The 72,089-nt window shown below is 36.0% G+C and overlaps 1 protein-coding gene across 2 annotated transcripts; it reads left to right on the top strand.

Moving 5' to 3' along the window:
- Positions 1-39,676: 39,676 nt before the first annotated feature.
- Positions 39,677-40,860, top strand: LOC101672057 (cytoplasmic dynein 2 light intermediate chain 1-like). 2 transcript variants are annotated; one of them, XM_013052605.2, is made up of 2 exons: positions 39,677-40,191; positions 40,261-40,860. In XM_013052605.2, exons 1-2 carry the CDS (start codon positions 39,682-39,684, stop codon positions 40,738-40,740), a joined length of 990 nt encoding a protein of 329 aa, XP_012908059.2. In that variant the 5' UTR covers positions 39,677-39,681; the 3' UTR covers positions 40,741-40,860. The 2 variants fall into 2 exon arrangements, with proteins under 2 accessions (XP_012908059.2, XP_012908057.2); XM_013052603.2 differs by having other exon boundaries at positions 39,677-40,860.
- The last annotated feature ends 31,229 nt before the right edge of the window (positions 40,861-72,089 follow it).

The following is a 72,089-nucleotide window of genomic DNA, read 5'->3' as shown; positions in this document are numbered from 1 at the left end:
ATAATATCCTTTCCAGAATGAAGTCCATTAAAAGTGGGCAAGTGTATTTTAAGCATAACTTACATAGAAAGCAGTAAGAAATAATAAAACAGATGGGGTGAGACACTGAGAGTTAAACATATTTTTCTTCTTTTGTGGGACACAACTTGCCCAGTTGTGCATGAAACTCTTCTCTAGATCTTAGAATACAAAGAAAGTTCAGATCAAAATTTTCAGAAGTTCAACTCCTTACAACCTCAGGCTTTTATTTATTTGTTTCATGTCTGGTTTGATTTTGTCTTTTTAAAAGTCTCTTATATAACAGAAATAGTTCCAGAGAAAAGAGGTTATGCACTTCAGTAATAAAACTCTTTAGTTGTGCCAAAGGGACTAAAACTCAGGGTATTATTTCAATTTAGTCAACTCTTATGTATTGAGTATCAGTTAACTGTCAGGTATTATAGGATACACTGAGAATAAAATGATGAGTAGAACACATTTCCAACATTCCCAAAGTTCAGTGGTTTGTGGCTTAACTTTGGAGAATACTATTCTTTAACCAAAGTAGCACAATGTACATCAATATCCAAGGCTGTGATAAGTCCTGCAATAAAGAAACCTATTTGACTTCCTAATCACTGAGTATCTCTCAAACTCACTTAGCAATGAGACTCTTCCTTTGTTTAACATCTATAACTGATATGCTATCTAACACATTCATGTTCATCTGTTCATTTTATCCTACATCCACATGCTTCTTCTTTCATTGGGATGGTTTTTAAATTTAAAATTTTTAATTAGACATCTATTTAAGAGAGAATTTTGAAATCCCTTCCATATGTAGGAATTGAAATTAGCCAGTTTTGTGTGAAGAAAAGATGAAAAATAAGCACAGCCAAACTCAAAGTTTCTTCTTTGGTATGTACCAAGAAAACCATATTTTAAATATTGTTGTAAAGCTGCTTATTATATATTAAAATATAAAACTGTACTGATTAGAGCTCCTTCAAGTATCCCTAAGGTTATATGTTTTACATATCTGGCTTCTGAGGAAGCAATGATTTAAAGAATGAGTGTCTTTGCCAAAATGGCTTTGAAAACCAAAAGCATGTATTATATATCCTTTGATCTGCGTGAGAAGCCTGTGAGAAAGGCAAGTGACTGGCATGAGATCACATTCCTCGAAAGTGGTAGATCTGGAACTCAACCCTATGAAAGGAACAGATTAATTTAAGCAAGACACACTAAACTCAGAGTTTTTATTCCAACTTTGAGATAATTTCCCAAAGTGTTAGGCTAAAGATATATATATATATATATATATATATATATATTTTATCCAAGAGAAAATAAAGAAAGCAAATTTGAAGTGAAATTTCAAAAACTAAAACATTCAAATTATTTTCAAGTATTTTAAAAGTTATATTTCTAGTATTCTCATCTTCACACAAACAATTTAATTGATTTTACAAATTATCCCCTTCAATAAGGCTATTCAGAAGAGAAACTTTATTCAGAGACACTGTTAGTATTTGCTGTGTTATCGTAAGAACTGCCTTCATGAGACAAGTTCATTCAATACAAATTTCTATCAGTAAGAAGAAAATAGGGATTTCTGTTTGAAGACAGTGTCGTCCCTTCTGATGTTAGCATCCAGAGGTCAAGGATGAAACTTAAATATTTCTAGCTTCCTATATAACACTCTAGGAAACTATCATCAATAAATTTGCTTTTTGAAGAGATACCCCATTTTATAATCTAGTCATTTCCTTTCCCTGAGAAATTGAACTATTTAAGTGTCATACTACTTTAAGATAATTAGTTTGGGATGAAAATTTTTATAAGTATATCATTCATAATTTATTCTTCTTTTCTCAGGTAGAAGCAGTGCTGTATATCACTTAAATCTGCCACTGGAATTGTGCTCATTATTTGGGAGTTGCTTTTATTATTAATAGTAATACACATAAAATAGAATAATAATGAGTAGTAATAATATGCAAAGAGTATGCTAGGTGCCTCTGGACAGAATTAGTATTTCTTGCTTAGTGTTCCAACTTGCACATTCTTCTGTTGTGTCAACTATACTATCTTATTACTTTGGTGTGCTCACTTTCTTCTAGGGAAGTATACTGCCTTTGATCTCTATACCCTTAACTGCACTCAATAAATGCTTGCTATAAAAATTAATGAGGGGCACCTGGGTGGCTCAGTGGGTTAAAGCCTCTGCCTTTGGCTCAGGTCATGATCTCAGGTCTTGGGATCGAGCCCTGCATCGGGCTCTCTGCTCAGTGGGGAGCCTGCTTCCCCTTCTCTCTCTGTCTGCCTGCCTCTCTGACTACTTGTGATCTCTGTCAAATAAACAAATAAAATCTTTTAAAAAAAATTAATGAAAAGAAATGTTAATTTGTTCTTTTTTTAAGGTAGCATCTGAATGAATAACCTCTTCAACTTAAAATGCGTCATGTTTAAGAGTTGTAAAGATGTGGGTACACCGGGCTTCCTCACAGCCTCGTGACTTTAGGGGACTCACTTCTTACATGGCAGCTGACTCACCCTAGAGCAAGCATTCCAAGCAAGATGAAATGGGATCTGATAGTCTTTACAGAACCATCGTAGTGTCACTTCTACTATATCATACTGGTTACAAGCCACAAGGCCAACTCAAATTCAAGGAGAGAGGAAATAAATCACATCTTTCCACAGAAAAACTGAGAAAGAAGTCGCTGCCATCATTAGTTTCCCACGATTTTTTTTTAAAAAGATTTTATTTATTTATTTGACAGAGAGAAATCACAAGTAGATGGAGAGGCAGGCAGAGAGAGAGAGAGGGAAGCAGGCTCCCCACTGAGCACAGAGCCCAATGCAGGACTCGATCCCAGGACCCTGAGATTATGACCTGAGCCGAAGGCAGAGGCTTTAACCCACTGAGCCACCCAGGCGCCCAGTTTCCTGCAATTTAATCTGTACCCCCATTAATGACATTTGCCCCATTTGACATAATGTTTGATCTGACAATTAATAAAATCATAAGAAGAGAAAAATTGCATAATACACAATATAGTAGTAACAATTACATTTTCATTTGAGTCCTTTGTTCTTGATTACAGAAGAAACAATTTATCAAGGAAACAAACCAACTCTGTAATTGTTTTCTGAGATGAGAATCAATGAGTTTACCTTCAGCTACAAAATATATCACCTTTTTAAAATAAGACAATTAAACACCAATTTTTGGAGACAAAATTGCAGACAAAGGATTCTGAGCTACATCCATGACTCAGTATTAATAAATGAAGTTGGAATAAAACCTGTGATTCATCTATGATGACAGAAAGAAGAGAGCTACTCCTTTTAGTGCATTGAAAAATACCTGGTTAAGCATTTCAAGGGCTGGGGAAGAAATTTTATTGTAACATAGGTTTGTATGCATAATGAAATAAATGTCTTGAATACTCTTGAAACAAGGAAGGATAAATGGAGAAAAAGGTATGTAGACGGAATATATTTTTAACACTACAAACATGGTACAATCATTTTAACTTTTTATTAAAATAGAAATTAGAATAAAGCATTACATTCCGTAAATAAAAAGTGTTGGGGAATAAATCATTTATCAGAAAGACCCTAAGAGACCACAAGACAATCCAAGTTGTCTTGACTGTTTGAGGGATAAAGTTGAAAAGAGAGACATGTGAGATGAAAGGAGTGCCTTTATAGATCCTTAGGAAAAACACTGGTAGTACATGAGTGAACTAGGAGATCTCTATCTGAAAGAGGGGTTTTATTCTTAAGCAAAGGAATTTTAAACTAATATTACACTGTATGTTAACTGGAATTTAAATAAAAACTTTAAAAAAAAGAAATTTTATAGAACTTATGGTACCACTGCACTTAAGAAAAGTAAAAACTCTAGGGGCGCCTGGTGGCGCAGTTATTGAGCATCTGCCTTTGGCTCAGATCATGATCCCGGGGTTCTAGGATCGAGCCCCGTATCAGGCTCTCTGCCAGCGGGAAGCCTGCTTCTCCATCTCCCAATGCCTCTGCTTGTGTTCCCTCTCTTGCTGTGAATCTCTGTGTCAAATAAATAAATGACATCTTAAAGAAAGAAAGAAAGAAAGAAAGAAAGAAAGAAAGAAAGAAAGAAAGAAAGAAAGAAAAGTAAAATATACATCAGGGGCATGTGGGTGGCTCAGCTGATAAGTGTTCAACTCTTTATTTAAGCTCAGGTCATGATCTCAGGGTCGTGAGACTGAGCCCCACGTCAGGCTCCCAACTCAGCATGGAATCTGCTTGAGATTCTCTCTTTCCCTCTCCCTCTGCCGCATCTCCCAACTTGCACACCCACAAACTTTCTCACGCTCTGTCAAATAAATAAATAAATAAAATCTTTAAAATATGTACCAGATAATATTATTGTACATATATCTATAACATGAGGCACAAAACACAATCAGTGAATGAACCAAGCAATGAAAGCAGAGGAGACACCAGACAAAACCCAATATTTACTTATTCTTCTATTCCTTAGCCTGTGAAGGTGGGACTGGTAATAATAGAAAATAAACACTATTTATATGCAAAGTTATTTAACAGTTTCAAGTATGTATGTATGCATATTTATGTATTCACACACACAAGTATTCACACACTTGCATGTATTGACATTCAGTAAAATTTATATACTTTATTCTACATTTTGACAGTCTATGGCCTATCAAATCCAATCCACCTGCTGTTTTATTAGAACACAACCACACTCATTCATTTACTTATTGTCTATGGCTGCTTGTGTGCTACAAATGCAGAGTTAAGTGGTTGTGACAGAGAAAATAACATAATCAAAATTAAAATACAGACCACTTGCCCCCTTATAGAAACAGTTTGTTGACCCCTGGTTTATTATTCCAAAAACTAAATATGGTACTCTCTATATATACTAGTAAGTAACTGTAACCTCAATAATAATAAAAATTTCTATCATTTACTGAATGCATAGTTTGTACTAAAAATCATACTAAGCTTCCTACATCTTTCCTATAGATGTAGGAAAGATGTCAGGGTTTGAAGCCAACAGCCAAGAAAGAATTCTTGAGACATCTTTGGTGCAAAAAGGCAGTTTTATTAAAGCAAGGGGACAGGACCTGTGGGCAGAAAGAGCTACACTGGGGTCATAAATAATGGCCCATTATACACTTTCATGTTGGAAGGGGGTTAGGGATACCTTAAGTCTCTAAGGAATTTGGAAGCAAGGTTTCCAGGACTGTGAAGGGGCTAACTATTGTTGGTAAAGGTCATTTACTACCGTCTAATAAAACTTTAGTCATGTGATGCTTCAGATGTATATATTAGTGGGTCATATGCTTCAGAGATGATTGCCAACATGTATCTTGGGGAACAGAGATAAAGAAAGTTTCCAAAGGAATTTTTATGTGTTAAAGTAGACTTACAGGATCCTAGGGGTCAGGCATCTTAGTCTTTTACCCTTAGCAAAGTATTAACATCCAGGCAATTGAGTTCCTAGAGGAATGTCACTCTGCGTGTTTCAAGGATTTGTCAGTGGGCGGTAAGCAGTAAGGAAATTTAATAAGTATTTTTCTGCCTTTGTTTCCCACAGCACTATGACTGACAGGCTCATCAGAATCACACAGAATGGGAAGGGGTCAGTTAGCCAGAGGACAGAATGATAGTTATTCAAAGAAATAATTTGCAAACATCTACTACATTGTCAATATATAAAAAATGTTAGCCTGAAATGACTTATTAAATGGATACCTAACCAGGGTGCCTGAGTGGCTCAGTAGGTAAGCATTTGCCTTCCGGCTCAGGTTGCCATCCCAGGGTCCTAGGATCGAGTCCCACGTAGAACTCTCTGCTCCCAGGGAAGCCTGCTTCTCCCTCTCCCATTCCCCCTGCTTGTGTTCCCGCTCTCACTGTCTCTCTCCCCCCTGTCAAATAAATAAATAAATAAATAAAATCTTAAAAATAAGAAAAAAAATGGATACTTAACCTCACTCACACAAAATGAAACTGGGTAGTATCTCATTAATACAAGAAATAATCGGTGGTTTTGCAGAGGTAAATATTTCCTTGAGAGTGTGCTGAAGGGAACCTTTGTATTATATTTCCTGGCCTTTCACAACAATCAAATGAATAAATAGAGCCTATTTAAATAATGCCAGATAAAACTCAGTTTCTCCAAATAATCCACAGGGGTGGAAATTCCATATTAAAAATTCTGTTTATTTCCATTTATCTTGTCAGATTTTTAGTATACATTTTTTAAAATTGCATATTTTATTAGACAAGAGTACCCATATATATCATTATAAACAAGTACAGTATTAGAGTCCACAAGCTCAAATTTTATTACTAACACGAGTATGTAATCAAAATTTTAGGAACCACTGACGAACTACTCATCCCAAAATAGTAAATAAACTAAGAGTTGTAATAATCCATATTAAGTTATAACTAGGTAGTTCAGCAAAAGCCACAATTTTATAGAAAAATCCATATATCTAATTACAAATGAATATACATGACTCCAAAATCTGAAAACCAATGACATGGAAAAAAATATGACACTGGAGTGTACCTTCACAAACTTAAATTCAATATATCTGTGAAGAACTTTCCATCATCCACCTAAGTTTCTCACTTTGTATTTTAGTGCCATTTTAATATCAGTCCTAATCTCCTAGAAATGAATTCTTAAAACTATGCTGGCCTCTTGTTCTGCTCTGGGTACCCCATCATATTAGTCACTGAACTGAAGATTCTTGCTTCATTCCTCAATAACGTCTCCCACACCCGTCACTCCCTTGTCACATCCCAAACATCCTTTAACGGGCTTCCAGTCAGCAGGTTCTCTCCTTTCTGGTCCTCTGCACCCAGAGGCTAGTGGTTTATCAAGGAATATATTCCATGAATACATTCCATGAAAGGTACTCACTCCTTTACTCCTAATTTTACACAAATTACAATCCAGGCTCAGCTTTTCTTCGAAACACAGTTGTAATCTCTATTCAAAAAATGCTTCTGTCACATTTTTCTCTCTTCCATTTTAGGAAGCTCTGCTTGCAGGGTATTCATATAATAGTCCTCTAAATAGTCCTTACTGTTTTACACTTTCTACCTTATCACTCATCTTCCCCTTCCTCCCTTATTATCCCTGTAAATTGTAACCTCTAAACAAGAGAGTCTCCCCCTCCCCACCCATGATGAAAGACCCTCCTACTTTTATATGAATTCTCCACAACTTCTATTAGAGTGCATTAGTAAAAACTCAGTAAATATTTGCAGCTTTGTGCTGTGGTTGCTTTGCCATAAGGAACAATGGTTTCCTAGTAACATTCATTGTTCCTAGTGCCTGAGGTAAGAAATACATTTTACCATTTGTGGACCTAAAAGGAAAGGTAAACAATTTCATCAGAAATCTAACAACAGGGCGCCTGGGTGGCTCAGTGGGTTAAGCTGCTGCCTTCGGCTCAGGTCATGATCTCAGGGTCCTGGAATCCAGGCCCGCATCGGGCTCTCTGCTCAGCGGGGAGCCTGCTTCCCTCTCTCTCTCTCTCTACCTGCCTCTCCATCCACTTGTGATTTCTCTCTGTCAAATAAATAAATAAAATCTTAAAAAAAAAAAAAAAAAGAAATCTAACAACAAATCTGAATGCCATTCAGTCGTGGTCTTACTTTTTCAGCTAACCCAGATCTTAGAAGACACAGGCACAGTGTCTGTGTCTAGAAGACACAGCTTTTAACACCACATCGCAGCTTCAGTTTAGTACATTAAATAACAGTGTTCACTTGAACGAAACCATACTTCAGAGGTAGTTAACATAAAAAGAAAATTAGCTGCTTAGGTAGAAGCCCAGCCTAGGCTAGATTTTCCATATTTTCTTTTCTCTATACACCTAAAATGATCAAATGATTTTATTATTCAATTTTCTTAGATAAAAATGATACATTAACTCTGCCTATAATAAGAGCAGAAGACATGGGGAGGTCTTAGCAATATGCTTAGGGAAAATGTTGGCTTTTGCTACATTATTTACTATAGTTACATATCTTTGCAGTAAAATTTAAGAGAGCTATAATGAAGGATAATATTTTACATGTTTATTACCTTAAACATAAATTTTCAGAACTCAATTATACCTATAACATTCCAAATCTTCTGTGCAAGTCATTAATTTTAACACCCAAGGCAATGATCATTTTGACCAAAAAAAAAGTTAATAAATTTAAAAAAAAATCTAGTCAAAGAACAGACCTGCAATTTGATTTTAGTTGATAAAGGCCTATCTAATAACTATGCTATGCAGCTATGCAGGGAAAAAAGGGCAATGATTCATAGTATGTATATAGATCATCTAATGATAATCTACATGTTTTTTGTAAAATGAAGATAATATTCCCTTACTTTAAAGAGTTAAATGAATTCTCTATCTAATATGTTTAAAAGTCTCTCTCTAGTGCTCAGATTTTAATGAAATGCAGATCACTGCAATTCTTCATGTTAAATAACATCTGGGATTGTTCTTTAATCGAGTAAATTGGGTTAAAATATTGTATTTTTATTACTAGCTCAATAGCTTAAAGAGGTATTAAACATTTAATTATTAACCTTGACATGAAAGAATCGGAGAGATTTCTTAGATGATTTAAGGATTCAAAAGTTCTCTCTTCTGAGTTAAGTTCAGATGCAAGGATAAAGCAGATCTAACCAGCCTTCCTGAAATGGGTGTTTGACTTTAATCGAAAGAAACAAATAATACGGCATGTTCAACTAATTTCTACCATTAGTTGGGCAAATCATTCATGGAAGAATATATGTTTTATATGAAAAAATATCAAGTGACCGATCTCAAATATTAGTAAAATCACCATTACTAAACCACAGAAAAATCTAGTCTAGTGATTCCTTCATTCGATAAATATTTGCTATACACCTGTTAGGAGGAAACTGTCAGTCTAGGCAGTAGGAAGAGAATAGTGAATCAGTTCTCATAACTCATATTCTACCAGAAACAGACACATATAAATACAGATTTTTTTAAAAAATAAATAATTACAATAAATAGTATCAAGGGAATTAAGAGGTTATATACAGTTAAGTGGCATAGGCAATGGAGGATAAATGTTCAAAAATCGATTCTTAAAAATAACACACACACAAAAGCACGTGGCTGTAGTGTTTGTCATTTTCTGTTGTGTAAATAATCCCAGCAGGGCTGATTTCAAGCTACAATATGACATGGCTGAAAAGAGAGTTGGAAGAGATGCTGCCCTCAGTTCTAGTGGGCTGTTCTAAGACAGCTCTAGCCATACCCCAATAAGGCTATGTTAAATTGAATAGGTCTCTCTGGGAAAATGACACTTAAACCAAGGTCTGCATAACCAGAAAAAATCATGTGTGGAGAACTATGTAAGCCATATTCTGAGCAGAGAAAACTGCCAGTGTAAGGTCCCAAAGCCAATACAATCTTAGACTGTTGGAGGAACAAAAAGACCAGTGAATCTGAAGGGTAACAAGCAAGAAGAATGCAGAATGGGTTTGGAAAGGCAGCCAAAGCCTTCGCACAGAACTCTATAATATAGGGTATAGAATTTGGTGAGGATGTTACTGGAAGATCTCTGAATCATTTTGTCATGATTAAAACTCTTGTATTTCCTCTGTTCTGTCCATAGTGAAGGAAAAATGTTATTGCAGAAGGAAGCACAGATCTTGGCTCACTGATGATAGGAGGAATATGAGAAAATATTTGGGAGCTAATTTAAATAAAACTTTTGAATAAGTTGTAAGCATCAACATAATATCTCTAATTATTGCCTCCAACTTAATACATAATTTGCTTCATCCAAAGATTTTTTTTCTGCTTTTGTTTTCTACAGCCAAGTACTCGTGTCATTCATGTGGTCACTACTGTCATTTCTAGAAAATGATTCTATCATATAAAAACAACATAATCTAAAATGACTTCCTGAGATCTTGACCTAAGAGCTTATATATAAAACAAATGTTTTTTAAATTGTGGCTATAATGGCACATAACAGCAGGCATTAGATGCCATGGACGTAATATCTGGCAAATAAAATGTTATGGACTCCAAGGGAACTGTAGATATTTCTAACCCTATTCAAAAATGTACTGTAACTGTAGACAGAATGTCCCTGGGCTACAGAAAAGCACAGATGGTATTAGTGTTTATTAGATCCATGATGGTTGTTTTAAAAAATATATCTGAAAAACACTAAAGTTCTGCAAATATGGCCAGAGTTGGGAGGTCAGAAACAACAATGCAAAGTAGAAACGCATCGTGGGTGGGAGTGAATAAAAATATTTCTATTAACAAAATCTGAGGGTAACAGTTTGATTAAAAAAAAAAGGAAAAACAAAAACCAGGAAACATTCATTTATACTGGGCAAATAATGAAATCAGTTACACACCGTGTTTATAAATTTACTGGATGAACATTGAGTCTCCACTGGACTAATAATGGAGTAGCAAGTACCACCTGAGTTCACAGTCTAAGGGGAGGACCAATATATAAACAGAGGAAAAGAAAAAGCAGAACTGGGACGCCTGGGTGGCTCAGTGGGTTGATGCCTCTGCCTTCGGCTTGGGTCATGGTCCCAGGGTCCTGGGATAGAGCCCCGCGTCGGGCTCTCTGTTCAGCAGGGAACCTGCTTCCCTTCCTCTCTCTCTGCCTGCCTCTCTGCCTGCTTGTGATCTCTGTCAAGTGAATAAATAAAATCTTTTTTAAAAAAAAGAAAGAAAGAAAGAAAGAAAGAGCAGAACTGGTAAGTTCTCAAGTAGAAGTAGGGTGGAATGTGATAGAAGCCAAGAGGAGGAACAGCACTTCAGGTGTGAGAAAGACTACAGGGAAGAAGGGGCTCAGGTATGGGTGGAAAAAGGAATTCCACACATTTCTCTGAGGATTTCAGAATAGCTAAAATATAAACTAGTTGCAAGAATGAAGATGAATGACGTTTAAAGATGTTAAAAATAGTTCGCATTGATATTGTATGCTTGGTAAGAGTTTGGATTTTACTATCTTTGCCTTGAGGAATCAGAAGCCTACCTAATCTTTTTTTATTTTAATAGTTTATTTTGAAATAGCTAAAGATGAACAAGTTTTGAAACAATACAGAAATCCCCATGTACCTGTGTAACCAAAACACATTGTCCAAAACAGAAAATTAATATTCATATAATACTATTAACTAGACTGCAGACCTTATTCAGATCTCATCAGCTTTTACAGAACTTTTCCTTCCCTAGGTGTATAATTCTATGAAATTCTATCACACATATGGATTCGTAAAAAACAAGCAGCCACCACAGTCTGTATACAGAACTGCTTCATCATCATAAAGAAACTTCTAGTGTTACTCCTTGATAGTCACACTCACACCTCTCCTTCACAAACCATTAATACCTCGTGATCACTGATCAGTTCTCCACCTCAGTTTTCACTTTGAGACATATAAATGGAATCATACAATAAGTAAACTTTTCAGATTGGCTTTTTTTTTTTTTTTCACTTAGGATGATGCCTTGAGATATACCCAAGTTGCACTGTGTCAATAGTTTCTTTTTGCTGTTGAGCAGTATTCTGCTGTCATGATGTACCACAGTTTGCTTAACCATTCACCCACTGAAAGCAAACTGTGTTGTTCCAGTTTGGAGCTGCTATGAATTTTTGTATACAGGTTTTTGTGTGAAGGTAACTCTTTAAGACAAATACCCAGGAATGTAATTGTTGTGTCACTGGTGAATATATTATTAACTTTATATAAGATTACCAAACTATTTTCAGAATGGATGTGTCGATTCACATTTCCACCAGCAATGCAAAGGAGATGCCACTGTTTCTCATCCTTGCCAGCACTTGGCATTGTCACAATGTCTTCCCATTCTAACAAATGTGTCATGGTATGTCATTGTGACTTTATTTTGCATTTCCCTTATAGCTAGTGAGCTTGCACTGGATGCCTTTAATGTACAAATGTGAAGTCATAATGTAAACGAACAGTAACTTGGGGGACCATGTACAGAATAGAATAAAACGTCCAAGGATGGAAGACTAAAGAACAACTAAGGATGGGGAGATAAGTCAGGATGATCAGATATAGTTCACACATCTTTTATTGAAAATCAAATAACTTTATCTTATTTTCAGTAGAAAATAAAGCATTTACAGAAGGCAAAGGGAGAATAGATCAGATTTAAAAAGTACTTGAAAGTAGACGCAACATTTGTGGGGATGAATAACAAAATGACTCGATGGTAACTCATTTATGCTTAAAACCGTGAGTAGACAGAGATATAGTAACCAAAATTAAAAATAATGAAGAGAAAACAGTTTAGGGAGAGAGAGAGATTTGTAGACACTTTTTGGCTATATTAAAACTGAGGTGTCTATAGAGCATACCAAAATATTTGGCTGAGCGGGGAGAAACATTATTCCAAATGGACGTTTGGTATCACAAAGAGCCAAGACCTATTGATTAAATGGGATATTTTGCTTAAAATCATTGTCATAACTTTTTTAGCAATATTGTTGGCAATTAATCTCTGACCCCTAGACCAGTTCACGCCGAAAACAATACAAACTCAAAAACCATTTTGGTTGAGGAGCTGATGTGAACCAATCTTAGGGAGAAAATTGTAATATGCTAATAACCTAATACACTGTTACTCTGAAGGAGAATTAGAAAGCCAATAATTATTGGAGAGTTTTCCTGAAGTTCTAGAAGCCTACCTACTCTATTAAAAGAAAGATGGCATTTGCATTTCCATCCATGTGTTCTTTTCATGATTAGAGGAATCATATATATAAGACCACACACTTAGCAAATCACACCTCAAAAACTGTTGCTACCACAGCATTTTTGGTTTTTTTGATATAAGAAAATGTCCATATATATCACATGTACATATATATATATATACTTTCACGTCATGGCGTATCTACTATTAGTCTAATGTTGATCTTATTATTCATGTTATATACTTCAATAAAATTCAATTACATAATAATATATATTTAAGAAAATCAGAATACAAATAGTAGACTAGTCATAAAGTAAAATGTTTTACATATATTTCAACTGATTCTCCCAGTCACCTCATGTTGTAGCCTCGAGAAAAACTAATAATATCTCCATTTTAAAGATTAAAAAACATCCTTGAACCAGAAAGAATGGAAAGCACATGACATTGTATATGGAAGACACTCTTCCTAACTATCATTTGCCCTCCTTTGTTTTCTCTTAGACTGAGAAATGGAATCTTTCCTCAGAACCAGCTAAGTCCTGATAAATCTACCTGAACCACAAACACAAGATTAAAGGCAAATCCACATATAAGCTGTTACCAAGAAAAGAAAGAAACAAACAAAGAAAGAAAGAAAATGGAAAATTTATGAAGCACTGTGATCACATTTAGAAATTTTTCAATTAGGGACACCTGGGTGATATAGTAAGTTAAGCACCTGCCTTCAGCTCAGGTTATGATCCCAGGGTCTTGGGATCTAGTCCCACATCAGGCTCCTTGCTTAGTGGGGAGCCTGCTTCTCCTTCTGCTTGCTTCTCCTTCTCCTTGTGTGTTAGCTCTCTCTCTTTATGACAAATAAATAAAATCTTAATTTTTTTCCCCCAGTCAAACCGTTCTGCCAATTCCTAAGTGTGCTGATAGTGCAAAGAAACAGATAGCCACCAAGAAACAGCCAATGTTTCTTCCACCAAAGAAACATTTCACCACCAGTGATATAGGAAAGAAAAACTAGTAGGCTAAAGTAGGCTAAAGTGATTAAGTGTCTGCCTTTCGCTCAGGTCATGATCCCAGAGTCCTGGGATCCAGCCCCACATCAGGCTCCCTGCTCAATGCGAAGTTTGCTTCTCACTCTCCCTTTGCCCTCGCCCCGTTCTCTCTCTCACTCTCTCAAGTAAATAGATGAACAAATAAATATTTTTTTAAAAGGAAAACTATTAATAAGTATAAATTCTACTAAAGTTGAAAGGCATGTAATATTCATATAAATGGAGTTCACTTTGCCACTTCCTAAAGGAACTCAAGAAAATAATATGGAAAATAATTATATAGTCAGGAAAAATAATATCAGCGATAAACTTCAAAAATGATTGACAATATAGGGAGGGAAATGTTGGATTCAAAGAACAACAACAAAAAAGACTGAAGAAATGATCAAAGCCTGCCAAAGATATTCACACTGAAGGAACTATTTTTTAAAAAAGAACCATGAAACAAAACAAAAACCCATGAGTAAATAAATAAAAGAAAAATGACCACTAAAAATAGAATATGAAATAATAAATAAACCCTGTCGTAAATAAGAAATTGCAGAGAAAAATATCACTGCTACTTGCAAAAGTCAAAATTAATGTGGCAAGGAAAAAATACTCTGCAATGCAAAGTATATATTAGGAGAGCAAATTGGAAAATAGCTTAATTAACTAGGTAGTTTATTCACGCAAAAGAAACTTGATAGGCCTAAAAACAGATTGACTCGACTGGTGCTTAATTAAGGTATTAGAAGAAACAAGAAATTCTGTCAATGTAGAAACCACAGTTAAGGAAAAAAACTGAGGCCAAACATGCTAGCTGAATGGGAAGGCCCAGCTCTTTGAAAAAGGCCACAGCGCCATTTACCAGTGATATTAGAAAAAAAATCAACAAGTGCCTTTAGACCTATTTACCAAGTTTTTACCTTTTGAAACATATTTAAAGTTACAAATAAAAGGGAGGGGGTTAAGTATTAAGGATACAAACCATCTTCTATTCAAAAGCTTCAATGACAGTACCACTGTTGAAAATTTATTTAAAAAAACATACTTTGGTAACAGACAAGTCTGTTGTTATATGAATAACAAATGTACATCTATGGAACTACAAATATGTAAAGACGGAAAGTATGTATCACTCTTTAACTCTAATGTAAATGAAAAACTTAGGGCAGTCTATGTCCTAAAAAACCAACTGCGAAGTTCAACAACTGCAAAATTTTTAAGCAAGAGACAGTTTTCTAATAGAATGTAAAAGTATGTAGCTGTTAGAGTATATAAGGGAATGGACTATATCAATGTAGACAAAGAAGTATTGGAAGAAATAAAATGGTTGCTATTTAAGCACATTCGCTTTTCTCTCCCAACATACAAAGTTTTAAATTAAAATATTTATTCAAAAATAGCTGCTATAATCAAATGAATATTTCAGTAAGTGGTATCAAAATAATGGAGCTTGAGGTGCTGAAAATGGATATAAAGGCCAATTCAGGGCCATGTACACCTTGACTTAAATACCAGAGAAGTCTTATATTCATTCATTTAATAAAGATTTATAAAATATATGGTAAACAATGTAAACACTGAAAACAAGTCCTCCTCATGGAAATACAGGATTATGTTGAACAGAAATGGCATGCATGCCTTCTTTCCTCACTCACTGCAAAAAACAACAACAAAAAAACAAAAATGCAAAGAAGTTGGAAAGCTCAGTACAACATATTCATTTCAAACTGAGGGTTGCTGCGGGGGCGGGGGGAGGGGGTTGGGAGAAGGGGGTGGGATTATGGACATTGGGGAGGGTATGTGCTTTGGTGAGTGCTGTGAAGTGTGTAAACCTGGTGATTCACAGACCTGTACCCCTGGGGATAAAAATATATGTTTATAAAAAAATAAAAAATTAAAATAATAATAATAATATCAACTTATGCACACCAATAACTAAGGAAGAGTTGCTGTCTCTTTTGATGATGGAGACTCCTGAAGTAAGACAATTAAAATTAAGAAATAGTTTGGTACACTGCTGGAAGCCAGAGAGAAAGAGAAACACTAAAGACCTAGCCCAGCTAACTGTGGAGTAATGGTAAGGACATCAGCATCTGCAACAAACACAATTTTCTCTTCTTTAAAATGAAAATACTAGTATCTACCATATTATGGTAGATACTTGAGCTAATACATCTAAGTGGTTTGAAATTGGACAACAGGCACACATAAAATACTGGCATTCTTTTTTACAGATTTAGACTTAAAAGTTATTTCTTCTTCCTCTGATACAAAACATGGCTCTAGTTTCAAACTTTCATTTCCATATACTTAATAAGTTTTGCTAACAGAACAATGCATAGTAAAAGTTCCCAGTACTATGCTTGACTCAAAGCAGACACTCCTTAAAATGTCTGCTGAACCCAAATCTGTTTAAAAATATAATTGGAATCTTCTGAAATAAAAGTTTTAAAAATTAGAATCAGGTATATTTCCTCCAAAGAATTATGAATCTCATTTTCAAATCAACTAAATCTATTTTTTTTTCAAAGGTTGTGTTACTTAGGGACAAAGCACATCTAAATGAAACAAGATAAATCAATGCTCTTTAGAACCTAGAGAAATTAATTACAGTGGATTGTCATGATAAAGACCATGAAGACTCTGGAGCCGAACAGAAAAAAAATACGGGAAGGAAATAGCAGTATCTTGGATGAAGCCAAAAAGGCTGGTATGAAGAGAGTTATGTCTCCAAAGGTTAACTAAAGTAGAACTGAAATAAAACCTGGTGATCTTAATCAACGTGTGTAACTAAAACAGCAAGTTTCCAGGGGGATCTATTGTAGGGGTATAGAGAGCACAGCCCTGACTATCAATCTTCTTGCCTAAATGGTATAAGTAACATGCATGAATATGTAGCTCAGTTCTCAAGAAAAAGAAGTGTGATTCCCTAAAATTTGTTCCATATTATTCAAATTCCTGTTATGAGTAAGTAGAAGACTAGAAAACACAGGTAATATAGCAGCTGCTCTTTATGTAGGACTCTGTAAACTACTAGTTTTTTTCCATGTGACTAGACTATGTCTCTGAATATTACTCTTGTATATGTTATATCAAAAAGCCTGAATGCATAAAAGGAGAAAGAGTGAAGTGATAAAAAAACCATTCTAAATAGAAATGATTAAAGGAACTAGGTACAAATACTTAGTCTAAGGAGGCCAACATTTCAGAGAGACATCATGGCTGTCTCTTAAGAAGTGAGGATGTGGGGCGCTTGGGTGGCTCAGGAGGTTAAGCCTCTGCCTTCGGCTCGGGTCATGATCTCAGGGTCCTGGGATGGAGCCCCGCATCGGGTTCTCTGCTCAGTGGGGAGCCTGCTTCCCCGCTTTCTCTGCCTGCCTCTCTGCCTACTTGTGATCTCTCTGTCAAATAAATAAATAAAATCTTAAAAAAAAAAAAGAAGTGAGGATGCTATTATATAAATTATTATATAAATATAAATGTGATGTTAAATAAATTATATTCTATTATATAAATAATAGAAACATTTTCTCTGTGAATCTTAACAGTAGAAACAGGACAAACGGGTCAGTATTTAAAAGGAAAATTTCAGCTCAGATGTGAGGGAAAAATTTTTCTAACAGTTCAAATTATAATTATTTGTTGTTAAACAATTCTAACATACTTCACAAACTAATACTTACAAAATCAAGTTAAAATCACTATCCACTTTTGATAGGGAATTGAGTTGTGGTGCTCTCAATACCATCTTGAGGGAAATGTAATTTGTGAAATGTAAAGTGGCACCATCTATCAAAAAAATTTTAATGGTTATGGCTTTGGTATTCACCTAGCAATTCTCCTTTCATTTTTCCATGCATGATTATAAATACATCTGTTTATATTTGTTCAATGAAGCATGTTTGGTAATAGATTGCTTAAAATGGAAATGTGCCAAATACTCCACAAATAGATGATGGCACCTTCAATCTATGCAATCTTTCATCAAAATGAGTTAGATTTCTATGAAAACTCTAAGACATTATTAATAGGGAAAAAAGAGCTTGTGAAGAGAAACTGTTGAATAAAGGTTTAAATAAAATCCATATATGTGCATTTGGACATATATATATATATATATATATACACATTCAAATTCATACAAAATGACAAAAGAAAATATGTACTAAAATGGTAACCGTGGTTGCCATTAAAGATCAGAATACAGATAAAATAGGAAGAAGAGAACAGTGGGAGATACTTTTAAATCTAAGTAATTCTACATTATTTCAGCTATATCATTCAAGCATTGCCTATGTGATTATTAAAAAATGAAACAAAACAAAAACCCAAGTTTGTCAGCCTCTTTGTTATGAGAATTGTCTCATGTGGAAAATGTTGCCTGAGAGAGAAAAGAGCTCATGGACTACTTATTCTCCTAAAAACTCTATATATTCCCCACAACTAGAAATCGGTATATGTGTGAAAATGAGCTGGTGTTTTGAATGTTCTTAAGATTTTATTTGTAAAGTAAATAAACAAGACTAAGCCAATATTGAAAAGGAATTAAACTTGTCAGCATCAATTTAGTTACGTACATGTTGAAATATTTACATTTTATCTGCCCTATCATCCTCACATTTAAAATGTTCCTCCTCAACAGTTAAGTCTTAGTTATGTATTTACTGATGCAACAATGAAATGTAAATGGAGCTTTCCAGAAAGATGAAATGGAGTATGCCACATTTTTAATAGCTGGCCTGTGTTTTTATGTAGTCTGTAATGCTTTCCTCTGACAATCCAAACTTCAGTTTTTTAGGAAATCTTGGAGCTCTGTCCATTCCGCCCCACCAGCTTCAGGTTCCCTCATCAACCTACCCCATACGTATAAACCATCTGTTTGTGATTTTTCGGCTTTATCTGAACATCTTCACAAAGAGGCCATCTGTTCCCTTCTTTTAAATATCTATTTACAGTACTTTCTCTCTTATCGACTTTACAACTATTTTTGCATATGTCAAAAATTCAATTACATAGTCACATATTAGTATGTCATCTTCTCAGGAGGTGTCTTAGACAAACTCCTAGGTGATCCAAAGAGCATGGATAATACTGAGAGGCTAAAAAAAATTCACCTAAAATCAAGGGGGGGTGGGTGGGACACCAAAATAAAAGTCTCAGCAATGCATGAAATCGATAACAGATCTTAGATGTCCTAGAGAGCCTTGTGCACATGATTTCCAAAAATCTCTCACTTCACTATGTACAAGAACAATATGAATTTGCACTGCAATTTATTTTTCTGCCATTAGTAATATATGCCTATTACAAATGTGCACTTTAGAGTAAGTATAACTTTCAGTTGAAATAGAAAAAAAAAAAAGAAAAGAAAAGCACAAATAGATGTTTTAACAGCATTTGTATAATTCTGGCGCAAATTTTTAGGACCAGCCTACCAAAGGAAATTCCTAAGGTTAAATATAAAGCAAACTTTTAATGTGTAGGGGTGTTTGCTAAAAGCAGAACACTGTGATGGACATAAAAAGCTGAAACATTAAAGGCAGTCAGCTCTTTATTTTCTCTGCTTCCCTGGGAGCAAAACACCAGCAGAAGAATTCTGCAGATAAATCGTATTTCCAACTGTGTTGAGGAGCTCAGAGTTGTGAGATTATAATTGGGACAACAGATTCAGATACCATCACCACCAGTTCTTTTCACTCACATTTAAAAGTAAAAGTAAAAAAAAATTACTGAAATTCCCATGTGTATATAATCATATATATGATTAAAGTTTCATATATGTATATACACTACACAGATATATTTCTAAATTGTATTTATAATAAAAAGAACAAATCAAGAACAAATGAAGTATATCTAAAAATCACTGTTAAATTTATTTAGACATCAACACTTTTTTTTTTAATTTTTAAGATTTTATTTATTTATTTGACAGAGAGATGACAAGTAGGCAGAGAGGCAGGCAGAGAGAGAGGAGGAAGAAGTCTCCCTGCTGAGCAGAGAGCCCGATGTGGGGCTCGACCCCAGGACACTGAGATCATGACCTGAGCCAAAGGCAGAGGCTTAACCCACTGAGCCACCGGTGTCCCAGAAATCAACACTTTTAAAAAAGATTTTGACCTGATAAAAGCGATACAGAGATAGAGAGAGAAAGAATGTGAAACAGAGATTTAAAAAAAAAAAAAAAAACACAAAATAGGGGCACCTGGGTGGCTCAGTCCATTAAGTGTCTGCCTTCTGCTCAGGTCATGATCTCAGGGTCCTGGGGTCAAGCCTAGCAGGGAGTCTGCTTCCCCTTCCCGCTCTCACTCTCAAATAAATAAATAAATAAATAATTACTAAACATAAAAGAAATACATCTGTTTCTTAAAGGGTGGACAGACATTTTAGCATTCTTGTCTGAGTGAAGTTTCTTATGTTGAGTTTTTTACACCGAAAAGCAATATTCTTTCTTCCTCCCAGAAGACCATAGAGCAACAGCTTTTAAGTGGTCAACAGTACATTACACTAACTCATTTTACAAATGGGCTCCCAAATTTTGACCTTTGTTAATAAGGTAGGCAATTTCAAGAACTATCAATGCAGATATGTCCAAATATGTATCTTACTATACAGTAAATCTGAATTTAACATTCTGGGCCTAGAATAGCCCTCTATCTCTGTCTGCCTAGAGCAGACATAATATTATTCTCATTTGTTTTTGGTGGAAAATGCAGCCCGGTGTGATTATTTTTGTGATGCAATCCAATTATTAAAATTCCACACTCATGTCTCCAAGTCCCTAATATTACTCCTCCCCAAACTCGTGGCCCCCAAAGTGATCTACACACTGTTGGTGCTGGGCTCCCCTTTCTCTGTGGGCAGTCCTTGCAGAGTACTAAGATGAATAAACCTCCGCCAACTTCTGCAGAATAAACTGGACTCTTGAGAAACTCTGATGTTCTTGCCGTGGCAACCTGAGGGAACACAGGCTGCTCGGGAATTCCCTCTGGCACCTTAGCCTCTTTCTTGCCCCTTTCTTCACACTCCAGGTCATCTGCGAAAGGTTGGGGTGGGAAACAGTTCAATGCCTTTTCTGCCCCCTAGCACAGGAGGAGGTAAGATTACAGAATTCTCTGCCTTTCCCCTGCTAGTCTTCTACATGGCCAGAGGCTTGGGTTTCCACAAGAGATTCTTTTGCCATGCCCTTTCCTAGCAGGCCCTGCAGGAGCTGACTGGCAATCCAATGGGCATTTTTCTGAACCTGGAAATGTGGGACACTTAGTTTACTCTGCTTGTCAGTATTGTCTTTATTCACTGATCTGGGACATTTGGTTTTTCTCACTTCTTGGCTATTATGAATACCACTGCAATGAACATGGGAATGCTAACATCTCCTCAAGATCCTGACCTCAATTCTTCAATATCAATACCCACAAGTGGGTTTCCTAAGAGTTTGAAGGATATGTACACAAATTCTTCCCATTTGGAACACTCTTCTCTCTTTATCTTTTCAACCTTTGGATCTCAATTTAGTCAAGTCCTCCTACTGCCCTCTCTCCATTCATCAATTACGTCTTCCTTGCACTCAGACTGCGTCCATTCAAAATACAGTTCCATCACCATTAATTTGCAGTATAACCTGGGACAGAGTCATTTAATCTGCCTTTGCCACAATTTTCTTATTTGTAAAATAAGATAATATTAATACTTTTTAAAACAGGGTTGTTGGAAAGACTGCATGAATTAATACAGGAAAAACACTCGAAATACATGAATGCTTCATTGTCCTTAGAGCTATGTAAATGTTAGCTATTATTAAGTTTAGTGTTGGTATTTTATTATTAGTGTGGTGGTGGCAATGCAGGTTGCTTTGGGATGAACCATGATCATGTTAATTTTTCTCTACCTTTTGTTTTCCAAGCACCTACTACAATGCTAGATACACAAAAATATTTGCATAATAAATATTTATTGACAAAATAGATAAATGGCATGGCTTACTGATGTTTGACTATCTAAATTGTTATCACTCTTGGATAACAGTAAAATCCATTAAGAACAACAGGGCTGTGTGTCAACTATACTCCAAAAAAAAATTTTTTAAAGAGCAAAGGAAAGATGACTATGGTGAAATAAACTCAGATAAAATTCTGATTTTACTGCCAGAGAATATGTCTATATAAGGAGAGGTAACTGACTAATTATAGTTAGGTCTATAAATTTTATCAAACAGTGTTCTAGATACTTTGATACCACAATAATTCTCCTCACTTTAAATGTAGCAATTTTTATTTCCATCAAAATATCATGAAGCAGCAAGGTGAAAAGGATATTATGTCTATCACTCAGGGGTCTAGCAGAAAACAGAAGACACACTCAAAATAGATAATTTGAGAAGAGTCTAAAAACAGGAACTATTTTTAAAAGTGTAGGCAAGTTGTAGGAAAGTGAGAAGGGGAGCCAGTAACCAAAAGGCAGTGTGTTACCAGGGTATGAATGAAAGGTTGCAGGGAGAGAAAGGTTTACTGGAACCTGGAGGGTCAGCTGTGTGGAGAGGCCAACCTGGCAGGAAGTGTGATCTTTCATGGAAGGATAGTCAGCATGTAAGAAGCAAGCCAGAGAAATAATAACCTTGACTTCACTTCCCCTCAGATCCTTCTCCCTCTCTCCTTTCTTCAGAGGCTGCTCACCACTGCTGCAAAACTAGAAGTCAGTAGAAAGGAAACCCAATGTCATAACCCATATTCGGCAGCTCCATGAATACAGTAGGTGGAAAATAAATCTGGAGGGGCAAAGGAATGATATCTGATGCATAAGGTCAACTAAGCTTGAGAAACAATTTTCTATTCTGCAGGCTTTCTCAGAGCCTTGAAATGCTAATGTTAATTATGACACAAATGTAGTTACTACAGAATCTCTGTTCTTAAAGAATACCTCAAGACTAGGAAATGTCCCTTGAGTGACACTTCGGAAAATGATGGACCCTCATAAATATGAAGAGTTAACCAATGTTACCTTATGTATCAAATTAATTTTTCCTGGAGAGATGCTATTTTAATTGGAACAGTTCATATAGTCCACCTCCCCAAGTCCCAAACTGCAGAATTCTTTTGAGTTCCAAATGACTATGAACATTCAACTACTCAGACAGCACAACCGGCAGACAATATAATGGAGACTTTCAGCAAGGGAGTCATCTGACCGAATACCAGAGGTAGTTCTTTTATACCATCTCTAACCTAGTCTTGCCACTTTCCACTTGTATTTATCAGGCGTAGAACACTGTGAAGTTTTTAAAACTAGATTCAGAAACAAATACACACATAGTTCACACAGGTAGATGGCCATCCCTTTTGCCTCACTGAAAAGATTTTGACTAGGCCTATATTACTTCTAATAGAAGCAAATGAATTTTCCCTTTTCACAACTCAATGTGGAATTGAAGAATTCACTGCTCTCAAAATTGGTTCTCACAATTTGACTCCCCCCCCCATAAAACTGGGTTCTAAATAAAGTTCTCAGTATATAAATGAACACAGAGTGCTATGCAGGTGGATTTGCCCTTGGTAAGACACAGCTGTGCCTATCAAACACAAAAATATGGTATTTAATTTTGGGAAAATTGCTAACGGCAGGCGGGATTGTACAACGGAAAGTCACCTTCAACTGTCACTCAGGAAGAAACAAAGATATCAGGAACAGTATTATTTTTCCAAATGCTTCCAGGCTAGAATTGTATTCCATGCCCTTCCAGAAGCACTGAACAATGAAATGGGTACTAGTTGCCAAGCACATACAGCTGCGTGTCTATTTGCTTGGGATGTGGGTTGAGGTCCAAGGGAAGGTGAGGTTACGCAAGTGAGCACTGGAAATAGTGCCAGCTCAGGGGGGAGAAAAAAAGAGAAATAAAATAGTGTCAGCTCATCCGTTATATGCCAATTCTCCTGGTCAGAATGAATTTCAAGATGGAATTCATATTATAATGCAGTCTTCATTTATTTTTCACTGATATTCCTCATTTTTTATCCCTTACGTTGGCAGAGCTCAAACAGCAGTGTCTCACCATGGTGCAATTACTTTTTTGGCAACTCCACTTACTTGTGGAGAATGTGTAGTGGCACAGAACACCTCCAGGCTTATAAATACAGGTGGGCCAAGTTAACCAATTATTTAGAGGCAGATAAGTCATGTAGTTTAGCGGTTGTCTGATTCACATTACTACTCCCCATGTAGAGAATTCTTTTTTCCCCAGGAAAATGTTATGGAGTTTTACTAGGGAGAGCAGACATCCTGGCACTAGCAACACATGGTAGACTGGAATACATTCGAAGGCTCTCGTCCAGTATTTTGGATGTAGTATATCAGTGCTCTCACTGACTGATTATATAGCAGATAAATAAAGACTGGACATCACAAAAGCAGCCAGCGTTGCCTAGAGTGTCCTGCTTTTCTGTTGTCTTTTTACTGCCATTTTAAGTCAAAGGACACACCTTCCTTCTTTCAAACATATTCTACTTTACAATGGCAATAGATTCCATTAAATGACATTTTATTTCACAAATTATTTCCTCATGCATAGGTGTCTTTATTCCCCTACTGTATCATAATTTCAACAAAGAGTCAATTGTTCTGCTCATTAAATTCACTTCCTAACCTTCTCTTTCCCCCCAAAACATGAATAATACAGCCAAATTTGAAATGGCCATCTATGTTAGCCCAATTAACATATGGTATATACACATGAATTACAAAGAAAAACTAGATTTTCCTGGGCTTCATATCCTGAAAATATCCAAAAATATCTTATTCCCATGAACATAAACTTCAAAATGTCAATCGCATTTACAATTATGAATAATAGGAAACTGTTACTCCCAAGGGAAATAATAAGAAAAGAAATGTTTCATAGATGTTAAAATGTTTCATAGATGTTTTTTAGCGAAAGTAAATGATTTGCATGTTTCTACCAAAAGGGAATATCCCCCAGGCCTCTTTTTTGGAAACAAAATTCATAACCACCTGCCATTTGACGAAATCTAATTGCTAATATAGCATACGCTCCTCCAAAGTGTTCACTGGCATTTTCAAAAAAATTAAAAAATAGAAAAGGAGGCACGGAAGCCTCATCTATAGAGAGAGAGAATGATATGTGTAGCATGTTTTTGGTATGTGCGTTTTTTTTCTATTAGAAGCAAAACATACCAGAAGTATAAGTGAGCATGATTTATTCCTTCAGCAATCGTGTTAACTATACCAGACAGATTCAAACAATTTTTTTAAATGGGTGTCAACTCTATTCATAACCTTTCAGTTCTGTTTTTCACAAGGAATATGCATAAATACTGAGCTTTGTCTCACACTGCGTTATTCTTATTATTTATACTATGCATAATTAAAATTTGGGAGACTAATAATAAAAATGGTAAGTACGTTTGAAATATATTTTGCCTAGTGAATTTTCAAAGAACACCAACTTGGGATCTAGAATCTAGAGTTAACCCAGGATCTCGACAGTGATGCTAGAATGTGATAACATTTACATCGCCCATTTATGATTGCAAATTGAAGTGTCGCGTGCCTAAATTTCTTATGTGAATAAGTTTAAAACCTTTCCCAATAATATAGACTGAATTTTGCAATAGAAGGGAGGTTACTGAATCAGTGGTTAAACAAAGATCACCTTAAAAATATGTTTGGGAGGGGGAAAAAATGCATGCTCAGAAAAACTGAAATAATAGTGTTTCCATAAATACTGAGTAACAGAGTGAAACAACATTAGCCTTTTATGTCCAATTCTGCTACAATCCCATCACAGCAATTGCAGAAATTGGTAAATAGCTCTCTTACTATAGGCAAGTGACCATGTTTGATATGCTTTATGCTAGACACTGTGTAAGCATTTTAAATACATTATCTCATTTCTCTTTTAACAGCCTGTGAGGTTTGTAATTTATTCCCACTTCACAAATGGAGAAACTAAAACTAAGAAAAACTAAATAGGATTCATATTTGAACACTGCTTTTGACCCCCTATTCTTGGGCTCATACTTTGAAGGACATATATAATAAAACTGTAAAGTGAGAAATTCTGAATTTTATCGTAAACATAATTTATTTGCTGATTCCAAGACAGGCATCTATATCTTTCCATCATTATTCTTCTATCCAGACAATTTTACAACCAGCTTCAAAAGGTGATTTCTGGAGTTCTTCTCCTTATATTTCTCCTAAGTGGGCTTAATGTAGGTGTTTCTACATTACTGAGAAATAAGCAAACATTTTTGTATCTCCAAATAAAAGGAGAGATGTGACCAGCTTGGGGAGTCCAAAAAAAGTTAGTTACAGAGCAAACTGGGAGTTTATTATATTCATGAACACTATGAATATTCAAATTGTGAAACTGAGTTAGGGGCACAAAATAATACCTATAAAAAGTGTTTAAGATAACATGAAAATTTTTACAATACTAAGAGTAAAAAAAAAAAAAGGTTTTATAATGCCTAAAATCTTAGAACTACTTTACTACTTTTATCTACATTTTTTTTAAATTCCATTATTCCATAATTTTGCTATCTTTGTTATATGACAATCTAACTCTTACCTTTGTAATGAATTTTTAATGAAAAGACATGCAAAATATGTCCATAGAAAATGGACACATTATGTGTTGTGTGTGTTCTCCCTTTACTAATTAATACGATGTGGCAGTATCCAACTCATCTACCTGGGGCTCTGGGTCTTGCACCAGTCTGTTCTATACTTAAGGGGAACCATTTTTGTTTACTTATTTAAATGAGTGGAATTCAAGGAACGATGGCATAATTTAACAGAGAGGGTGACCATTCCGAGGGCCTTTTCCTATTGACCATTTGCACTGCAAAGCCTCACTGTTTGAGGAGTTAATACAGTAGAGTGTTGAAGTAAGACAAATGTAGAGTCAAGTCTTGATTCTACCTTGGGAAACCACTAAACTTCCGTTTCCTCATCTGTAAAATGTGGTTAATGATAGTAGCAATGATTCCAAAGGGTTCTTTTGAGAAGTAATATTATGAGTGCACAATAAATGCTACTTCCAATGCCATTACTACTCCTGCTGCTGCTGCTCCTCCTATCGGTGCCTGTTTCTTCTTAATCCCGGCCCACTGTTCTAGTTAATAAACCCTTCCATTCGTGGCTAGATTGACCCGGTCATCCCTGCATACTATCATTGTCTCCCATTTCTACCTTCTCTAATGTATCCTGCAAACCACTGCCTGATTATATACAAAGACTGTATTTTAAACTATAAGGAAATTATTTCTCTTTTGGAATTATAAACAGAAACCCATGCTCTAAACTAGTGGTTCTGAACCAGGGGTGATTTTAACCTAAGGAGACATTTGATAATGTTGATTATGTCTGGGGGGAACTTTGGTTGTCATAAGGAGGAGACTGTCGTTCTAGTGGAATCTAGTGACAGCGGCCAGGGAAGCTGCTAAACATCCTACAATGCCCTGGATTCCCCCCACATAATAATGAATTATCTAGTCCAAAATAACAATAGTGCTAAGATTAAGAAACTCTTCTTAATCAGGCTGTGCATGCAACGAACTATAAAATACGAAGAGGAGCACATGGACTCTAATCAGTGTCCTGGAGAGCATGGTCCAAGTCATCTTACCTTCCATTCATGGAGGAATATTCCCTCCATTTTTTTAAACCTGGAAGTATATGATCAGCTATAAAAGTAGAACACTTCATCTTCTGAGCATAAATAATCAGCCGCTATCACCAAATAAGTAAACACCCTCATGCATGAGAAGGCTAGGGCCAACTGATCCTTTAAGATCCTTCTCAGTTCTGACATTTACAATCTCTTATTCAAAACCTCCAAATGTTCTTCTTTGCTAACAAATGAACTCACATTTCTTAGCATGGCATTCAGTGCCTTCTACAACTTGTTTCCTGTTTGGCCTGTATACTTCCTATTGTCTCCTGACACGAACATCCATTTCAGAAAACTTGTGTTGTTTATTGGTGCCCGTACATAATCTTATCCAGTCTTTTCTATTAGCCCTGGCCAATCTCCTCAACCCATCAGGGTTTATAGCCTCCTATTGCTCTTATTATCTGTTCTGTTTATTTGCCCCTTGGTAGTATAGGTACTATTTCATTTTGTTTTGATGTACTTGCTGTATCACTTGGAACTTAATTCCATCTCTTTAAGAAATAAATTATGTAATACATTGTTTATCCTGTACATCCCTCCTCTCCCATTTCCTTTAAGACACTACACTTGTCCCACATATGGCATGGAATATACCTCCCATTTAGAATGCTGGTCCTGGGATTAGTCCTAAACCATTTGCTTTGACCTATTTCTGATATCACATCCCACCCTAATGACTTGCCAAAGTAATTCAATGAAAAGCATTCCAAGACTGCATCTTTATTCAAGATGGGAGAGAGGTTTTGATTGATTAGTAATGTCTTTCAAGGGTGTGACATAAGGTAGTGTTAGCAGGCATACCAAAGATTTGCCATGCCTGTTCTTTCCCTTTCCTGGTGTTATCAATTAATTTCTCAATTTCATAACAGATGTGATCTCTGTAATGCATTTAGGTATGGAATCTGCAAATGCTCATTTGTGTTCTATAGACAAGACAGACTAGATCACGATGTAGTCCCACAGATGATCTAGTAGTGAAAAGCAAATTGCTGTCATCTTAACCAGGGATACTTTAGTTATTAGTGAAAGAAATCTATCATAAACACTCTCTTTTTATCTTACCTCAATTTCACCCTGAGTGTCTTCTCTCTCTTCCAGATGGGCTTTCACATCTCTATCTCTATCCTTTTCTAGTTGTCTCTACTGAAAAACTATTACTTCTTTTGTTGTAACCAAGGACAAACACGACAAATACATAACCCCTCAAATGAATCATTATTATTTTAAAAGATAAACCTAGACTCACAAGTTACTCAGTCTCAAATTCAAATGGGCCCCAAGTAATCCAAATTAATAACTGATTACCAGAGAGCTAAAATAAAGAGAAACATTGGCTGAATGGCCTTTCCTTTGGACAGCAGTATGCATGCAAATCTTATTAACAAAGTATGTGACCTGCAAAGGTGTCCCCCCAAAATTTACTTTATATACATTTTTACATGAGCAAAATAATCCAGTGAATTAGGAACTGTCCCTAACTACTACATCATGAAACTGACTACAACAGAGTTTTACTGGCAGTCCATTTAGTAAGAGAAAGACTCAGGTATAAATACAATCTGTCTGATTCCAGAGCCTGAGGCTTCTTACTTATATCAGAGAGGAGACCCAGAAATCCATTCTTACTACGTAACAGAACAAAGTCAAATGCTTTTGTATTAAAAACCAAAAGTAAGAAAGTAAAAAAGAAAGAAAAGAAGGAAGCCAAATTAAAAAGTACAGTATAACAAAAAATAAATTGAGGAGCACCTGCGTGGCACAGTCGGTTGAGCGTCTGACTCTTGGTTTTGGTTCAGGTCTGGTATCAAGATCATGGGATTGGGCCCCATGTTGGGCTCCCGGCTCAGCATGAGGTCTGCTTCAAATTCTCTCTTCCTCTCCCTCCCACATGCTCTGTCTATCAAATAAATAAATAAAATATTTTTTTAAATTTTTTATTTTTTATAAATAAAATATTTTTAAAAATAAAATTAATTAACTGTGCACCTGCATGGCTCAGTGGGTTAAGTCTTTGTCTTCAGCTTAGATCATGGTCTCAGGGTCCTAGGATCAAGCCCCACATCTGGCTCTCTGCTCAGCAGGGAGCCTGCTTTCCCCTCTCTCTCTGCCTGCCTCTTTGCCTACTTGAGATCTCACTCTCTGTCAAATAAATAAATAAAATCTTCAAATAAATAAACAAATAAAATTAATTAAAACAATGGTAATAATTGCAACATTTATTGACTGCTTGCTATATATGGCATAAGCTATGTACTTGATGCATTTAATGCTCTTACTGACCCTATGGAACAGCGATCATTATTATCCCTGATGACAAAACAGATGCGACAAGAGAATAAGTCACTTGGTCAAATAACAAACCTAGTTAATTGTGAATTTAAACTCAGTGTTTAAGAGTAAGCAGTGTGATTCCAGAGTCCTGTGCTATTAATAGCCAAAAATTTGACAGAAGGTATCTCTCTAGGGAGAGAAGGAAGAAAGAGATGGACTTACTGTTAAATCACGTATGTCTACTTTATTAAAATCTATACATGTGTACATATATATATGCTATGTGAACATATGTATGTGTGTATGTATGTATATGTATATATATACATGCATGTATATATATATACACACTCATATATTCTGTATAAGTGTACAAAATAAATTTAGTCTTTCAGATATTCAAACCTGAAAACGCATGCTGGTGTGCGATTTTCCCCCCTCTCCTTTGCATAGGAAAACTGCCTACTGGTACTTCTCCTTTTGTCAGAGACTGATAAGGGCTGTACAATCTTGTAGTCAAAACATCTCACTAAAAAGCTTCTTTGGCGGCAAAGCCTAACTTGGAGTGTGTTTGGTTTCCTGGCTGCCTTATTTGTTTACAACAATGCTCTTAAAATTGTCTCTGCCATCTGTGTAAGGTCTAGTTCCTTGAATGAGAATGAGATATTAAAATGCCATCCAGATGTCTAGATGCATATCCGCATTAACATATTATGCAAATTGTCACAAGGCACTTTTTTTCCTCCTTAAACAAAACATATTTTTAGATGGAGTGTAAGAAAGTGAATGTGTGGAGGCAAAAGAAAATTTTCAAAAAGGTAAAGAAAACAAGATACATTGGATTTGCACTGCTTATCTTCTTATAACCATGCCTTATGAAACCATGACTTACAAATGATTTTGTGTCTATCACTTTGAAATAAAAAAAAAAATCAATGCAACAGAAAAAGCAAAATTCACCTTGAAAGATGAAAAATATGAATTCGTGATATACTATTTTTATGAGATATCATATATTAGAAACATTAGTGAAAATACTAGGAATAGTCTTTGACTCAACATCCCAATTCACATCTGTCATACATGATTTACTAAAGTTGTATCTCTGTTCTGTATTACAATAAAGAACAAGTAAAACTTTATTTCAGATGTATTCAGTTGCTAATTTAAAATTTTAAATAATGGCACATTAAAACAGCTCCATGTATACAGTTTATGGATTGCATGAGGTATGTGTGTTGAAAGTTTCTTTTAAAATGTTGTAAGGGGCGCCTGGGTGGCTCAGTGGGTTAAGCTGCTGCCTTCGCTTCAGGTCATGATCTCAGGGTCCTGGGATCGAGTCCAGCATCGGGCTCTCTGCTCGGCAGGGAGCCTGCTTCCCTCTCTCTCTCTCTCTCTCTCGGCCTGCCTCTCCATCTACTTGTGATTTCTCTCTGTCAAATAAATAAATAAAATCTTTAAAAAAAAAATGCTGTAAGAATTTCCACTAAAAATATGGCATGTTGGCACATAACAGTCATCTTAGATTTGAGAAATATATCTGATTTGCAAAGGTAAAGTTATCTGATCCCTTTCATAATTAACCTGCACTAAACTCAATATTTCTTCTAGTCACTATGTTCCTTTTATAAATTCTGACTATACTTTCTTGAGCAGGGAGTAAATTTTTCAGCTCTCATATATGTAAATTTAAATTCAAAAGTTGGTCTTTGTCCTCCACATAAAAAAGAAAAACAGCATTACTTTACAAAAACATTTTGCAACCTCAAATAAGTATTGCTAAATTGGAATTTAAATTGCAACAATATTTACTTACAATGAATTCCAGAACATGTTCCAGAGCTAATTAATTCATTATTGCTACTGAAGACCTTGACACAGAGTGGATAGTTTAATATATAATTAGCAAAGCAAAATAAAACTAAACTAAAATTGTTTTAGGGTTATCTTATCTCTCAGCATGTCTTCAAGGAGAGATTTTCTCTTTTTCTCAATGTGTTGATCCAACAGACAACTACTAAAAGCCACTGGAAGTAGTTAATACCTCCCAAAATGTCACATCAAGCCTTTTCAGCAGAAATGGGGCATAACCAAATAAAACATTTATTTACAAAAACATTAATGGGGTGCCAGAGTGGCACAGTTGATTAAGCGTCCAACTCTTTATTTTGGCTCATGTCCTGATCTCAGGGTCCTGAGATTGAGCCCAGCCAGGTTCTGTGCTCAGGGCTGAGTTGGCTTATGACTCCCATTCTCTCTCTGCTCCTCCACCCTTACACGCCTGCACTCCCTCTCTCTTTCTCTCAAATAAATATTTTTAAAAATATAATATTAATGGGAATGTGGAATATGGATTGAAAGTAGATAAGCAATAGCAGAAAGGAGGTAGGAAAGGTTTAGAAATAACAAGTTGAAATTGAAATTGTTCACTAATATACAATGCTGTCTGTTTTATTCCTCTACAGTGTAACTGTGTCAAGGAGTACAAAGAGAAAATGAAGACAATTGTCTAGCAGATTCAGTTCAGCAAGCTAGCTGGAAAGAATAAGATGATTCAGACATCCTTTTCACCCAGTGAGCTTTTCTAATAAGTTTTCTCCATGTTCTACCTGCCACACATCCCTGCTTGGATCTGGGAGATGTACCATCCCTCCTAACCTCTTTATCTACAAATGGCCATAGCCAATTGTCACCAAGTGTCTCAAAGTTCTTTCCAGTCTTTACAAGCAAGACTAAGACAATTTAATTCAACACAAACCGATATCCTTTTCTGGAAAATTGACACAAAACCTAGTAACTACAACTGTGGTCAGAATGCTAAGGGAAAATACAGAGGTAGCACTTACCACCATCGATCTTTTTTCTCAAAATGCTGGAATTATTGACCTTCAGGAAAAGAACTACTAAAGAATTGCCATGTAAACAATTCTTAACCAAATAACCCAAAGTATGCTGAGACTGCTGATTTTCTATACAGGATGAGTAACAAGAAAGAGATACAATATTCCGTGTGCGGGAAGTCTGTATTTTACTTCAAAATGCATTTCAACAAAATTAGCAGAAAGATAATGCATCTGTCCCACTACAGTGTCCTACATACAGTTTGGACCTCATGCAGTTAAGATTCAGTGATCTGAGTATCACCTGAGATTGTGGGAGAGTTTATCACATGCTCCAGATCCAATTTCAAGTGGCATTACTTAACAAAAAACAAATTCTGCTTTGGAAAGATAAACCACCAAAAAAGCAAACTCATTCTTCAAGAATGCCAACTGACACAGTCTAATGCAAAATACTATTCTTTCATTTATTGCTAATGTTGGTGTTCACTGAGTAAATACCGAGCACCAGTTATGTGGCAGTCACCATCCCACTGCTGCCAGTCGGCCACTGCAAGTCTGTGGGAAGTTCCCTTTTAACACCACAGGAGTGGTCAGATCTTCCCCTTTTCAGTCCCTCCACCCTCTAAAGCTCAATTTGCAGACTTCAAAAGCTTAATTAGGCCATTCTACAGCTCAAAAATTTCCAAAGACTCATAAAACCTAAAGAAAAAAAGACAAGCTTGTTTATAATATTTTTAATTTTTTCACTCTCTGGCCCAAACCTAACTTCGTACTTTCCCCTTTATACTTTTCCAACTTTGTTCAAGAACTTGAAAGTTCATTTAATCTGTTGCCTCATACTGTTCTACCTCTTTGCTTTTGCTTGTATTTTTCCTTCTTTGGGGAATGTTTTATCTCCAGACCTCCAAGCCTTCCTGACTTATCAAGAAAACTAAGGAAATGACACTGGACAGATATAGCCCTGACTCTTATAGAAGACTTCTTCCACAAAGGTCTCATCTTCTACTTAAAATATACTGCTCATTTTAAAACTCAGTTGAAGAATACGCAAAAAAAAAAAAAAAACAACCCACACATCATACATGTACAGTGTATGAGTTTTCATAAACTAAACACATAGCATTTATCCCAGAAGGTCCCTTCTGGTCCTCTTCCCAAGTCACTATGCCCCTCAATGGCAACTCTCCTGACTTCTAATGGCACAGATACATGTCTGTCTATGCTTTTCATAAATAGAATGATGTAGTATAAACTCTTTTGTATCTGGCTTCCTCCACTCAACATTATGTTTATGACATTCACCCATGTTGCTACATGCAGTTGCAACTTATTCCCATGGCTGTATTACATTATATCATGCAACTAGGAGACAGCTTAGTAATTCACTTTACTGTTGATGGACATCTGGGTAATTTCCAGGTTCTTCATGATAGTGTTGCTGTGGATATTTTAACTAATACATAAACATCTATATTTAATTAATATATGAGCATATGTATGCATTTCCTTGGGGTATATAGTTGTTTTTAAACTGTCTCTTGCCCTTCTCAAGCTATAAGCATCTTTAGGGCAATGTCTCTAGTTACTTTCTTTTCCAATTTCTTGCCTACAGCATTCAGGCAATGAATATGGATAATTATAAGTTGACTATGTTAGTGTATAAAAGCCATTGGGAAATACCACTTTCTATAAAATGAGAAATCAGGCAACAAATCATTTCCCTAACTTTCTATTTGTTATTATCATTACTACCTTCAATAATCTGATCACCATTGTCCTAATAGAATCCAAATATTTCCCTGGTTGGCACAAGTTCTCCAGGCTGACCCTAGGGAAGGTCAGTCATCTTGTCCTAATTGCTATCATCTTCAACTTCAAGCAACAGAGTTAAAGTGATAAAAACTGCAAAGAAAAGCTATACATTAAGTTATAACTATGTTAAAAGAGTCACAATTAAGATAATATACAGTATCCTACATACAAAAGTCCATGTAATTTCCTAAAATGAGCAAATCTCCCAGTCAATGTAGCTGATTCCGGTTCCCATAAGACTAATAAAGTCAGTGTATGGCTCTCACTAAAAAGGAGATTTGTGTATCCCCACATAGCTCAAGAGACCCAAGAGAGATACTGTAAATTTTTCCACTAGCAAAGGAAAAATGGGCAATGAATTTTGCTAGTTTTAACACCAGATTCACACATGCTCTAAAAATGTTCAAGGGCAGCCAGTCCTTATTTATAGTAAGACACTCTTAACACCAGATCCAAACTTCCTAAGTCTTAAACTTATGCTTAGATTTGTGACCATTCATTGTCACTGATGTAGTTAAATGTGTTGTGAGGAGCCCAGGTAAATCCATTTATAGGGAACATACTTGATCTCTTTAGCATTTTCTGTGAAATAGCACACAGAACCACAAACATGCTCACCTGAACAGGCTTGACAGACGCTTTAAGTGATTTTAATCAAGTCTGAGTACTCCTTCTAGCTAACTCTCCCTCACTAACTTCTTTTATAAAATGGCTTGGCAAGCTTTATTTTTCCTTACCCATCACTTTCCCTGACCCCCAACACTTCTTCTGGGGACCAATCTCATTACATTTGAAATTTTTAAAAACTGAGCCAGTGTGCTGATTTTTAAGGTCATGCATAAAAGAGTCAAAATGTTTTATTTAATTAACCAAAAAGGATCTGTCGAAAAATATACTGATAGTTTGGATTTTGATAATATTGTGAAGCATGTGTAACACATACCAAACAGATATTCCAAAAGAATGTATAAATAACTGAAAAATTTAAAAATAAATTTAAAATATTTAAAATGACAGTGGACCACATGAACATTTTTTGTGAGAAAAAAGGCTGGTGATCATTTGCATTTTTACATTTCTTCCCAGCAACCCTTTCTACTTTTTAATAAAAATATTATTTTTATTATGCTTACTTACCTCCCCAGATAGTATATCCAATTTCCCTATCTTTTCTAAGAAAGACAGATTTGAGAAAGGTCTTCACTTACAGATACATATCTTGCTGAACACTCTACCAGTGTGCTTCTAAATATTGTAGCATAAGAAATAAAAATTTAAGTATTATGAAGAAGCATCAAAGGAAAAAAAGACAAAAGGAAGCACTTTCTCAATTATGGATTAAGAAAAAAGTTATGAATGATCTACAGCTAAGCTTGCTAATTCATTATCTACAATGATTAGGAAAAGTTCAATGTTCCCAGTGAAGCAATTGGGAATTAAGAAAATAAGTAGGTCCAAATGTCAGCCCAAATTGCTTGCCTCATCTGTGGGGTGAAATAGATCTAAAACTTTTTTGAGAAACAGATCATACTCAGAGATATTCTCACTTAGCTCAACTTGGTATTTGTGCACACAAGCATTGAGGATGTGAAGATACCCTTTTTAGGCACTTACAACATTCAGGCATCTTTGGGCCTGCAGGAATCGGTTAACCTTCCCATCCCCCAGATGCTTGCAAGTCTGGGGACTCTCTGGAGACTGGTCAACTTACAATTAATTCTTCCTGTTTCTGGGAAGAGATGGTGGTTAAAAACAGTCACGACTGTTCCTGGCACATGTTACAATGAAGTTCTGACCATATTGCCCTAAGATACAATGTATGCATGTTGTAAGAGAAGGAAATACAGGTATTTAACCCCCAAATACAAATGTATTGATCTGAAAGTGCACCTGCACCCCAATATTTATAGCAACAATGTGCTCAATAGCCAAACTGGGGAAAGAGCCAAGCTGTCCATCGACAGATGAACGGATTAAGAAGATGGAGTATATGTATATATAATGGAATATTATTCAGCCACCAGAAAGGATGAATACTTACATTTACATTGACATGGATGGAACTGGAGGGGATTATGCTAAGTGATATAAGTCAATAAGAGAAAGACAATTACCATATGGTTTTGCTCAAATGTGGAATATAAGAAACAGTGCAGAGGAACATACAGGAAGGGAGAGAAAACTGAATGGGAAGAAATCAGAGGGAGACCAACCATGAGAGACTCTTAACTATGGGAAACAAACAGGGTTGTGGGGGTGGTGGGGTGGGGAGATGGGATAATCGGGTGATGGGCATAAGGGAAGGCACATAATGTGAGGAGCACTGGGTGTTATATGCCACTGATGAATTATTAACACTACATCTGAAACTAATGATGTACTATATGTTGGCTAATTGAATTTAAATAAAAGAAAATTTAAAAAATAAATAGAAATAAGCTTTCTACACAAAAAATGGGGGAAAGAAATATACAGACATGATTTTCTATAGAATTTTTATTTACTTCTGCCTAGAAAAGCATACAAGTCTGTTAGTCACCATGTACTGAGTGTTTAGTATGAGCCAGAAAATGGTCTAGACATTTTGTACACATTCTTTCATTTAATCCTGTATCAATATCTCCCCTGTCATAGCTCCTAGTTCTTATTTTTACCTCACCTGATTGATGCTAGCCACCAGGTATAATCTGATAGTAGCTTGCCTAAGTATCAACAGCAAACACAATTTCTGCCCTGGGCTCCTGTGTCGGAGCTGGAATAGACTCCTGTGGAACTATTCTGATACACGTGTGCAAACTTGTAAGTCTGTAACAGTTAACACCCACAGCACCAATGTTGGCCAAGATGGGAAAGGTGGTCTAAAAGAAATAGTCTCCTCCTCAGTCTTGTGACATTTCAATGGGATAGTCTGCACAAAGGACTTGGAGCAGGGCTGAGCCTCCATGCCCACAGCAGTGATCAGGTAAATAACCTAACTCTGAATTCGCTTTCACTTTTTCACCATTATATTCTTCCTAGATCTACTCCTTTCAGATCACTTCACAAAACAAACCACCTGCATCCAATTCCTTATTTAAGGTCTGCTTGTAAGAAGACCGAGACCATACAAGTCCTAATTTACAAAGCCCTTATACAATTTAACCATATTTTAAGATGAAGCTACTGATGCACAGAGAAGTTAAGTAACTTGTGCAAGGTCACACAGTAAGTATAAAAACCTAGATGTGTGAGTCTTGTATTCTTACTACTAGAGTGTATGGCTTTTCTATCCCCATCAGGATCATGTGGAATACAGGGAGATGTTCTCAAAGGAAAGGGGACTATGCTACCTGCAGAAGGCAGATAGGATAGAATGCTGAGTAAATGTAGTAAGTACATGCATGCATACATAAAATAGCCACACTCATCTACACAACTTTCTTCTCTTTGTCTGCTATGTAAATCTCAAACTCTACCAAACTATTTCAAACACTCCCACAGGTATACTAATACATTTATTAAAAAGTCAAAAGATCCTTAGGTCTGATAAAATTAACAGCAAGGATCCTCCTGTCTCATATCTTATTCATTCTACTGACCAAGGAAATAAAGAGATGCTCCGATTTTGATAACAGTTATTTCTTGGGATAAAAGCCTATAAAACTAAAAAAAAAAAAAATTTTTAAAGCCTATAAAGTCAGCCATATCCCTCAGTGCCCTCTATGATTCACATTCATCAAGTGACTTGGAGAACAAAGGTATTCTATTAGTATAGCATACAACAGCTTAGCAAATAAATCACAAACCAGTTTTTTAAAAGTTGAATATGGAAAGCATAATAGTTACAATTTACTGAGCACTTACACTATATGTATCAGTGTATCAGAAAAGCTAGCAAATATAAGATAAATTCTTTGTAAAGGGATATTAATTGCATTTTCAGATAATATGTTCATTGTGTTTTCAGATATCTTGTTCAGGGGGTACCTCTAAATTTAAACAAAGAATCCAGTTATAAATTATCTGAGAAAATGTAATAAATGTTCTTCAAAAAGTCTCAAACTGTAAGAAATATACTGCATTTATTTTGCAGTTAGTAACCATTGTGACAGAATTCAACGTGTGATTCCAAATTCAGTGCTTTACTACAAAAGCTGTCCAATAATAACCGAGTAGAACCTAACAGTATTGGGTGTCTCTATTTCAATTTATTTTATTGTCTATGAGCACCTACCATAATCCTCTTGAGGGCTAGAACTCTCTCAAGCAAATAACATATTGAAAAGAAATTTTCTTTCTGTGGTCACCAGATTGTCTCCTAAAGTAGTTAAAACCTGTAAACCTCTGTTATATAGCTGGGCAATGCAAAATGATGAAATACAGCAGTTAAAATCTAGTCACCAAGGCTGTCTGAAATGTTTAAGGGTGTGACCAGCATTTAGGTATGTTTTGAAACAGTGAGATTCCTACCACCCAGGCAACTCCAATCACTGAATGTCAGACTGACCTTGATGCCATCTAGTTTCAGAATGAAGAATGTTCAAGGCCATCTCTCCTGACGCCTTAGGAATCTGTACCCACACAGATGGTCCTATTGTCTTTACACCTGCTGAGACTCACTGATATAAAAGTTGGGTTTCTGGCAGGTTTATGTATTATTGGGACATTTCTACCCTCCCATCTCATTGTAGTGTGCTCCAAACTCCACTGGAATGGGGAGAAGCCATATCTCTAAGTCCCCTCTCTCTCTAGGAACCCTTCCAGTGGTTAAGAGCATGTGCTCACAGTACACTGCCTGGGTTCCTATCTTGACTTCCCCCACTCCCAAGGTAGTCTACTCAAACCTCTAATTATTTCAGTTTCTTCCTTTGCAAAAGATGGTTCATAAAAGGGGCGCCTGGGTGACTCAGTGGGTTAAGCCTCCGCCTTTGGCTCAGGTCATGATCCCAGGGTCATGATCCTGGGGTCGAGCCCTGCATCATGCTCTCTGCTTGGCCGGGAGCTTGCTTCCCTTCCTCTCTCTCTGCCTCTCTCTCTACCTGCCTCTCTGCCTACTTGTGATCTCTGCCTGTCAAATTAATTAATTAATTAATTTAAAAAATCTATCTTTAAAAAAAAAAAAAGTGGTTCATAAAAGAACAACTACTCCAGGGCTGTTGCAAGAAACAAATAGTTCATATAAATTACATTATACGGTCCGCACCATCAGGCTGGTCTCAGACCTCGCTGGCATCTTGGTTTCAAGGTGGCCTCAAACGCTGAGCCCATGACACTGGTGCGGTCGAGCAATGATGCCCAGTGAAACTCTCTGGGAAATTGCAAAAGCCGAAGTGGAAAAACATGGAAGTAGTGGAGGTGAAGGTGATGGGCTTGAAATTGGAGAAAAATCTGTTTTCTTCATTGGCAGTAAAAATGGGGGAATGACTACTATTATTCTAAGGTGTCTTGACAGGGATGAGCCACCAAAACCAACATTAGCTTTGGAATATACATATGGAAGAAGAGCAAAAGGGCATAATATACCAAAAGATATTGCTCACTTCTGGGAACTAGGTGGAGGAACGTCTTTATTGGACTTAATCAGCATCCCCATCACAAGTGATACCTCACGGACATTTTCTCTTGTTCTTGTTTTGGATCTTTCGAAACCTAATGACCTTTGGCCCACCATGGAAAATCTGTTGCAAGCCACAAAAAGCCATGTGGATAAAATGATAATGAAACTGGGCAAGACCAATTCTAAAGCAGCTTCTGAAATGAGACAGAAGATATGGAGTAATATGCAGAAGGACCATCCAGATCATGAATTAATCGACCCATTTCTAAAACCTCTGGTCATAATTGGAAGTAAATACGATATTTTTCAGGATTTTGACTCTGAGAAGAGGAAGGTTATATGCAAGACCCTTCGATTTGTTGCACATTATTATGGAGCATCGTTAATGTTTACCAGTAAATCAGAAGCTCTATTACTAAAAATACGTGGAGTTATCAACCAGTTAGCATTTGGCATTGACAAAAGCAAATCAATATGTGTGGATCAGAATAAACCACTGTTTATCACAGCAGGATTGGATTCTTTAAGTCAAATAGGATCTCCTCCTGTTCCTGATAATGATATTGGAAAACTTCATGCCCATTCACCAATGGAGTTGTGGAAGAAAGTGTATGAAAGGGTCTTTCCACCAAAGAGTATCAACACACTAAAAGATATCAAGGACCCTGCAAGAGACCCTCAGTATGCTGAAAGTGAAGTTGATGAAATGAGAATTCAGAAGGATCAGGAACTGGAACAATACAAAAGAAGTTCTTCCAAGTCTCGGAAACAAATTGAGCTTGATTCTTGAACCTCATTCAACTATAGTGTATTTATTTCCTCTCCCCCCCCCCAAAGTAAGTTTATTTTATTAATTAGCTATAATGGTAATAAGTGAAGGACACTGTGTAATTTGTTAAAGGAAAAGTGGCTTTTCTTGTATTAGTGCAACACTCTGGATACTTTTAAGTCTTTTACAAGGGGAAAAAGTGTAATTACATGCAGTATTTTTTAAAATAAAAAGAATCTTCTTTCTCTAAAAAAAAATAAAAAATAAATTGCATTATACAGTTTTTGATAGATAGTAAGAATCCATAAAATTCCAGTCTTACTAGGAGTCCTCTGTCTTCGATCCAGGATCTCAAGTTCAAAGCTAAATTTCAGTCTGCACAACAAATTTCCATATTTTTTTCTTCATGTCTCTGACACTCAATCTCAATTTCTCCCTGCCTTTAGATGCTCAGTTCAGGTCAACCCAGGTCCCATTTAATGACTTTGTCCTCCTTCACAGTCACATCCTTCCAAGTTCATCTGCTTTACTTTCTTTACCAGGTTGTACTTCCTATTTTTAATCCCAGTCTCTGCCTCACAACATAAATCTCTTTTTCTCACTTATATTCTATACTTTTAATTCATAATACCTGACTCCTGTACCATTCATTTATTCATTCTTTCAATAAATAAAGTGTTTACCATATGTGAAATAGGGAAGTGCCACAATAAGACAGCAACAGACCTATTAATAGCTTGTCTCTTGTCCCTCAGGTTCTAATTATCTTCAGTACCGTCACCCTAAAGCTCGTATGTGAATCAATGTGCATCCCCTTTCAAATATCAAATATTATAAGAAATTGTATATACTTAGGTGAAGTCATAAAAGATCTATAGGAATGTACACAGTCAAGTATCAGACTAATACTGATTTCTACTATGTAATTTTGCTTTCCAAAGCATGGTGACCTTTCTCCTAAGGTTATCAAGGAAACACATGTGTGCATAAACACCAATCATATAACACTCTACATTTTCCTACCAGTAAAATAAATACCCTACATTCGCCTACCAGTAAAGTAAAACAAGGATTCAAAGTCACTTTCTTTTCTTACAGGCTTTTTTACACTGAGTTTTTTAACACTTACTTTTCTTACAGACTGCTGTAACAGAATACAGTAGACTAGGTGGTTCGTTAACAATAGAATGTTTTTTTCTCACAGTTCTGGAGGCTGGAAAGTTTAAGATTAAGGTCCCTGAGATTCAGTATCTGGTGAAAGTCCTCTTCCTGGTTCCCAGACAGCTAAATGAGCTGTCCTCACATGTCCTCACATGAAGAGGGGTCAAGAGAGCTCTCTGAGGCCTCCTTTATGGAATCACTAATCCCACTCATGAGGGCCCTACCTTCAAGACCTGATCACTTCCCAAAGGCCTACCTCTTAACATTATCACCTTGGGAGTTAGATAGGTTTTCAGCTGATGAATGGAGGGTTGGGAGATGCATTCAGTCTGTAACAGTGACACGTTGGCATATTTACTGAGCTCCTATTACTTCTCAACTTCCTTCATGATATTCTGACAAACTGGCTCAGATTCCAATAGTTTCCATCCTAGTATAACTACCACCAAGGGAAAAAAAAATTAAAGTAACAGAAGAAATACGAAAACTTCCTATTTTATAAGCCCCTCCACACAAATATATTCTCCCCCTTTACTATCTCTGTCTCTTTTTTTTAAGATTTTGTTTACTTATTTGACAAAAGAGTTGAGAGAGCACAAGTGAGCACAAGTGCAGGAGCAGTAGGCAGAAGGAGAAGGAGCAGGCTCCCTGCTGAGCAGAGATCCTGACAGAGCACTGGATCCCAGACCCAGGGATCAAGACCCGAGGCTAAGGCAGATGCTTAACTGACTGAGCCACCTAGGTGCTCTTCCACCTTCACTATCTTAACCACCTTTATAATCAACATTAAGGCTTCACTTTAAGTATTAGGAAACTGACTGCCTTTAAAATATTGCCAAGGTCTTTCTGTCCCTGAGTGCATTTGCTTATCCACACTTAGTCTATATTCTGAATAGTTTTGCACCCTGATTCTGTTTGCAAAGCATTAGAGTTACCACTGAGCAATTAAGTGTTTCACACGCATAAAATTACAGTTGTAAATGCATTCAGCATATTATTTAGTGATTAAAATATATCTTTGTAGATTAGGTAATAATTTTTCTTTGGAATGCATATGATGAAGACACATTTAAAGTCAAGAGGAATGAATTCACTGATTCACCTTAAATCATCTACTTTTTAAATATTGGAAGTACAGTAAAATATTGAGTTATACAAGTAATTTGTAGGTTAGAAAAGAAATAAATGTGTGTTTTTATCCTGAAGAAAGCATTTATCATTACCTTAGATGCTACCAAGATTATAAAATAATGAATCTACATCTTCCCAGCTTGAATTGATTGGAAGGATTCTAACAACGTGAACAGTATTTTCAAAATGTAATTGATCTTCCCTTTGACTAAAATAAATTACAAAAAGGTAAAAACATGTTCAGTAGTGCTAATGACTATCTCAACTGCTTACCAGAAAGGATTACAACTTTAGTCAGATATTTTTAGGACAAGACCAGTTAATGATCAAGAAAATTATCCATATAATTCAAGCAAAAACAAAAAAAGCAATACTTTGACCTAAAACATTGACAAGTTGAGATTCTACATTTAAGTTAACTAGTCTTCATCTCGGAAGAAACCAGTTTGGTCATAAGTGTATACACATAGAGAGAGAAAGAAAGAGAGAGAAAAAGAGAGAGCCGTTTTTCTGTAATCAATGGGGAAAAAACTGGGCCAGCTAAATAAATGAATTTATTTATTTATTTTAGCAGAGCGAGGGGCAGAGGGGGAGAGAGAATCCCAAAGCTGACTTACTGCTGAACAAAGGGCACAAAGAGGATCCTGAGATCATGACCTGAGCAGAAATCAGAGTTGGATGCTTAACCAAAAGCCACCCAGGCACCCCAAAAAATCCATATTATTAAAGTTCAATTTCATATTACCTAAAATTTCTCCTGGACAAGCTGGTATTAAAAGTAGAAATCTGAGGTAGTATAAAATTTAAACTTTTTTTTTCTCCAACTTTATTGAGATATAACTGACATATAACATTGTGTAAGTTTAAGGAGTACAAAATAATGATTTGATATATGTATATATTGCAAAACTATTACCATAATAAGGTTCATTCACACAAGCATCACCTTACATGGTTAAAACTTTTCACATCGGTGCTTCACTTGTGCTGCATGACTCAAGTCTATCTTCCTTTCCCTTGACTTTGGATGTGGCTATAAACTCACTTTGCTCAGTGATTACAGCAGAAATAAAAGAATGCCAGTGACACACCTGTGCTGAACGAGGACATGCTTACACTCGTCTTTTAATCTCCACTGCTACCATATAGAAAGCATGGTCCAAGAATCATGAGAGATTTGTGTCATAGAACAGCCCTACCTAACCTATAGACCGGCACTGAGAAAGAGCCAACCAGTCACTGCAGCCTAAAGCAAAATGTCCTAACTAAGTCTAGTCTTAATAAGCCACATCCTAAGCAACCTGCAGACACATGAACAATAATAAATTATTAGTATTGTTTTAAGCACTGAGTTTTTAAGGTTTATTACACAGCAAGAATAACTTGATATATCAAGAGAATAAGTAGAAAACATTGCTTTAGTTAACTACACCTTGTTAACTGTTCCCCTATTTCCCATTGCACAGACAGATTTATGTCCGTTAGCCATTGAATTATTCAATATTTTTATGAAAACCCTACTAAGTGCCAGATATTGTATTATATACTAGGGATATCCCTATAAATAAATGAACTGTCCATGAATTTTAGTGAGGGATAAAGAAATAATTAGAATACAGCTGGATAAACGTTGAGGAAAGAACTGAATATGTTTTATGAGAACATTAGGATTTTCAATTCTTCACTTAGCTGATCAGTCAGGGAATACTTCCTGGAGGAAATGACTCATTAGCTAAGTTTAAAGAATGAATAGAGATTCAGTTACCTCTCTGTTCTACTGGTAACAGTGGTCTTGAGTTTGCACTGACAGTCTAACTTATGAGACACAACACACTTCAACTAGCACCAGGTTGACTGATCTTTAAGAAACAGCAGAGAGGCACCTGGGTGGCTCAGTTAGTTAAGTGTCCAACTCTGGATTTTGGCTCAGGGTCATGAGATCAAGTCCCGCGTCAGCTCCATGCTGAGTGTAGAGTCTGCTTAAGATTGTCTCTCTCCATCTCTACCACCCTACATTCTTTCTTTATCTTAAATAAATCAATCTTTGAAAAAGAAAAGGCAGAAAAGTAACAACTAGACATGTACAACAACACAGTAGAGTTCTTATGACTCCCAGGCACACTTTCTTTGATATTCCACACTCAAAAGAAGCATAATCATGAAAGACAACCTAAGCATATGCAGAATTTCAGCTGTGAAGTCCCAGCGCTGAGCTCAGTCCATCTTTTATACCTAATTTTTTAGGCAGTCACTCAAGAATGTGTAACTTTCCCTCACACTTTAGGGTAGCTACCACTTACCAATACTAGCTACTCAAAAAAATGGGTGCTTCAGCCAGTCCTATTGTCCCCAGCTAGAATCTCACTTATTTTGACAAAATATACATATATTCCTAGCAGCTCCTTCAGTTGATGGCATAGGCATAATTGACCATGAGTAACTCAGGTGTCCAGGAGGCTACAGAAAGGTTACAGAACCAGCTTTTTTTCATCCATGGAGCTATCCAGAAGTAAGAGTGGAAATGCAGGGGAATACAGTTTGAGAAAAAAAAAAAAAAAAGTTGCAAATGGAAGGAAAATCATGCTTAAAAACCCTAAAGGAAGAGTTGGCAGAAAAACTGGGTTCAAGATGTTGGCGTAGGAAGATTCTGAACTCTCTCCCACAGATAAAACAAACATGCAACTATATATGAAATCATTTCTTCTGAAAAAGACCAGAAAATAGATGAGCAGAGCCTACACAATAAAGGACAAAAAGGACAGCACTGAGATGGGTAAGAGAGGCAGAGACACCACCTTGCAAAAAAAGAAAAAAAAAAAAATACCACCCAGGCACAGCAATCCATTACTGGGAAAAATCTCAAAAATATGAAACTTTTCCCTGAGTAGTAAGAGGTTTGTGCTCCACATCCAGCCCTCTAACCCTTAGATCTTGACTGGGAGAGATGATTCTTCTAAATGACAAGCTTTGAAAGCTGATGGGGCTTACTTCCACAAAAACCATACAATTATAGAAAACAGAGAACCCCCTCTTAAAGGGCTCGTGCACACCCTCAACTGCCCTGGGAAACCAGGGCAAAACATCAATTTGAAAAGTGCCTAGACCATATGTGAAGATCATTTACTAATCTTTTTTTTTTTTTTTTGACTTTAATTTTTTATTTTTTATAAACATATATTTTTATCCCCAGGGGTACAGGTCTGTGAATCACCAGGTTTACACACTTCACAGCACTCACCAAATCACATACCCTCCCCAATGTCCATAATCCCACCCCCTTCTCCCAAACCCCCTCCCCCCGGCAACCCATCAACAGATGAATGGATCAAGAAGATGTGGTATATATACACAATGGAATACTATGCAGCCATCAAAAGAAATGAAATCTTGCCATTTGCAACAACATGGATGGAACTAGAGCGGATCATTTACTAATCTTAAAGCACCTACAGGGGAGGCTGGAAAATTCTGCATGGATAGAGACACTGGAAGGTGCCGTTATCTGTAACCTCCTCTTACCTTGCTAACACTGGTGCTGGCCAGTGCCATTTTTGGACTATTCATTTAACTTGCTAAAGCCAGTGGGCATACCCACCTAAGAACCCTGCAGGGCAACCAAACCTTAGAGCCAAGCCAAAAACCATCCTGACCCCACCTCAGTGCTGTAGCACAGCCAGGAGTTTCAGGCAGGTTGGGCACCAGCCCTTACCCATGCTATGCTGTAGACATGACTTTGCCAGAGCAGCAGGTACATGCAGCCCATACAGGAGTTTCCTTTTGAGTGCCTGTCTTTGGTGTTAGGGCACCTTGTGCTTCTGGGCCCCATGTGACATCTCCAACACAAGGCTGCTTCTTCAACAAGGGGAGAGGTAGTTGATTTGCTAAATACACAGAGACCAACACAGAGAGTCAGGTAAAATCAGAAGACAGAAGAACACATTCTAAACAAACAAAAATACAACAAAACACCAAAAAAATATGTTAATCAAACAAAGTTAAACAATCCACCTGATAAGGAGTTCAAAGTAGTGGTCATAAAGATGCTCCCAAAATTGTGAAAGAATGAACAGTGAGATCCTCAACAAAGAGATAGAAAATATAGGAGAGTTTTATACATAAGCTACAGAGGCGAAGAATATAGTAACTAAACTAAAAATACACTAAATGCAAAAAAAAAAAAGACAAAATTCAGTATCTATTTATGGATAAAACTCACAAGAAAATGGATGTACAGTGGATATAGAGGGAACATAACCAAACATAATAAAGGCCATATATGACAAATTTGTAGCTAACATTATTTTCAATGGTAAAAACCCAAAAACCTATCTTCTACAATCAGGAATAAGACAAGGATGCCAACTCTTGCAACTTTTATTCAACATATTACTGGAAGTTCTGGCCACAACAATCAAGCGAGAAAAATTAATAAAAGGCTCCAAGTTGAAAAAAGAAGTAAAATGGTCACTATTTATAGAGATGACATGATACTATATATACAAAACCTAAAAGATCCCCCCTAAAATCTCCTAGAATAAATGAATTCAGTAAAGTAGCAGGACACAAAATCAATATAGAGAAATCTGTGGCATTTCTATACATGAATAATGAATCATCAGGAGAAAAAAATTAGGAAAAATAATCTCATTTGCAAGGTGATATCTCATTGTGGTTTTGATTTGCATTTCCCTGAAGGTAAAATATGGTGAGCACCTTTTCCACATGTCTGTTGGCTATCTGTGTATCTTCTTTGGAAATATATCTGTTCATGTCTTCTGCCCATTTTTAATTGAGTTACTTGGGGGTTTTTTGGTGTTCAGTGTATAAGTTCTATATATTTTTCAGATACTAACTTTTTATCAGACATATCTTCTCCTATTTGGTGGGTTGTCTTTTGCTTTTGTTCTAAGTTTCCTCCATTATGCAAAAGCTTTTATTTTGATGTAGTCCCAAAAGTTTAATGTTGCTTTTGTTTTCCTACATATCTAGAAAAGTCTTTCTATGGCTGATGTCAAAGAGATTACTGTTAGGGGCACCTGTGTGGCTCAGTCAGTTAAGCATCAGCCTTCAGGTCAGGCCATGATCCCAGAGTCCCAGGATCAGCGCTGCATCAGGCTCCCTGTGCTCAGCAAGGAGTCTGCTTCTCTCTCTGACTCTTGTCCCTCTCATGCACTCTCTCTCTCTCAAATAAATAAACAAAATCTTAAAACGACAGAGAGAGAGAGAGAGAGAAATTACTGGTCAGATTGACTATAATGAAAAACAGAAGGAACAAGTGTTGGTGAGAATGTGTAGAAAAGGGAGCCATCATACATCACTAGTGGGAATGCAAACTTTTGAGATTTCTCAAAAAATAAAAAATAGTGTTACCATATGATCCAATAATTCCACTATGGGTATTTACCCAAAGAAAACAAAAAACTAATTCAAAAACATATATGCATCCTTATGTTTACTGTAGCATTATTTACGATAGCTAAGATACGGAAGCAAACCAAGAATCCATCCATAGATGAATGGATAAAGAAGTGGTATGCATGTATCTATGTATATAGATATGTATATGTATATAATGGGATCTTACTCAGCCATAAAAAAGAATGAAATCTTCCCATTTGCAACAACATGTATATGGATGTACAGGGGTTAGTGCTAAGTGAAATAAATCAGTCAAAGACAAAAACCATATGATTTCACTCATACATGGAATTCAAGGCACAAAACAAAGAAAAAGGAGACAGACAAAAAAAACACACTCTTAAATATAGAGAGCAAACTGGCAGTTGCTAGAAGTGAGGTAGGTGGGGTGATGTATGAAATAGCTGAAGGGGATGGGGATTAAAAGTACAGTTACCATGGAGAGCACTGAGTAATGTACAGAAGTGCTGAATCACTATACTGTACACCTAAAACTAATATAACACTATATGTTAATTATACTGGAATTTTTTAAATTAATAAATAAAATTTTTAAAAAGAAAAATCCGGGTGCCTGGGTGGCTCAGTGGGTTAAGCCGCTGCCTTCGGCTCAGGTCATGATCTCAGGGTCCTGGGATCGAGGCCCGCATCGGGCTCTCTGCTCGGCAGGGAGCCTGCTTCCCTCCCTCTCTCTCTGCCTGCCTCTCTGTCTACTTGTGATCTCTCTCTGTCAAATAAATAAATAAAATCTTTTAAAAAAAATAAATAAAAAATAAAAAGAAAAATCCTATTTACAAAAAGTTTTCCTCATAAAGAATAAAATACCTGGAAATAAATTTAGCCATATAGTAATAAATATAACCAAAGGACATAATAATGTACAATGAAAAAAAAAGTCTCTCCAATAAATGCTGCTGAGAAAACTACATAGACACATGCAAAAGAAGAAAACTGGACCACTATGTTACATCATACACAAAAATTAACTCAGAATGGGTTAAAGAACTGAATGTAAGACATGAAGTTATAAAATTCCCAGAAGATAAAATAGGCGGTAAATTCCTCAACATCAATCTTAGTGATGTTTTTGTGGATTTGACTTCAAAGGCAAGAAAAACAAAAGCAAAAATAAGCAAATGAGATTACAGAAAACTAAAAAACTTCTACACAGAAAAATAAAACAACAACAACAAAAAAAACCCATCAAAATGAAAAGGCAACTTACTGAATGAGATATTTTTGCAAAAAGTTTTATCTAACAAAGAATTGATATCCGTGGGATGCCCGGGCGGCTCAGTTGGTTAAGCATCTGCCTTGGGATCAGGTCATGATCCCAGGATCTTGGCATCGAGTCCCACCCACATCAGGCTCTGTGCTTAGCAGTGAACTTGCTTCTCTGAGCTCTGCCTGCCACTCCCCCTGCTTGTGTGCGTGTGCTCTCTCACTCTCTCTCTGACAAATAAATAAAATCTTTTAAAAATAGAATATCCAAAATATACAAAGAATCCATACAACTGAACAACAACAAACAACCCAATTAAAAAATAGGCAAAAGTCTGAGTAGACATTTTTCCAGAGAAGACATGTAGGTGACTAACAGACACATGAAAAGACACTCAACATCACTGCTAGGGAAATGAAAATCAAAACCACAATGAGATATCACCTGACACCAGTTAGAATAGCTATCATCAAAAAGACAGAAGATAAGTGTCGAGGGTATGTAGAGAAAAGGAAAACCTTCCCATAATGTTAGTGGAAATGTAAACTGGTGCAGCCACTATGTAAAACAGTATAAACATTCCTTTAAGAAATTAAGAATGGGGGCACCTGGGTGACTCAGTGGGTTAAGCCACTGCCTTTGGCTCAGGTCATGATTTCAGGGTCCTGGGATCAAGCCCCGCATCAGGCTCTCTGCTTGACAGGGAGCCTGCCTTCCCCCCTCACTCTATCTGCCTCTTTTCCTACTTGTGATCTCTGTCTCTCTGTCAAATAAATAAGTGAAATCTTAAAAAAAAAATAGATAAAAAAATTAAGAATAGATCTACCATACAATCCAACTATTTCACTTTTCAGTATTTACCCAAAGAATACAATAATGCTGGTTTGAAAAGACACATCCACCCCTAATGTTCAGAGCACCAATATTTATAATAGCCAAGTTAGGAAACAAGCTAAATGTCCACCAATGATGAATGAATAAAGAAAAAGTGGTATATAAACACAACGGAATACTACTCAGCCATAGAACAAGATGGAAATCTTGCCATTTGCGACAACTTGGATGGACCTAGAGGGTATAAATGCTAAGTGAAATAAATCAGATGGAAAAGACAGATGCCATATGATTTCACTCATAAGAATCTAAAACAAAACAAATGAACAAGTATAACAAAACAAAAAATATTCACAGACACAGAGAACATCTTGGGGGTTATGGGGGGGTGCAAAATGGGTAAAGATGTTAATTGTATGGTGATGGATGGCAACTAGACTTTTAGGAGTGATCATACTGTGCACAGTGTGCATAGATGGCAAATTATAATGCTGTACACCTAAAACATATAATGTTACCATGATTATTTTTTTTAAAAAAATTGAGGGAAGAAGAAAATATCTCATCATTATTCTGGAACTCAAAATAGATTAATATGGGTAAGTTGTAAAATTTCACATGATACAGTATGAAATGGGGCTGAATAAGTAAACAGAAATAAGAAGTAAAGATAAGCAAAACTGTGTAGGCTTTTTATAAGCGAGAATAAGTAATTCGGAATTTTATCCTGAGAGGGACCAAGGAGCTTTAAAAGGCTGTGGAATCACACACACACACACACACACACACACACACACGCATGCACAATACATGCATATTATATATATATATAATATATATGCACACACATAATTTATACATACGTATGTGTTTGTATGATTGTATGATTGTTTTGTCTACAATGTGAAGAATAGACTTGTACAAAGATAATACTCTTCAGTTGATGACATGAGGACACAGAAATAGATATATTAGAAAAAAATATCTAAGAGGTGGCAGTGACCTTAATTTTTGATCAATGGCATGGAATTAGAAAATTAGTCTAGTTTTCCAATTAGAAAATCTTTTGGAAGAATCAAAAATATTATTCAAATTTCTGGGTTTATCTATCGGTTACTACATGGAAAAACTAAGACAAAGACACTGAATTCCACCTTGCACAGATGATTTTGAAGTATCTGTTGGGGTCCGTTATCAAAGGAATGAGACTGAGACAAAGTGAAAGTTATGGAAAGCTTTATCTATGCCAAGCATTAGAAGTCAGACTGACTGGACAGGGCCGCCTCCGAAGAGAGCGACCCCCTCCTGATCTCATAGGCTGGTTTTACAGGGAATACCGCAGACCCAAGGTACGTGGTTTCTATTGTTAAGGTGTTTACTCCTGGAATTGATACCCGGAACTGATACCAGGAACTACTAGGACGTTTACTCCCAGAATGAAGTCTGTGGATGTAAGGAACAATATGGCTACCTAGGCAATATGGAGTCGCTCTGGCTAAGCAAGCCTTAATAGTTAAACAGGTTTTAACAGTATCTAGGGAACAAGCAAACAGAATTATCTAACTAGCTACTAGTCCAGCTACTGGACTAGTAGCTAGTTAGATAAATAAATATGGAGCTCAGAGCTGCGTGAAAGTCAAATGGGATTAACATATAGTTACAAAAAGTCCTTGGTCATCTCTAGGGATTATTTTAGTCATTTGTGAGAGTCAGAGCAAGCTTTCAGGGGCTGAAGAGTGATAGGGACATGAAGAAGTAGAATGAACAAGTATTGCTATGGTTTGGATATTTGTGTCTTCCCAAAATTAGTATGTTGAAATCCCAATGCTGTGTGTGACGGTTTTAGGATGTGGGGCCTTCGGGAGGAGATAAAGTCATAAGGATGGGGCACTCGTGCACAAGATTAGTGCCCTCATACAAGAAATCTTGAGGCAGCCCCTTCTGACATATGAGAACACAACCATTAGTCTGCAACTGGAGAAGGGTCCTAACCTGACATTGCTGGCACCCTAATCTCAGACTCCCCAGGCTCCAGAACTTCAAGAAATAAATTTGTTTGTTTATAAGCCATCAAGTCTGTTGTATTTTATTATAGCAACCTGAATGGACTAAAAAAGTGTAGAATATCTTATATCTTATCATGCATTTAACTACACTGAAAACACAAGTAAAATACATGATGGGAACTCTGTCACAGCTAGTCATTTGACAGTGACTTTTTTGACTATAGATACAAAAAAAGTAATTTTTTTTTCTGGTCAATTCAAAACAAAAAAATTCCTTCTGAATGATTTTCATCTGGGATTACGTAGTTGCGCTAAATTTCACTGCATATAATTATTTCAATCTCTTCACAATTTTAAAATTCCATTTCATTTAAACTGAATAATAAACTGATTTAGCATACATTAAAAAATGTGTTTTTCTTATGAAAGACATCCCTCCTGCACTATAAGAACCTATGGAAACTCTAATCTTTTATTTTAATTTTTGCCCCCAGTTATCCCTTCCCTGGACATGTATTAGTGAATACTTTAATTCAGACCTCTAGTCTCACAATCACAATGATCATTGTGTTTTCTATTGCTGCTTATTACTTTCAATTTCATTTAAAAGAGCTAACTAGCTGTAAATTAATCAAATTCACATTAATTATTTTCTAATAATTTTAGGAGCTGAATTACTAGACACATTTGATATTGATGACTAGGGCAGGGATACAACAGAATTGCCCCACAGTTGTTTCAAACACCATGAGCTTTTTGAAAAACACTGTGTTGAATTGAAGCCCTTCCAGAAAGTTGAATCTGGTCATTGCTCCTTCCTCTTCTCCAAAAACATTCTATATTTCATTGTTGTCTTCCCACCTGTTACTCCATCTGTTTCAATGGCTGTGTTAATAATTTATAAACTTTCCCTACACTATATCTCACTCCTAGTCAGCTTCTTCCATTAACAACTCCTTTAAAGGAGTAATGTCCCTTACATTAGACTTTTCCCTTGTGTACTGTCACCGATGTAGTCTCCATTTTAGGAAACCAGAGAATAAGTTAGTTCTCATAGCTATTTTCTTTTCTTTGTTTAGCCCATAAACCAGAATACCTCATGAAATAAAAACACACTAAGGAAAAAAAAAAAAAAAGTGATACAGAAGCTGCAAGTCTATGGTAATTATCCACAAACAGTTTAAAACTAAGTCATTAATTGTATCTACTTCTTTTTTGGTAAAAAAGCAAAAAACAAAACATGGACAAAAAAAAACAAACCAAACCAAAACAAAACAAAAAACCCAGCAGAACAGAATTATTTTAAAACAACTGTCTTTCACCTATTTTTTTCTAGTGCTGCCTCTAAGAAGGAATCACTTTTGATCATTTTAACTCTTCTCAGTTTCATCAGCAATTTTCTACACTACATACTTATGCCATTTTTCTATATTGAGATATAAATATATATATTTTATATTATATATCATTATATATTCATATTATTTATATAAACAATATAAACATAAAAACCCATTTTTTTCTCTGTCATGAAGATGAGACAGTAACCTCACTCAAATAACGTCACATATCCTCATTCCGTTCTTCTGAGTATGATACTTCTAGTATTAGTCCGTTAGGGCTGCCATAACAAAGCACCACAGACAGGGTGGTTGAAACAAAGAAATATATTTTTTTCATAGTTCTAGAGTCTAGAAGTCTTAGATGAAGGTGTCATCAGGGCTGGTTCTGAGGCCTCTCCCCTTGGCTTGCAGGTAGCCCCCTCTCCCGATTGTCTTTACATGTTCTTCCTTCTGTCCACGATCCTGTCCTAATCTCCTCCTCTTAGAAGGACATCAGTCACATTGCGTAAGGGCCCACCCTAATCATCTTACTTAGTATTAGTTAATTTGTTCTTTAAAAGCCCAATCTCCAAATACAGTCATATTCTAAAGTACTGGAGGTTGTGCGTTAATACTATTATTGTGTGAATATTATTTATTACAGCATCAAGTAGCATGCCTACACTGATAAACAGCATAAAAGTATGTTACTAGGTCTCGCAGCTCAGACCTAGGAGCTGAGGAGAGATTTTCAAGTGTAAAACACCACTATAATATTTGGTTTTGTTTTTCTAAACTACTAGCAATTGTACAAAGTAATAAAACGTTTTAGTATGTCTCCTTCTAGCACCATGACTTTCTTGTCATTAGATATCCCAAATTTATAATTATAGTATAAGCCAAACAGAAAGCACTTTCTTCCTGAAAACATTCATCCAGACCACAGATTTCTTACTTTAATTTGAACTGATTGTTTTTTAAGTATGCTGTACAGCTACCATTCTAAGATCTTATTTTACTAAATATCTCTGTTAATTGCATTACTGTCAGGATCCTCTAACTTCATTTCTCTTATATTACTCTTTTATTTCCCTGAAATACATTCTCAAGATTTTCTTCCTGAAAAAATTTAGACTTTTATTATCAGAAGTGTGGCAAGAATGTACCAAATTTGAGACTAAAAAACCTCATCTTGATCTTTAATTGTCTTGGTTAAAGACAGTTTTTGTTCTCAGTCTTTATATTTTTTCTCATATTTTATTTATTATCTTCACTGGTGTCATATCTTTTCCTCTGAATCAAACTCCTATCTCTTAACTTTATCTATTTCTCTGTTTTGTTTTTTAGTTGTATTATGGACAGTTCTGTTCATCTAATCTTTGACTATTTCTACTGACTTCTTCTTTTGGCAATTTATATTATGTATGTTTCCATGTATTTCTTCTGGCAACATGTATCATGTATCTTTATGAAATTAAAAAAATACGGTCTATTTCATAATACTCCATTCTCATATTCTCATACATAATAAGGACTTGTTCTTTTGTAACTCTTTTCATCATTCAATATGATGTGGAGGACTTAACTCCTTTGCTCACTCAACAATACTAAGTTTATAGTCCAGAAGGCTTTTAAAAAGACATTCTTAAGGGGCACCTGGATGGCTCAGTCAGTTAAGTGTCTGCCTTCGGGTCAGATCAGGATCCCAGGGTCCCGGGAACAAGTCCCACATCGAGCCCCACATCAGGCTTCTGATCAGTGGGAGGTCTGCTTCTTCTGCCACTGCCCCTCCCTCACACTCTCTCTCTTCTCTCAAATAAATAAACAAAATCTTTTAAAAAACTTTTTTGGGGGCAGCTGGGTGGGTCAGTGTATTTAGCCTCTACCTTCGGCTCAGGTCATGATCTCAAGGGTCCTAGGATCAAGCCCTGCATCGGGCTCTCTTCTCAGCAGGCAGCCTGGTTCCCCCTCTCTCTCTGCCTGCCTCTCTGCCTACCTGTGATCTCTCTCTCTCTCTCTCTCTCTCTCTCTGTCAAATAAATAAAATCTTTAAAAAAAATTTGTAAAAGACATTCTTAATACTATTAGGCTTATAAGGGGCGCCTGGGTTGCTCAGTGAGTTAATCCCTGCCTTTGGCTCAGGTCATGATCCCAGGACCCTGGAATCAAGCCCCGCATTGGGCTCTCAGCTCAGTGGGGAGCCTGCTTCCCCCTCTCTCTCTGCCTGCCTCTCTGCCTACTTGTGATCTCTGTCTGTCAAATAAATAAATAAAATCTTTTTTAAAAAGTACTGTTAGGCTTATGGGATGCCTGGGTGGCTCAGTTGGTTGGGCAGCTGCCTTCGGCTCAGGTCATGATCCCGGCGTCCTGGGATCGAGTCCCACATCGGGCTCCTTGCCCCGCGGGGAGCCTGCTTCTCCCTCTGACTCTGCCTTCCACTGTGTCTGCCTGTGCCCGTTCTCGCTCGCTCTCTCTCGGACAAATAAATAAATAAAATCTTTAAAAAAAAAAAAGAAGAAAAAAATAAAAAGTACTGTTAGGCTTATAATAAACTATTTTCATGGAAAGACTATTTGTAAGTGATCTGAGCAGATTAACTGTCTATTTGGAAAAAGTACATACTTATTCAATTAAGAATTAAGAATTTTAACTTAATTAAACTAAGGAATTCTATTCGAGTTTGACAAACTTTACAGTGATTGTACCTAATTGGTCTTGAATAAAGTATGCACTTTAATGAATTCTGAATCTATTAATCACATGAGGAGTGGGCTAAATTAATTTTCAGTTACAGCCACCAGCTTGACTTAAGAACTGGTAAAAAGGAAAATCTAAAGAGATTATAAAAATTTGGAACAAATCATTTATTTATATCAAACCATAACTTGAAAGTTGGAGCAAGAATAATTTTATATCTGGCATTATTTGTTCATGTTAACATTATGGAAAATACAGATTATTTGATAAATTTGAATGATTTCCTAGCTGCTAGCAAGTATAAAGACCTATCTCTTTTCTAGCCATGAAACAGTAGGTTTCCATGGCATAGGTTTTTACTTTTATCCTCAGTTCTTAGTATACAGATAAATTGATCTGTATGCCAGCTAGTGTTCTCAGACTTTGAACTAAAGTCAACAACTGGGTGAGATGTAGAGGTTGTATCTCATGGGATGAATGTATATACACATTAAAAGAGGACAGAGGATGTGAATAGAGGAAAACCCTAAGAGGTATATGATGACAACAGTAGCTTATTACCTAGATATACCCAGTTTTCCATCCCTTAGTTCCCAAAGGAATTCTGATTTTTTTTCCCAGAGGGCAATGAGCTGAGCTTCCCTTGCAGCTAAGAGAGGCTGTCCAACATAACCACAGCCACTGTACCATAGGAAAGAGTTACAGAGAGTATATCTTCCTGACATAAGCAGGCAAAACTAGTCAAAGGAAAGACTGTTGACCTCTGCCCTTGGTCTTTATTCCTCCCCGAAATATGGTTGCAACAGTTGGTGGTACAGCAGTCATCACATGAGTATAAAAACCGTAATAGTGAACAAAACAGTAGAAGGAGCTAGGACAGATTGTGTAGTCCATCAGCAAGAGAACCAGCCCTCATCTTCCTAAAGCATAATGTTTTTATATGCAAGAGTGTGTATCTGCCTTATTATATTTGTTTCATTTTTTATTATTTACAGCTGAATTTAATCCTTCTGATATAGAGACATCATGAGCAATGTAGTAATTAAGTTGCTTAAACTCTCAAAGCTTCAGTTTCTCATCTAAGAAAGTAAAATAAAATGTGATAATAGTATATTATTGTTATGATGATAAAATAAGATAATGAACCAAGCAACCTGTGTACATTATTTATTGCTGAATAACAAATTTCTGCAAAAATTAGTGGCTTAAAAATAACGACAAACTTCTATAAATGCTCACAATGACAATGAGTTAGGAATGCAAAAGTGGCTTAGCTGGGCATCTCTGGCTTAGAGTTTCTCACAAGATTTAGTTATGTGTTTAAAAGCTGAAGTGACCTAAAGCCTTGACTGCAGCTGAAGGTTCTGCTCTCAAGTGACTCACTGGTATGGCTGGCAAGTCAGTGCTGGCTACTGGCAGGAGGCCTCAGGTCCTTCTCACACAGAATCCCACACAGAGGAACCTGAGTTACCTTAAAAAAATGGCAGCTGTCTTTCCCCAAGGCAAATGATCCAACAGAGAGCCTGAGAAAAGCTATCCTTCTTATGAGCTGCTGAAATTACACAGCATCATATTCACTTCATTCCATTCATTAGTAGCAAGACAGAAAATCCGGTCTACATTCAAAGGAAGGAGAATTAGTCTCCAACTTTAGAAGGGAAGACTACTCAAGAATTTATGAGCTTATATTTTTAAATACCACAGAGAGACAGTAAAGGATCCTTCCCTTCCTGCAAACTTCTAGCCTACCTTTTCCACAGAGACTGTAAAGGATCCTTCCTTTCCTGCAAACTATCTAGCCACACACACACACACACACACACACACACGGACACACACATATTCTTCACAAATTCCCTCTGTTCCCAGAAAGAAAGCCTAGGTTTCATATAAAAAGAAACTAGTTTGGTGGTCTTTTGTTTTTTGGTTCCACAAAGCTCTTAAATAAGATTAAACTTTATTTCAAATAATAATTTTTTTAAAAGATTCAAGCTTTCCAGAGAATTCATTATCAGTCACTGGTAAAATACATTAAAGGTCACTGCTTGTTATTATAAAAAAATATAGCATGTTTTGAACGCAAATCAAATTCCTCAAAACGTAGCACCTATATCAGCAAGAAGTAGACATACTAGGGTTAGCATATGGCGAGTATGGCCCTGACCCCTGTTTCTAGAACTAAATGATGTGTGACTATAGCTGAAAGAGACCGATTTCCATAAGCTTGATGTGAGGAGCGGTTTCTTTAGTCTCACCATCTGCTGCTAGTTAAATTTTTTGCGCTTGCAGAATGGTATTTTTACTCCCCACCCTCCACCCCTTTAAATGCTGTAATGAACAAGAAGAATTATTGAAAATGAGGAGAACTATTTCCATACATATTTTAAAATACTTATTAATGGGAGTCGAGTACCAATTTCATTTTTGAAAGCATACTTCAGCCTCCTACATCCTGGAAAATTTTTACTGATTATTAATTATAGCATCATGTTAAAAATGCCTTTTGATGCTTTATGATGGTGGGAAAAAATCACACTTCAGTGTTTTAATGATTAGTTAGTTATAGGCTTGACAAAAATCTCTGCATGTTTTAGAATAATAACTTGGGCACAAATCTACTCAGCTTCTATTACCAGTTAAGGATCCACTGGTCTTCAAATCATTTCAAGTGTCTGTAAAGACACAGAGAGACACATGTAAGAAACGGGTTCTACGATTAGAAGGAACTGACCTGACATGGGATGTATCTAGTGTGTGGAAGCTGCATAACCATCACCGAATGTCTTTTGTATAGATCATCCGCTTGCCATATTGCTGTGGTCAATTTTTCCCACTTGAAACCATTCTCATTCTCCCTTTTCTCACCTGAGGACCTCTGGCTGCCAAAGAAAAAAATCTTAACTTTCTTTTCATCGGTCCCAGGTTAAATTGCAGAGTAGGGTTTAAGAAGAACTTGACTGATTTTCCTCTCCTCAGTAAAGGCTAAATAAAGGGATAGGATTCCAGAGGGAATTGAAAGGAGTCTCTGTTTACATATGCTGAGATCTGAATTAATGTCCTTCTGACACCAAAGCCATACTATACCACACTTCTTAGCTGTCATTATCATTACAGAGACCAGAACTTGCCACCAGATAAAATGCTCTTTAAAAGGGGAAGAATATTGCAAGTAAATATTATTCATGAAAATTCTGTGGCCTCAAGTTAAAAGCAAACAAACAAGAACAAAAAGATAACCAACCAAACAAAAACACTATTATCCCTTATTATGATAAAATATTTTACAGGATAGGAGCAGTTTTTCTACTAAAAAACAGATGTCTATACCCATTTTGAACGACTTATTTCCTTCCCAGATGTTAACTCTGCTGTGTAGTCATAAGTACTGAGAATCATCGAATGTCCCCATTCAAAGTACCCAAGAACCAGCTAAAGAATTTTAATTGTGAGATGCTTCTGTGTTACCATATTTTAGGACACTTGGGTATCCTATAAAATTGTTTCTTTCATGTAGGAGACATAGGTAGACAAAGCCTAAATCTTTAAGGCTACCTAGTTTTCCTGGAGTCCTTATGAATGTTAATTTTGAAATATATTGATGCACCAGAAAAGGAATGAGCTGCTAGTCTACCAGATGACAGTGTGCAGATCTATAGACTCAAATACCCTGTCCCAAATGTGGGCAGATCTCACTGTGAGTCTATCCTGTTGTACTACAATGAGCTCTACACACTAATTATAAAGTTTTCTTTTCTGCTACAAAACTTACACTGCCATGCCATAATTAAACCAAGGAAGTCACTATTTTCTTGGTACATTATTGGAAAATTGACCTTTTTGCATGACCCAATGGAGGGAATCTTATATACATATGTGATAAGTACCACTCCTTTTTAAATTCATCCCTCAAAAAGCCAAAGAGAAAGGGAAAGGAAATAAATGGTAAACATTTGGAGGTGAAGTGTCATATTTTTGACAACTGGAGTTTATGTTACTAGCCGTTGGTGGGGGAGGGGAAGTCTAATATATTTCTTAGTCCCCTCCCAAGTAATCATGGGTCATCCTCATCTACAGTGCTCTCAATGGTTCCTTATACATATCTCTATTAATTTTTTTCTCTATCATAGTTCATACCCTATTGAAACAATACGCATTTCACTGATCTTGGTATCCCTGAGTTTTGCACACAGTAAGTCCACGACAAATATTACTGAAAGAACTGTTTTATGAAATAAAGTGCAATATCCCACTTGGAAGATCTAGCTTCATTAACTCAACTATAGATTTATCTTATTTTAAAATACTTTTTGAAAATAAGCATGTACATAGTGAAATAATTATGAAAACATTTTGAAAATCACTTCATATTTTACAGCTTACATTGATGTTTTATACCATTAGCACAGTGGGGAAGAATTCTCTTACACTGAAAAAGCCACAAAACATAATGGATAGCAATTTCTTTTTAGTTTATGTTTGTTTCACTATTCATAATGATTGCTTTGCTACTATTCTCAATTATTATGGATGTCAAGATGCAATTAATATCTATCACAGCACCAAATATACTCCTCAGCCAACAAGTATCTAAACAAGTATCTAATTTTATAGTTTAACAAGTATCTAAATCTATAGTTTTTACTATAGTTTGTTTTCCTGTTTCTATAGAAATATGTAGCAATGTTACCTTATTCCTCTCCTGGAGAATTTAATGCTTTCTCAGGCACGAGAAAAGTCAGTACTAAGTAAAAATGCTGTTTCTTTTATGTGCAGGAAATGAACATTTGGTAGTATTACAGATACAAGCTAGAAGGTTCAGTCACCACGAGCATTTGCTCTCAATCTGATTCATACAGCCATGTTAATCAAATGGCAAGTCATCTGTATCACTAAGAACAACAGCATTGACAAGTAGGGATAATATTTGTCTTTGAAGAGGGACACCTGGGTGGCTCAGTTGGTTAAGCAGCTGCCTTCGGCTCAGGTCATGATCCCAGCATCCTGGGATCGAGTCCCACATCTGGCTCCTTGCTCTGCAGGGAGCCTGCTTCTCCCTCTGACTCTGCCTTCCACTCTGTCTTGCTCGCTCTCTCTCTGACAAATAAATAAATAAAATCTTTAAAAAAAAAATTTTGTCTTTGAAGAGACAAGCTAAAAATGTGTATGGATGAGTACGTATCTGGAAATAATACTAATACTTCACTGAAAAAAAATCCTAAGTCTAAAGAATGTTGGCTAGACGGAATTTGAATACCTGAGAAAAGATGTAGGATGAAAAATCTGACAGACATTGAATTTCCAGGGGAGAGGGGAGTTGGTTAAGGATCATGATATAATTTGGAAATCATTTGTTTAATTAGATTGTGCACTACTGCCCTAAAAATTTTAAGAATTATATTGCTTTTCAAAATGACTAAGAATTGCTTGTAAAAGCTGTGCTGTTTTTTGCTGTATGCCCAGCATTAGTCATTGGAACCAATGACATGTAGACAAAAGCATATCCTGGGTAGTGAAAATGGATCTATGAAAAACACCCCAGAATTATTAAACAGCTCCTGGGGTTCTGGTTGACCTCAACAATGCCACAACATGAAGCCCCCCACCCCCCCATTTTTTGGTGGGGGGCGTGAAGAGACAAGGGAGAGGGAGAGAGAGAATCTCAAGCAGACTCCATGACCTGCACAGAACCTGACAGGGCTCACTCTCACACACCTGGGTCAAGATCAGAGGCAAAATCAAAGAGTTAGACGCTCAACCTACTGAGCCACCTAGACACCCTGAAACTAACTCTTTTGTATCAGAACTGATCTCCTAAGTTTCAGCTTATTTTTTTTCAAGTTATTGAAAAGAACACAAGTAACTAATCTGCCAGACTTAGAGATAGTGAATGACCCTTGAGCAACAGAGTTCTCACAGAAGCAACTTCCCAAGATGATTCCCCTAAAATACTTTTATAAACTAAGTTAGCCTTTTTCCTAGGCTCATTTTCCTTTTTGACAGACACCCTGAAGGAAGGTCCTCAAATTTCAAAGCTATCATTCAACGGTCTTTGATAATAGCATTTGTCATTTTGTGTGCATTATTTTTGGCAATAAAATATGGGTAAATGTTAATAATGACCTGAAGAAAACCAAGATGAAATAAAGGGCAGAATTTCAACAGCATGTTTATAAATAGTTCCTATAAATGGATGGCCTGACTTCCACATACTGATCATATTTCTTTTTGTTGAACCTATAGCATCATCAAAAGAGCATCACCAAGTCTGAGATAAAGAATGTAAGGACAGTTTTGATCACAAAGAGCTTTCCACTAGATATCATGGTCAATGCCAAGCCTTGTATTAATAAATCCATTTTGTCTTTAAATGTGGCCATAAAAACTAAAGTTGTTGGCTGAGCTATCAAAATGAAAATTGTAAGCACCATGAAAACATATGATAACTAATTAATGGAAATTCATTGGAGCTCTCAAATTTAATATTTTCCTACCACTCCTTTTTGATATCCAGAACTCAAATTCTAAAAACAGTTGAATGTATTTGCCTCACTTTCTTAAATCATTTTTTCTACAAAAGTTATTTTGAAAATTCTCCCACCCCACCTTCCTAAATACTTTTTGCTAAAATTTCTTTATATTCTGTCTTCAACCATGTTATATTCTCTGATAATTTAAAGTAAAGAAAAAAGAAAAGAAAAAGAACACCAAAAACCTTATTAAAGTGTAGCTTTCAACTAGTTATAGGAACTTTCATTTCCAGAGAATTTGGGAGTGAACAGCAAAAAAAAAAAAAAAAAAAAAAAAAAAAAAAAAAAAAAAAAAAAAAAACCATGGCTACTGAATAGGGGATAAAGAACCTGAACGGTTACAGCAGTAATAAACATTTCAATTGTGCAACAAATACATCAGGTCGGATGAAGTATGCTTTTCTCTGTGACACATACACATATATACACACATTCCCACTTGCTGGTATCCCTGCTAATCACATAGAACACCTGATTACGTCCTCCAAAACCTGCATGGATTCCCAGCAATGTATCACAAAATTGGAACACAGAAGAAAATTTTTGGTTATTGGTGAATAATTTTCATATGTGTTTGTTTTCCCTTTCTGCTCCCCAATCTGGCAGGCACACTGATTCAAACAATCACCCTAAAGTAATGGCTACAGATGTTACAGGGTGGTAAAAAGTACTTTGTAAATATCCCCTTGGTTCTTCAAGTTTTAGTGCTGATTATTTCTCATAGTAGAAATTATGTTTCCAAAATGTGTTCTGTAGCTGTTTCTCAGGAGCTTCCAGGAAAGAGGGAATATAAGATGAAGTAGGATTGGTCTAACTATAACAACATTCTAAAATTGCCTCTTCTTTCAGTATCAAAACATGTCAGAGTCCTTGAAGCTTCTACTGGTCATTCCATAGAGATCCCAACCCACACTTATTACCTGTATGCCCTGCTGTGGGTCATCCTGACTTCCAGCAGGCAGACAGATATCAGTTCTCAACTCAGTCTACTGAAAATAAACTCAAAAAGCCTCGATAGTACGGGTCAGACCTTTTCTCTCTGCTTAACCTTTTTAACTTTATTTGGGAACCCACTGTTAGTGCAAGGGAGGTCTGTACAAATATTACTCCAAACATTAACAGTGAAGAGATACCAAGTCTCTCCACTTTGGGTCTTCTCTTTGCCTACCCAAATACGCTCCCTGGATTTTGAAGCTCCAGGCATGGAAAAGTAAGGCATCCCTCCTTTTCAATTTTTGTGTTTCCTTTCTTTAGTCTAGCGAAGAGGACAGAAAAAAGTGTAAATGGGAAATGACATAATGGAAATATAAATTGGGAGATGAAATATAATATGATGTAATATAATAAAATATAATAATTTTATCCATTTTTGTTTGGATAAAGGGTCATAAATTTTTACCTGCATTTAGCTTTTCTTGCATTCTTATTCTCCTTGCCATCTGGCCCTAATTTCTAAAACACATTCACATATGCCTTCCAGAACACACAGTAAGCAGGTGCTCTTAAAGGTTAGTGGACACAAACATGCAATTATTTAGAGGGCTTCTTCAAAATGCTGATTTCTTGTATCTGCCACCATTTTCTCCTTTCATTATTCAGAAAATCTAGGTTGCAGTCAAAGAGAATCTGCAATAAAAAAATACTCCTGGTGGGGGCGCCTGGGTAGCTCAGTTGGTTAAGCATCTGCTCTTGGCTCAGGTCCTGATCCCTGGATCCTGAGATCAACCCTCATGTCAGGCTTCCTCCTTAGTGGAGAGCCTACTTCTCTCTCCCCATCTGCTGCTAGCCTGCTAGGACGCTTGCTCTCTCTCTCTCTCTCTCCCTATCAAACAAATAATAAAGATATATCTGGTGATTGTGATATACATACCCAATGATGGAATCACAATTTGAGAATCGTTATACTAAGAGACAAGAAAAGTCAGAAAAGAGAAAGATTAAAGAAGATAGATTTCAAAGATTTTATAATATTTCAGTGAAAATTAGTCTTCATAAATAGTTATAGAGCATTATAAGAAGAACAGAAACATCTTACACAAGAAAACACTATGTATAAGAAACAGCTGTGACTTACTATGTATGAACTACTGAACATTTTTTAAAAATCACTGAATTGTGTAACTGGAAGAAACCATAGTAGAATGTATTCTGGCCAGGGATGAATCCAGGTTTTGCAAATCTGAGAATAACATTTCATTTGGGAGTACTTTCTTAAGAAAAAAAAATATATATATACACACACACATATATATATGTATATACATATATATAAAATATGAATATAAAAATACTCAGATAACCTGTGCAAGAGTCCCTGAAGCTTAAACTTCATAAGCCTTCCATAAACTCCTCTGTGATTTCCACCATCTTTTATGAGGATGAGGAATAGAGGTTAAAAAAAAAAAGCTAAAAATGTTAACCATGTTCTCACTAAGTCAGAGGTAAGACTGAAAATAACCACTAGATCTCCTGACTTCTCGCACCATACTCATATATTTATATATTCAATATTGAGTTTTATATACATGGTTTCTTGTTTGACTTCCATACTAGGAATGATGTGAACACCCACAGGGCATCCTTTGAAGTGGAAAGGAAATGCTTTAGAGTAGCCATCACTTACTGCTGAATATTAAAGAGTAACTGGCTTTATAAATCCATAAGCAAAGAACAGGTTTTGGTCCATTTTGAAGTCTTTCAATTATTTTCAGTGACAAGTATCAGTTTTATGCAACATCATCATACCTGGTCCTTCATATTTTAAATAAAACCAGCTGAAATTTCATTTAAATTGTGAGAGTTTAAATGTGTTAATTTAAATGTGTTTAATGAAGATAATTTAATAGATAAGTCCTCTATTTTAACATATTGTTTTGGGCATAATAATAGAAATGTTGCAAGGTCTCCAAAATACATATGAGTGTTTGGAGGATCAAATATTCTAAATGACAAACACCAAACCAGGCTGAAAAGTGGACGCATTTTTGAATCAGCTTTCTAACATGCAATTATTTGTTTTACTATTTATGGATAATGCTGTTCAACAAGTTAAAATAAAAATGGTGTATTTGAAGAGTTAGTCTAATACATGACTCACTTAGGAATTGACATAAAATGAGTATTATGAGAACAAAAATAAAATATATGCATAGCTTTTTTAATAAATCAACTCATTTATTTTTATAACACCTTTTAGAAATGAAAAATCTCCCAGAATAAAAGCCAGATATACCATAACAAAAGTAAATTATGGAAAAATAAAACTTTAAAAGCCTTATTGGGACTTCAATTCCTAGGGATATAGAAATGCTTTATTTTTGAAAGTCGATTTGAAAGAATAGTATAATCTCAATGATATACAAGTAGCCTGCCACTATCTGTGTTGTTTGGCCTCAACTGTTTCCACACATCAAACTAACTCTTTGTAATCCTGACTTCCCAGATAATTATCAAATCTTTTGCTTTAAAGGTTTCTATCCACATGTCAGAAGAGGACTATTTTAATTATAAGGACACTTCATTCAAATCAGTAAGAAAAAAAATGTTTTTAAAAGTGGGCAAATGATATGAACAGGTAATTCACAGAAATGAAATACAAATAGCTAATAAATACATGAAATGAATTTGAACCACTTAATTAAAGAAATAAAAAGTGGTACCACTTTTCCAATATTTTAAATGTGATAAAACACATATAATAAAATTCTGCCACTTTAAGTGTTCAGTAGTATTAAATATACTTGCATTTTGTGCAACCATCACCACCATCCATGTCCAGAAATCATCTTGCAAAACTAAAAATCTCTATCTTTGAGACAATAAATCTTCATTCCTCCCTTTACCTCTAGCCCCTGGTCACCACTGTTCTACTTTGTCTCCTTGATTTTGAATACTATAAGCATTTCACTTAAGTCAAATCATACAGTATTTGTCTTTTTGTGATGGCCTTATTTCACTTAACATAATGTCCTCAAAGTTTATGTCGTAGCATGTGTCAGAATTTCCTTTCTTTTTAAGGCTGAATAATATTCCATTTAATGCATGCACATCTTGCTTACCCATTCATCTGTTCATATACATTTGATTTGCTTCCACATTTTAGCTATTATGAATAATGTTCAGATGAAAGTGGGTGTACAAATATCTCTTTGAAACCTTGCTTTCTTTTGATTATATACCAAGAGGTAGAATTGCTGAGTCTTCTGGTGGTTCTATTTTTAAATTTTTCTTAAAGATTTTATTTATTTATTTGACAGAGAGAGATCACAAGTAGCAGAGAGGCAGGCAGAGAGAGAGGAAGGGAAGCAGGCTCCCTGCTGAGCAGAGAGCCCAATGTGGAACTTGAGCCCACAAGATCTCCAGAACTTGACCCGGAGACCATGACCTGAGCCGAAGGCAGTGGCCTAACCCACTGAGCCACCCAGGCGCCCCATCTATTTTTTATTTTTTGAGGGACCGTCATACTGCTTCCCAAAATGGCTGTACCAGTTAATATTCCCGCTAACAATGCACTAGCATTCCAAACTATCCACATCCTCTCCAGTACTTGTTACTTCCTATTTTTTTTTATAGTAGCCATCCTAATGGGTGTGCAAAAATATCTCACTATAGTATTGATTTGCATTTCCCTAATGATTAGTGACATCGAGCATCTACTTATGGGCTTACTGCCATTTTATTTTTTAAAAATTTCTATTTCTTTATTTCTTTCTTTATTTATTTATTTGACAAAGAGAGAGAGAGAAAGCATAAGCAGGGGAGTGGGAGATGGAGAAGGAGGCTCCCATCCCAGGACTCTAGGATCATGATCTGAGCTGATGTAGATGCTTAACTGACTGAGCCACCCATGCACCCCTTTACTACATTTTAATGTCTTTTCAGAGAAATGTCTATTCAAGTCTTTTCCCATTTTTTAATTGGGTTTTTAGTTTTTTTGTTGTTGTTGAGTTTAGAAGTACAATATATGTTCCAGATATTAATCTCTTATCAGATACATTATTTATAAATATATCCTCCCATTCTGTGGGTTGCCTTTTACTATGTTGAAATTACCTTAATGGACAAATGTTTTTATTTCATAAAGTCCAATGTGTCTCTTTATTATTTTGTTGCCTGCATCCCTGTTATATCCAAAACATCACTGTCAGATCCAATGTTGGAAAGCTTGCACCATGTTTCTTCTATGAGTTTTATAGTTTAGTCCATACATTTGGGTCTTTGGTCCATTTTGATTTAATTTCAGTAAATAGTATCAGGTGAAGTTCTAGCTTCACTCTCTTGCCTGTAGATGTGCAGTTTTTTGAGCACTAATTATTGAAAACTGTCTTTTCCTCATTAAATGGTCTTGGTATCTTTGTTAAAAATGATTTTCCCATAGAGGCACCTGGTTGGCTCAGTCAGTAGAGCATGTGACTCTTGATCCGGGGTTTATGAATTTGAGCCTCAAGTGGGGTACAGAGAATACTTAAAAATAAAATCTTTTTAAAAAATCATTTGACCATACATGTGAAAGTTTATTCCTTGGTTCTCCATTCTATTCCATTGGTTTATATGATTGCCTTAATAACAATATCACATTTTTTCATTTAGCTTTGTAGGAGTGTGGAGATTATGAAGTGTGAGTCCTCCAGGTTTGTTGGTCATTTTTAAGATTGTTTTTGACTCTTCAGGGTCCTATAGATTCCCTAAGAATTTTAGAATAGGTTTTTCTATTTCTGCCCACCCCCCAAAAAAAATCATTGGGATAGGGATTATATTGAATCTATAGATCACTTTGGATAGTACTGACATTTTAACTACATATATATTTTTAAAGTAGGCTGATGACTGTAATCCTTTTAATATGCTACTGAGTTCTGTTTTCTAGTACTATGTTAAGGATTTTTGCATCCACATACACAATATCAATCTGCAGTTTCATTTTCTTATAGTTTCTTTGCCTTTGGTATCAGGGTAATTCTGGCCTCATGAAGTGATTTTGGAAGAATTCCTTCCTCTTAAATTTTTGGAAAATTTTTCTGCAAAACCAATCTTGGTTTTAATTCGTTAACTGTTCAGTAGAATTCATTAGTGAGGTTATCAGGTACACAGCTTTTCTTTGTTGGAAGATTTGGATTACAGATTCAATCTCCTAACTTGTTATGGTCTGTTCAGATTTTCTATTTGTTCATAATTCACCTTGGTAGATTTTATATTTCTAGGATTTTCTGTATTTAATATAGTTATCCAATTCATTGGCATACAACTGTTCAGAGTACTCTTATATTTTTAATTTCTGTAGAATCAGTTGTATTATCTCTGTTTTTATTTTTTATTTTAGTAAAACAAGACTTCTTTCTCTCCATCTCTCCTTAGTCCATCTGCCTATGAGTTTGTCAATTTTGCTGCTCTTTTCAAAAAATCAACTTTTGGTTTTGTGGATATTTTCTATTGTTTCTCTATTCTCTTATTATTTATCTCTGCTCTAATCTTCATTACTTTTTTCCTTCTGCTAATTTTGGGCTTTCTTTCTACTTTTTCTGGTTCCTTGAATTTTAAAGCTTATTGGTGATTCAAAATCTCCCTTCTCTTTTAATGAAAACAATTATAGCTATAAATTCCTTCCTTAGCATTTCTTTGCTATGTCTCCTAAGTTTTGACATGTTATATCTTTATATTTTCATTCAATACCCAAGAATTTTATTCCCCTTGTGGTTTCCTCTTTGATCCACTGGATTTTAAACTGCATTGTTCAATTTCCACAAATGTGTAAATGTTCTAGTTTTCTTTTTGTTACTGAATTCTAACTTCATCTGGTTTTTGTTAAAGAATACCACTTTGTATTATATCTACCTTCTAAAACCTATTAAAACTTAATTGGTGACCTAACATATGAATCTATCCTGAAAAATAACCCATGTGAACGTAAAAAAAAAAACACACACAAAAAAAAACAACACACACACAATAAAAACAACACACACCCCAAAAAAACAACATGTATGCTGTTGGTGGGTAGAGTATTTTATATATAATCTGTAAGATCTTCTTAGATTATTGTGTTGTTCAAGTCCTTTATTTCTTTACTTATATTCTATCTGTTCTGTCCATTATAGAGGAGAATAGTGTATTAGAGCCTCCAACTATTATTACGGAATTGTCTATTCCTTCTTTTGATACTGTCAAATTTTACTTCACATATTTCAGTGATCTGTTATTGGGTGCATAACTTCATAATTATTATATCTTCTTGCTCTATTGAGCCTCTGTTAATATATAATGTCCTTTGTCTTTGTAAGCTGTTTTTATTTTTAAAAGACGCTGTTAGACTCTGTTCACCTTTCTTCAATGTTTTTCCCTTTTCCTCAGACTCAGTGATGTTCATCATCTTAACTTCAAATTTGCCTACTCAAATCTGTCTCTGACTCCCTCTAGCAAATTTTTTATTTCATTACTTATTCATTATTTATTTTTATTTATTTTTTTATTTTCAGCTCCATAATTTTTCTTCTTTCTAGATTTCCTATTTATTGGTATTTCCACTTTGCCTAGATAACATTTTCTTTAATTTTTCTTCATTTTCTTTAGTTCTCTGAGCATCTTTTCAACAACTGTTTTTAAAGTTTTATTTAGTAGACCTATCAGGTGGTTTTCAGGAATAATTCTTTGTTTATTTTTTCTTTAGAATGAGACATACTATTTCTCATATCCTATTTCTTTACATGCCTTGTGATTTTTTTGTTGAAAACTAGACATTTGAATCTAATAATGTAAATAAGGAAGTCAGATTCTTCTTCCCCAAAATTTGTTTTGTTCTGATTTGATATTTGGAGACTGCTCTGTGCTAATGATCAGCCTAAACTTAAACTTAAGACATACTCATGTCTTCTACTCTGCCTTTCGCTGTGCATGCACAACAACTTTCCGATTACTGCTCTGTGCTAAGGATCAGCCTAAACTTAAACTTAAGACATACTCATGTCTTTTACACTGTCTTTCCCTGTGCATGCACAACAACTTTCCAATTTCTGCTGTTATGTGCAGTTGCCTTTGAATGTCCTAGCCTTTATTGTCCAACTCCCAAAAGGAGGAAAAGAGAAAACTGGAAAGGAAGTAGGAGTCACTGGCTCTTTAAATCCCCAGAAGTTCCTTCATGGTCTTGCAACAATACAGCGAGGTCCAACAAAAACTGTATCTTTTTGTCTGTACCTCCTTGATCACAAGCAGCAATTAGCATTCAGAGAGTAGATTCCCAATATTTGTACCAAAGTGTCCTTTTTGCCCACCCTGGCTCCCATAAGTAAGATATAAGCTTCTCTTGGAATGCATGCACAGCTACCTGCCACAAAACTGTAGGATTGGGGTAAGCAGCTGTTACTATGCTAAGAACTGAAATATAACCAAAAATCTTTCTTTTTTTTTTTTTTAACCTATCAAATTACCAAGCGTGGCAAAGATGAGGAATTTTTTTTTTAAGATTTTATTTATTTATTTGACAGACAAAGATCACAAGTAGGCAGAGAGGCAGGCAGAGAGAGAGGAGGAAGCAGGCTCCCCGCTGAGCAGAGAGCCCGATGCGGGGCTCGACCCCAGGACCCTGAGATCATGACCTGAGCCGAAGGCAGAGGTGTTAACCCACTGAGCCACTCAGGCGCCCCAGGAATTTTATTTTTAATAAATGCTGAGATGGTATTTGTATGTCTGTGTGTGTGGGAGCAGAAATTGGGGCAAATTTCTAGGAATCAAAATGACATTACTTAACAGAATTTTGCACATAGTCATTAACTCAGCTTTACTTGCAGACAAAGTATTATATAAGCACTCAAAGATATATTTTCAAGAGCTTTGTTTTCCCCCCAATGGAAATAACTATAAGCATTTCACTAAGGGAAACTAATCAATGGGGGGAAATATGCATGTACATATTATATCGAAAATAAAGTGTTGGGAAGCCTCCATGGCTCAGTCAGTTAAGAATCTGCCTTGGGCTTATCAGGTCATAATCCCAGGGTCCTGTGTCTGGTTCCCTGCTTGGCAGGTAATCTGCTTCTCCTTCTGCCCCTCCCCCTGCTCA

The sequence above is a fragment of the Mustela putorius genome, unplaced genomic scaffold, assembly GCF_011764305.1.
Source record: "Mustela putorius furo isolate JIRA1106 unplaced genomic scaffold, ASM1176430v1.1 tig00003850_pilon_pilon_pilon, whole genome shotgun sequence".
In the NCBI taxonomy this organism is placed as follows: domain Eukaryota; kingdom Metazoa; phylum Chordata; class Mammalia; order Carnivora; family Mustelidae; genus Mustela; species Mustela putorius.
Note: the sequence above shows the minus strand (reverse complement) of the source record. Positions and strands in the feature narration are given on the sequence as shown.

Coding starts and splice junctions, on each gene's coding strand:
- LOC101672057 (XM_013052603.2), top strand. CDS start 39,682: ATGATGCCCAGTGAAACTCTCTGGGAAATTGCAAAAGCCGAAGTGGAA.